Source organism: Lissotriton vulgaris, chromosome 10 (genome assembly GCF_964263255.1).
Source record: "Lissotriton vulgaris chromosome 10, aLisVul1.2, whole genome shotgun sequence".
In the NCBI taxonomy this organism is placed as follows: Eukaryota; Metazoa; Chordata; class Amphibia; order Caudata; family Salamandridae; genus Lissotriton; species Lissotriton vulgaris.
Window position 1 is genome coordinate 863351418 of NC_141698.1, and position 72089 is coordinate 863423506.

Consider the following 72089-nt stretch of genomic DNA (forward strand, 5'->3'; position numbering starts at 1 on the left):
ATATATTTTTTTCTGTAATGTGGTCTGCTCACAGGATCGCTCTGCAGCGGGTGCCGGAGTTGGGCCAGACCAGTGGCCAAGGTCAGTTTTTTAGCGCAAAAGACACCGCACTCAGCAACTCCAAGTTTCAAGACTTTAATCAGTGCCCAATCTAACACCTATCTATCTATATATATATGTATATATATATATATATTCACTGAAAAAACCATAGGTTTCACACCAGTTATAGTTAGGAATTAGCATTTAAAAAACCTATGAAATTCACTGAAAAAACCATAGGTTTCACACCAGTTATAGTTAGGAATTAGCATTTAAAAAACCTATTAAATTCACTGAAAAAACCATAGGTTTCACACCAGTTATAGTTAGCTGGAAATTTTACTGATATAAAACCATTGAAATTCCCACGTTATAGTTAGTCGGACTCACTATAACTTGCGCGTGCAATGCACTGCTGATGACATCACATATTACATCACTCATGACATGGTCAGTGACATCACTCATGACACCATCCTTGTGACATAGTGACAGACCTCCTTTCACTATAATGTAACCCTTGAGACACATATTCAAAAATAGAAACTGAAATTTTTTAAAAAATGGAGATACCTATATCAGTTACAACAAGCAATTCAGTAATTCCACTATCTATATACACATCCACTCATTCACCAATAGTTCTATATAGTCACTCATACATATACTCACTCATCATATGAAGTGATACACCTATACATCCTGTTACACACCGACATTCATCCAAAAGTTACTCACACACATATTCACACGTGCAAATAAACTATTGGACATCCATTTATTTGAATATAGAGTTATACACACACTTCCACCTTACTTCTATTTAAAATTACACATATTTATTCTCTTAAACAATCACTTATAGAAACACATACTTATTTAAACAGGAACTCTTACAATCTCTTACTCTCACATATACTCACTTATATACATCAATATTCATATATACTAGATTAAAACATATGTAGTTACTGATAAAGACACTAGTGAGACAGTCATTCACTCACTAACAAACACATATAGACACTCATCCACCCATACAGTCCTGTACATATGTTGTCTTCAAAACACATACAAACAAAGAGTCAGTCACTCATGCATCTATGTGCTAAGTAATACCCCCACCAAACCATATAGACACTCATACTGATACTAATAAAAATATCTAATAACCCATATACATACACATGAGTGGATGTGTATTAGATGGTGATATTACTGAATTGGTTGTTGTAACTGGTATGGGTATATCCACTTTTTTGAAAATATTAGTTTCTATTTTTGAATATGTGTTTCATGGGTTACATTACACTGAAAGGAGGTCTGTCACTGTGTCACAAGGATGGTGTCATCAGTGATGTCATGAGTGATGTCACTGACCATGTCATGAGTGATGTAATATGTGATGTCATCAGCAGTGCATTGCACGCGCAAGTTATAGTGAGTCCGACTAACTATAACGTGGGAATTTCAATGGTTTTATATCAGTAAAATTTCCAGCTAACTATAACTGGTGTGAAACCTATGGTTTTTTCAGTGAATTTAATAGGTTTTTTAAATGCTAATTCCTAACTATAACTGGTGTGAAACCTATGGTTTTTTCAGTGAATTTCATAGGTTTTTTAAATGCTAATTCCTAACTATAACTGGTGTGAAACCTATGGTTTTTTCAGTGAATTTCATAGGTTTTTTAAATGCTAATTCCTTTGTATATCGAGTTTCTAACCTTTTTTTTTTTTACAATTTGCTGTTTTTTTTTAAGTATTCATTTTTTCTTATAATTTTTTTCTTTTGCGCTCTGGGTGCGCGCTCCGGGAAGCTTTCAGCTAAGCTCTCCTGTAAGCTTCTCCGAGAGCTCATCTGAAAGCGCACCCAGAGCGCAACTGTCGTTCGTGAAAAAAAAATATGAATGAAAAGTTAATAATAATGCAAAACATTTCGTACCATACAAATAAAATTAGTTTTTTTTAATATGGAAAATGATTATGCATTTCTATAAAAGATTGATGACGTCACTTCGGCGCGCAACGTAAGTGCCCTCGGAAGCGCATACGTGCGCGGCGCATAAACGCACGGAAAAGCGCCTACGATCGCGCCACGTTTGCGCCCCGGAAGCGCCTACGATCGCGCTGCGTAAACGCACCCGGAAGTGCTCCGGAGCGCGCAGCGTAAACGCGTCGGGTCATGTGACCCTCAAATAACACTTTTCATTGGTTGCTAACAGTTTTTTTTTACAATGAATGAAATCCCCACCCATTTCCTTCACTTCTTCTTTCACTTTTGTGACTGAAAGACCTGCCTTTTTTGCTGCTCCATATTCCTGGATTCATCATGGCTGCCAGACCATCCAGCAGTGAAGATGACTTCATTGATGAAGAGCCTCCTACCCCAAAGGTGAAGGAACATTTCATTTGGAAATTTTTTAAGTTTCCAGAAGGCCAGAAGAAGGTGAATGCACCAAAAGTAGAGTGCAGGATCTGCAAACAGGTCCTGTCACGGGGTAACCCCCAAAAAAAATACTCTTTTGGGAACTTTACGATGATCCGACATGTGGAGAGGAGGCACCCCCAGAATTTTGCCCGGGAAAGTGTCAGGGCTCTGGCACAGGAGGTTCCCAGAGATGGGGCCTCTACATCAACAGGAGGAGCAACTTCTTCTGGAAGAGAACAATCTCAGGGGCAGGTAGCAAACATTCAACCTGCATTCAACCATGGGGTCGTCAAATGCAGATACTGCAATCAACTCCTCACCTATGGGGAGCAAAGTGTCCTGCTCATGGTTCGGGCATTGGAGAACCATCACTGCCCTTCCCACCCCTAATTTTTTTCTTTTCTTTTTGCTCCTGTTGAGCAGTTTCTATTCCCTGTTTTTGTTCCTCTTCAGTTAAAAGAAGAAAACCAAAAGTTCTTTTCAGAACTACCTCCAATTCTCATCAAAGAGCTATAATCTTAAAAAATGAAGAGTAAGTGAAATATAGTGCATTGATAATTGAAAGGAGAATGAGTAAGAAAGAACAGAAAGGTATGAGAGGTGAAAGGAAGTGAAGTAGGAGGAATGAAAGAAGGTGAGTGTTAGAAAAGAAAGTTATGACACAGTGAATAAACTGGAGTATTTCTGACATATCTGTAAACACAAAAGTAACGCATTGCAGGAGTGCGTCACAAAAGTGACGCAACTCCAGTAATGTGTCCTTTCACATGGAAAAAGCACCATGTGAAAGGTTTGCTGTGAAGCAGGCGCAAGATTTTGGCGCAACTGCATCCTAAAAGTGACGCACTGCGTCATTATTACCAAGCTTTTTGCAAGGAACACCCCCTCTGCATGCATTATACCTGACACTATTTTTTAAAAAGTGACGCATCTAGGTACATGGGTCACTTTTTAAAACTCTGCGCCATATTGTATCTGCATCAGGTATATTGTATGCAGAGGGGCAATCCCGCGCAAAAAGCTTGGTAATAACAACGTACTGAAATCTATGAGATTTCCCTGCGTCACTTTTAGGATGCTATTGCGTCAAAATTTTGCGCCGGCCTCGCATCACTTTTATGTTTACACATATGTCAGAAATACTGACGTATCTGTAGCTCCTTGCAACATGATTCGTCATACATTAAATATGACACATCTGGAATGTCATAAGGACTGTGGACAGAAAAGTGACGCATCACACCAGCAGTGTAATAAAATGTGCCTCGTTGCACTATATTTAAAGGATGCAACAGCATCCTAAAAGTGACGCAGTGAAATCTCAAACATTTCACTGCGTCGCTATTACAAAGCTTTTAGTGGGAGAACACCCCCTCTGCATGCATTATACCTCACGCAGATATAATGTGGCGCTTGATTTTAAAAAGTGACCCATCTACCTAGATACCTCACTTTTTAAATATAACGCAACGCGGCACATTTTTTTACACTACTGGTGCAATGCGTCACTTTTCTGTGCGCACTCCTTATGACATTCCAAGTAACGCATTGCTGGAGTGCGTCACAAAAGTGACGCAACTCCAGTAATGTGTCCTTTCAAATGGGGAAAGCAGCATATGAAAGGTCTTGCCTCAGTCTAACACCTGCTGTAAAGCAGGCACAAGATTTTGACGCAACAGCATCCTAAAACTGACGCAGTGAAATCTGAAAGATTTCACTGCGTCGCTATTACAAAGCTTTTTGCGGGAGAACACCCCCTCTGCATGCATTATACCTGACGCTATTTTTAAAAAGTGACGCATCTAGGTACATGGGTCACTTTTTAAAACTCTGCGCCATATTGTATCTGCAACATGATTCGTCATACATTAAATATGACACATCTGGAATGTCATAAGGAGTGCGCACAGAAAAGTGACGCATAACACCAGCAGTGTAATAAAATGTACCTCGTTGCACTATATTTAAAAAGTGACGCATCTAGATAGATGCGTCACTTTTTAAATATTGCATAACAATGCGCATTTTTTTACACCGCTGGTGCGTCACAAAAATTGACGCACAGGATGCGCAAAACTAACAGCGCAAGGCCTTCATAAATATAATCCTGGATTTTCCCCGTGCTTCGCCGGTGCGCGTACCATGCGCTTCCCCCGCGCAAAACGAAAAAAAAATTTTAATGCCCTGCAGGACCCTATTTTAGTCCCTACATCAAACCTAGGGGGTCAGAGGGGGTCTACTCTTCCCCCTTATGGTCATTTGCCCCTTTTTTTTTCAAACCCCTTGTGTCTCGATTTTACCGAGACACAAGATGGCGGCCGCTCCGGACTGTTTAGAATGTTTACAGACAACTGAGAGCCAATCAGCTTCCTGCGCGCAAGTCGCGTGCCGCGCCTGGAGCGCACTCGGGTGCGCGCACGGGAGAGCGCCTATAGATATATATATTTTTTTGAACCTAAATTACTCAAAATCCACTGGAGCACATATCTTGAGACATAGCAAAGGCACATCGGGCTACCAGTCCCTACAATTTTGCCAAGTTTGGTGGAAATCCATTCAGCCGTTCGGGCTAAAAGTGAAATCGACCGCCCTATGGAAATTAACATGGGGAAAACGCGTTTTGGGACCCCCCTTTTATCTCGGCCCCCGCTTGACGAATCCCCCCCAAACTTTCAGGGAAGGACCGGACCGCCATGAGACCATTTTCCTGAAAATTTCAGGCAGATTCGTCAACCGGCGCCAAAGTTATTCAAAATAGAATGTTGAGATTTAACATTGAAAATTATCCTAACTATAACTACCTACTGGCGACCGCCAGTAGGTAATATATATATATATATATATATATATATATATATATATATATATATATATATATATATATATATATGACTGGAACTTCGCTACTCAGTAGGCGCCAAATAACGAAGACGGACCCAATGAGGATATTTCAAAGCGTCTTTATTTACAACTGTGCACCCTCATGACTGCCATGACGCGTTTCGGGCCCTGGAGCCCTTGATCACATGACATGGTCAGATTCCACCCTGTGATTTGTAGTGCCTGCCCGGTCACATGGTCCCAAGCCTATAGAAATAGAAAAAATATTTCAGCCTGGACCAGACATAGTAACCAATGTTATTTACAATCATTTTACTGTTGTATTATTTGTAATGTTCTGTTGACCCCAATTGTCACACTTATTAAGCGAGACAAAATCCTTACAAATGTGCAAATTTGCGCAATAAATATGTAAAAACATACTATTTACAAATATACCAATTGACATTATTGCTATGTACAAACAATCACAGTGGACGTCATATGTACAAACTATTCCTGTGCAATATTTAGCAAATGAGTAAAGTGCTTTTGTGCAAAATTTACAAAGGAAGGGGTTGAGTTAATATTGCCCAAGTGGGCATTGGTTAAAATTTCATCTGGACCACTGCGTCTATACTGCTTAGGTATTCATGTTGACTCCAGCACTATTGAAAGAAATGTGTGATTACCCAAAAGAAAGTGTGTTTGATACATTTTACCATATTAAAAATCCGGCAGGAAATAATGAATAAATAATCTAAAACAGCCTTAACAGATGACCAACAACTTATTACCATTAACCAATTTCAAGACTCTGTGTGCAGACAAGTGTACAAGTCTTCTGTCGCGTTCAAACCACTCGGAGCCTTAGTGTCTAATTCCAGAATGTATCTAGTTTCCAGTACGCGCAGACGTGCCTCTCTATTGCCACCTCTCCGTAGCGGCTCCACCATATCAATTGCAAAATATTTCAGGCAATTGACATCGCCTTTATGGCAGAGATTTACATGCCTTGCTACTGGGTAAGCATCGTCCTTGTTCACAACTGCCCTCATGTGCTGCAGTATGCGTTTGTGGACTTGTAGTTTAGTACTACCAACGTAGCAAAGTCCACAAACACACTCCAAGACATAGATCACAAAGTCTGACTTGCAGGTTATTTTCTTCTTAATGGGGAGTTCTCTCTCACAAAAAGGGGAATAGTAGGTGGTTTTACTTTTCCCTATCGTGCACGCTTTACATACTGCGCATTTCAAGAAGCCCTTGCTTTTGCCTAGCCAGTTGCCTCTTGATGGTACCTCAGGGCTGCTACTGACTAGCATGTCACTCATGGATCTAGCACGGCTATAGGTGATAGCCGGGCATGTGGACACGGTTTTCCCAATCACAGGATCACCTGTGATTATGTGCCAGTTTTTCCTCACCATCCTCTGAAGCTGTCTGTGCTGGCAACTATAACCAAGAATGAATCTCGGTTGGTCCACAGTCACATTGGTCAGTGTTGCATCCGCCCCTATTGGTGTTTTAGGAGTTAATGCTGTCTTGTTTGCCCTTTCCATTGCTTTAGACACTATGTTTTCAGAATAGCCCCTCTGTAGGAACCTTGTCTTGCTTTCTTTCTGTGCTTCAAGACAGGCTTCATCGGTGCTGCAAATTCTTCTGATCCTCAGCATCTCCCCATAAGGGATGCTACGGATCAGATGGTTGGGGTGCTGACTAGAGGCATGGAGGATGGTGTTACCTGCAGTCTCCTTCCGATGTAATTTTGTCTGCAGTCCCCCTTTATCTACAAAAACCTCAACGTCTAGGAAATTTACTTTCCTATCACTGATGGTACTTGTGAAATGCAGATTCAACTCATTCTGATTGATTTCTTCAATGAATTGTTCCGCTTCACCTGCAGTCCCCTTCCAAATGATGAAGAGATCATCGATAAACCTGTACCACACTAGCACTTTACTGCTCATGACCTCTTTAAAGGCATTGCCTAGGACCTGCTCCTCCCACAGCCCCATGTGCAAACACGAGTAACTGGGGGAAAAGCAGGCCCCCATTGCCACACCTCGCAACTGCTGGAACATTTGGTTTTGAAACATGAAGTAATTATTATACAAACACATTTCCAACATTTCCACAAGCATGTTATTGTGTTCCAGCATACACATGGGCCTTCTGCTAAGATAATGTCTTACTGCTCTCACTCCGTCCACATGATTGATACTTGTGTACAGTGCAGTGACATCGAGTGTGATCAACAAATATTCCGTGCTCCACACTACTGTTTTTAATTTCTGCAGAAAGTCCATAGTGTCCCTGATGTATGAGGGCAAGGATTTCATATGTTCCTGGAGGAAGTGATCAATGTATCTGGACACTTTTTCATATGTCCCCCCACAAGCTGAAATTATGGGCCTTCCTGGTGGCTTTGCACTGTCTTTATGAATCTTGGGAATCAGATAAAATACTGGAGTTATGGGGTGGTTTGTTTTCAAGAATTTTAGTTCATCCCCACTCAGGAGTCCTTGTCCCCTCCACGTGTACAATTTTGTATTTAACTTTTCCCAAGATTGCTTAAATGCTGATCGGTCACATCTGCAGTAACAGAGTCTATCATTGAGTTGTTTTAGTGCTTCTTCTACATATGCAGATAAAGGCCAAAGAACAATGTTTCCTCCCTTATCTGATTGCCTGATCACAGTATTTTCATCTGTTTGTAATTTTTTCATCAGGCTGCCAAAGGGATTGTTGCACTGCGAAGCATTGGTCTTACTTGTCAAAATATGTTTATTCAGTTTTTTCATTTCTGATATTACCAAATCACTGAACACATCGATGTTATCATGTGTCAATATCGGGTTAAAAGTTGATTTAGGTTTAAAGGAGGTATTGCCTGGTGCATTAGTTACTGTCTCTTCCGCTGTCTCCTGAATGTAGTCTAAGTCTCCCTCTTTCAACAGGTCCTGTAGATCACATTGCAGTTCGTATTCCCTCACCGTTAAACCACCATCTGTCCCCATGTCTATCGCTCTCGGTTTGCGTGCTTTCTGCTTGTTAATTAGAAACAGTTTCCTGAGCTTCAGTTTCCGCACGAATTTAAAAAAATCCATTCTAGTTTTGGCATAATCAAACCTACATGGTGGACAGTAAGATAACCCTAATGACAAAATTTTTTGTTCCTTCTTGCTAAGGCGAGTGTTAGTAAGGTTTACAATCGTCATATTGTCACTTACTTGCTGGTTTAGCGCCGATTCCATCTCCTGTATGGTTTCTTTTTTGTTGTTATTGCAGGAGCTGTTCCTTGACCTGGCTGCGGTGTGCTTTCTCCGTTGGTTGCGTTTTCTGTTGTGCCTTTGTTTGCCGGTCTGGCGGCATGGGACCTCAGCGACTTCTTTCGGTCGTTCTGGAGGCACTCCACCTCCTGTCCCAACGACCGCTTCGCAAAAACCGCCTCCGCAGCACTTGGATCCTGATCGAATTCAGAGTCACTACTCGGAATCGTGCTCACATCCGTAGAGGACATTGACGGAGTTTTCTGATTTTTCCTCGCCTGGGTCTGTTTCGATGTCTTGTTTGCCATAGGAGGATCAAACTTTTTGGAGAAAGTATATATGCGTCCATTCAAGTAATCCTGTTTATCCCTTTGGAACTTGAAGGCTTTCCGTTTCATAATTATATCTTCCTCCTTAGAGAGCCTCGCTGTCATCGCCTCTCTTAGCTTCTTCTCCAATTCCTCCTCGTTCAGTGCTTTTATTTGGTTGTTTAGTTCTTTGACTTGCATTTGCAATTTGGCCCCATCACTCTCGGCGTATCCCACCAAGATCCGCATAAGACGGCTGGAGTTGTCAAGATTGCACTGAGCCCAGTCGTGCACCATTTTCGGGTCAGGATTCTCGAAGCTGGGAGCCAGCATTATCCTCAGGCCACGGGGGACCCGCCCCACTTCCAGGTACCTGCTGAGCGATTTTTGTTCCCACCACTTTGCCTGTTCCGTTCTCATTGCCTTTTCAAGTTGTTTGAATAGCTCCCTCAGCTGAGTGCTACCGGACCCTGAAGTTGCGCTGGCATTCACTTGTTGGGCTACTGCTGCAAGACTGTCATCAAATAGACTGACTGCCGCTTCCTCTCTATTCTTGCGTCTGACCACGTCGTCGGCGTCCATGTTGATGCACAGGACAGTACTTAATTGCTGAAGTTTTGCTTTTCACGCTGCGAGCTTATTGTGTCCTCACTCGGTCTTTCGCTCACTCGCGTGCCTCTTTCCCCAGCACCGCCGTTTCCGCTGTACACGTTGCGAAATCTCCCTGTGCCCAGTAAACCCTCACAGCCGTGAGGATAACGGCGTTTGCTGGTGTTTTCGCTCAGTCGGAGCGGCGGGGGTCACAAGCGGTTGCTCCTACCGGAACAGAAAAGTGCTTCCGGTTCTCCGTCAGCTGTGCTTCAATTGCCGCTTACCCTTGTCGCTGGGGGGATCCGTTCCACACCTAGAAGCCTGCCGGTGTGTAAAACATGACTGGAACTTCGCTACTCAGTAGGCGCCAAATAACGAAGACGGACCCAATGAGGATATTTCAAAGCGTCTTTATTTACAACTGTGCACCCTCATGACTGCCATGACGCGTTTCGGGCCCTGGAGCCCTTGATCACATGACATGGTCAGATTCCACCCTGTGATTTGTAGTGCCTGCCCGGTCACATGGTCCCAAGCCTATAGAAATAGAAAAAATATTTCAGCCTGGACCAGACATAGTAACCAATGTTATTTACAATCATTTTACTGTTGTATTATTTGTAATGTTCTGTTGACCCCAATTGTCACACTTATTAAGCGAGACAAAATCCTTACAAATGTGCAAATTTGCGCAATAAATATGTAAAAACATACTATTTACAAATATACCAATTGACATTATTGCTATGTACAAACAATCACAGTGGACGTCATATGTACAAACTATTCCTGTGCAATATTTAGCAAATGAGTAAAGTGCTTTTGTGCAAAATTTACAAAGGAAGGGGTTGAGTTAATATTGCCCAAGTGGGCATTGGTTAAAATTTCATCTGGACCACTGCGTCTATACTGCTTAGGTATTCATGTTGACTCCAGCACTATTGAAAGAAATGTGTGATTACCCAAAAGAAAGTGTGTTTGATACATTTTACCATATTAAAAATCCGGCAGGAAATAATGAATAAATAATCTAAAACAGCCTTAACAGATGACCAACAACTTATTACCATTAACCAATTTCAAGACTCTGTGTGCAGACAAGTGTACAAGTCTTCTGTCGCGTTCAAACCACTCGGAGCCTTAGTGTCTAATTCCAGAATGTATCTAGTTTCCAGTACGCGCAGACGTGCCTCTCTATTGCCACCTCTCCGTAGCGGCTCCACCATATCAATTGCAAAATATTTCAGGCAATTGACATCGCCTTTATGGCAGAGATTTACATGCCTTGCTACTGGGTAAGCATCGTCCTTGTTCACAACTGCCCTCATGTGCTGCAGTATGCGTTTGTGGACTTGTAGTTTAGTACTACCAACGTAGCAAAGTCCACAAACACACTCCAAGACATAGATCACAAAGTCTGACTTGCAGGTTATTTTCTTCTTAATGGGGAGTTCTCTCTCACAAAAAGGGGAATAGTAGGTGGTTTTACTTTTCCCTATCGTGCACGCTTTACATACTGCGCATTTCAAGAAGCCCTTGCTTTTGCCTAGCCAGTTGCCTCTTGATGGTACCTCAGGGCTGCTACTGACTAGCATGTCACTCATGGATCTAGCACGGCTATAGGTGATAGCCGGGCATGTGGACACGGTTTTCCCAATCACAGGATCACCTGTGATTATGTGCCAGTTTTTCCTCACCATCCTCTGAAGCTGTCTGTGCTGGCAACTATAACCAAGAATGAATCTCGGTTGGTCCACAGTCACATTGGTCAGTGTTGCATCCGCCCCTATTGGTGTTTTAGGAGTTAATGCTGTCTTGTTTGCCCTTTCCATTGCTTTAGACACTATGTTTTCAGAATAGCCCCTCTGTAGGAACCTTGTCTTGCTTTCTTTCTGTGCTTCAAGACAGGCTTCATCGGTGCTGCAAATTCTTCTGATCCTCAGCATCTCCCCATAAGGGATGCTACGGATCAGATGGTTGGGGTGCTGACTAGAGGCATGGAGGATGGTGTTACCTGCAGTCTCCTTCCGATGTAATTTTGTCTGCAGTCCCCCTTTATCTACAAAAACCTCAACGTCTAGGAAATTTACTTTCCTATCACTGATGGTACTTGTGAAATGCAGATTCAACTCATTCTGATTGATTTCTTCAATGAATTGTTCCGCTTCACCTGCAGTCCCCTTCCAAATGATGAAGAGATCATCGATAAACCTGTACCACACTAGCACTTTACTGCTCATGACCTCTTTAAAGGCATTGCCTAGGACCTGCTCCTCCCACAGCCCCATGTGCAAACACGAGTAACTGGGGGAAAAGCAGGCCCCCATTGCCACACCTCGCAACTGCTGGAACATTTGGTTTTGAAACATGAAGTAATTATTATACAAACACATTTCCAACATTTCCACAAGCATGTTATTGTGTTCCAGCATACACATGGGCCTTCTGCTAAGATAATGTCTTACTGCTCTCACTCCGTCCACATGATTGATACTTGTGTACAGTGCAGTGACATCGAGTGTGATCAACAAATATTCCGTGCTCCACACTACTGTTTTTAATTTCTGCAGAAAGTCCATAGTGTCCCTGATGTATGAGGGCAAGGATTTCATATGTTCCTGGAGGAAGTGATCAATGTATCTGGACACTTTTTCATATGTCCCCCCACAAGCTGAAATTATGGGCCTTCCTGGTGGCTTTGCACTGTCTTTATGAATCTTGGGAATCAGATAAAATACTGGAGTTATGGGGTGGTTTGTTTTCAAGAATTTTAGTTCATCCCCACTCAGGAGTCCTTGTCCCCTCCACGTGTACAATTTTGTATTTAACTTTTCCCAAGATTGCTTAAATGCTGATCGGTCACATCTGCAGTAACAGAGTCTATCATTGAGTTGTTTTAGTGCTTCTTCTACATATGCAGATAAAGGCCAAAGAACAATGTTTCCTCCCTTATCTGATTGCCTGATCACAGTATTTTCATCTGTTTGTAATTTTTTCATCAGGCTGCCAAAGGGATTGTTGCACTGCGAAGCATTGCTCTTACTTGTCAAAATATGTTTATTCAGTTTTTTCATTTCTGATATTACCAAATCACTGAACACATCGATGTTATCATGTATATTTACACAGGAAACAAACATAGGTTTCAGAAGTGTTATAGTTAGCTGGCCATTTCACTCGTACAAAACCATAGAAATTCCTCTGTTATAGTTATTTCTGCTAACTATAACTCGCTCGCCCACAATGCACTGCTGATGATGTTACATATTGCATCATTCAGGACATGGTGATTGATATCACTGATGACATCTCAAATGACATCACTGATGACATCACTGATGACATCATCGAGTGAATGTGGTTAAGTTTGAAATTTAAATATATAAACTAACCTGTATTGAAGATTGAGTGGATATTTAACTGTCTGGATGGAGGATTTAGTAGCTGTCTGACTGTCTGTTTAAGTGAGTAATTAAAAGTGTCTCACTTAATACATGGATTAGTAACTAAACTATGTGAATGTGTGCATCACTGTCTCTGTTGTTGTATAATATGCTGCATCAGTTGGTCACTAACTACATGAGTGTGTATAATAGTTTTGATTAGGTGGGTGAGGATTTGTATGGGACACTGAGTTTGTGTGTGGTTGGATGGGGTGTGTGTAACTCTATGCCTAGATGTGTGAATGGTTGATTGACTAGATGTATAGGTTTAAGAGTGCATGTGGAAACAGTTATTTGGGTGACTAAATGTATTTATTTGTGGGTTAATGAGCGAATATATGTTTTAGTTGTACATCTTCAACAAAGTAAAAAAACAAAAGGCAATGTATGTGAGAGTTGATGTATATAACAAAGTATATGTAAGTCAGTGATTGTGAGAGTAACTATATGAATGAGAATATAATTGTAATGGTGATTGTTTAACATATTAACTATGAGTTACTATGTGTTTGAATAGATGAGGTGTTGTTGGATAATTGTGTAAGTGCGTAAATGTAAGTGTGATTCAGTTTTTTTCATGAGTGAGTAGGATGACTGCATAACCAACTAAGATGACTGCTGATGTGTCAATGTCTATATAGGTGTATAAGTACATTTTTATTGGTTCTATTAATTAGTGACTACATGTATAAATGATTATGTTGTTGAATGGGTAGTTGTGTGTGTAAACTTAGGAATAAGTGAGTAGGAATGTAGTAACTGGCATTGGTGTGTCAATGGTTTCAAATATGGTACTCTGTATTTTACAGTGAGTGATGAAGGTTATACTAGTGTATAATGAGGTGTATCAGATTGTCACGTGGATGATGTCATCAGTGATGCCATTTGAGATGTCATCAGTGATGTCACTGACCATGTCTTTTTTTTGTTACTTTTTTTATTGCATCCTGTGGATCAGAAGATACACATTGTGAAAAAAAAGGAATTAACACAAAAAGAGGAATACAGAATGGAAATCAGATTGGATACAAAGTTCATACATATAAATCCAAACAGAAAGCCATATAACCATACCAGATGTTGCGAGCAATAACAGCAATTAGAACATTTACAAGGTTTCACTTACAGAAAGGAGTCCCAAATTTTCTCAAATTTCATTAACGATTTTGTGCCTCTTTGTTTAGCCAGAGCAAATTCCATCACACAAATTTCGTTAAGAAAAGACCACCATTCCATGATATGTGGAGGAATGGGAGAGATCCATGCACGGGCAATTGTTAACTTAACACATGACAACATAATCAAAATTAATGTTTGCTGGGGTACGTTAACAGAGCAAATATCCAGTAAAATTAAGGGTGCAGTAAGAGATGGAGGGTAAGTCCGTTTTTGTTTCATTACTTTGTCTAAAGCCGTCCAAAATTCAGATAGCAAAGGACACGAAAATAACATATGTTCCAAATCCGCTGCGACCAGAGCACACTTGGGGCATTTAGTTCGTTCAGTATATAGAGCATTTATTGACCATTTTGAGATCTTTTCGGGAGTGTGATACAGTATGCAGGTGGTTTTAAATTGCTGAAGACTCCAGCTGGAAGAAAAAGTAAAGATATTGCTGTTCCGAAGAGATTGACTAATCATACTTGCTGACCATGTCATGAATGATGCAATATGTGACATCATCAGCAGTGCATTGCGGGCACACGAGTTATAGTTAGCAGAACTAACTATAACGGAGGAATTTTTATAGTTTTGTATGAGTGAAATGGCCAGCTTACTATAACACCCCTGAAACCTATGTTTTTTTCTGTGAATTTCCAAGGTTTTTAAATTCTCATTTTTAAACCTATGGTTTTTTCAGTGAATTTCAAAGCTTTTTTAAATGCTAATTTCTAACTTTACCGTTTCTGAAACCTATGGTTTTTTCAGTGAATTTCAAAGGTTTCTTAAAAGCGAATTTTTAAGTGTGATAGTAGTTATACCTTTTTTTTGTACTGATTTTCAACAGTTTCTTAACTGTTTATTTATAAATCGTTTCTTCATTAAATAACAATATATATTTTTCTGAAAACTGCCCCAAATTTTTTTTAACAAAAATTCAAACTGAAATATTGATTACTTTTTTTGTTTTCATTTTTTATTTTAATATATTTATATTATTTTCTTTAAAAAAAATAATTTCCATTTTTTTTTCTGAGTTGCGCACTTAAAGCATACACACCACGGTGGATGTGCGGATTCTTGCTGCCATTTGAGAAAAGTCATAAAGGACCCGCATACAGTGTGCGATGGCTGCGTGTTTTTCAGTTCCATCATATACATTTAATATTACATGATGTGCGCGATTGGTATGCGACCAGTCTGTGACACCTGCTACAACGCATTCGCGACACATGCGCTTTACGGTACAAGACGCTTGCACGGGGGCGGGTCCCGTGTGACGTCATCTACGTGCTGGGGCGCGCTGGGTGCGGGACTCCCGCAAAAAAAAATGATATGTAAAAATTATATGTATGTGTCTTTAATATACATATTAGGGCAAGAGATTATCTAAGATATTCATAAAAATTATATATCTGTACTTATAATAAATTTATATCATTTTTAAATATATTTTCGCAGTCAGGTTTGTCCATCATGAGCACAGAGAAACAGGTTAGCAGAGCTGTTGTAGAGCCAGAGAAACAAGGTCACCAGAGCCGTTGTAGAGCCAGAGAACCAGGTCAGCAGAGCTGCTTTAGAGCCGAAGAAGAGGTCAGCAGAGCTGCTCTAGAACCAGAGATTCAGGTCAGCAGAGCTGCTCTAGAGCCAGAGACCAAGGTCAGCAGAGCTGCTCTAGAGGCCGAGAACGAGGTCAGCAAAGATGCTGTAGAGTCGGAAAAGCTAGGTCAGCAGATCTGCTCTAGAGCCAGAGACCAGGTCAGCAGAGTAGAGCCAGAGAACCAGAGCTCTTTAGAGGGAGAGTACCAGGTCAGCAGAGCTACTTTAGAGCCAGAGAACCAGGTCAGCAGAGTTGCTCTAGAGCCCGAGAACCAGATCAGCAGAGCTGCTTTAGAGCCATAGAACCAGATCTGCAGAGCTGCTTTAGAAACCAGAGAACCAGGTCAGCAGAGCTGTTTTAGAGGCAGAGAACCAGGTCAGCAGAGCTGCTCTAGAGGCAGAGAACCAGGTCAGCAAAGCTGATTTAGAGGTAGAGAACCAGGTCAGCAGAGCTGCATTAGAGCCAGGGAACCAGGTCAGCAGAGCTGCTTTAGAGCCATAGAACCAGGTCAGCAGAGCTGTTTTAGAGCCATAGAACCAGGCCAGCAGAGCTGCTTTAGAGCCTAAGAACCAGGTCAGCAGAGTTCCTCTAGACCCAGAGAACCAGGTCAGCAGAGCTGCTGTAGAGCCAGAGAAACCAGGCCAGTAGAGCTGCTTTTGAGTGAGAGAACCAGGTCAGCAGAGCTGCTGTAGAGGGAGTGAACTTTAGAGCCAAAGGACCAGGTCAGTAGAGCTGCTCTAGAGCTAGATAACCAGGTCAGCAGAACTGTTTTAGAGCCATAGAACCGGGTCAGAAGAGCTGCTTTTGACCCAGAGAACCGGGTCAGCAGAGCTGCTGTAGAGCCAGAGAACCAGATCAGCAGAGGTGCTCTAGAGCCTAAGAACTAGTTCAGCAGAGCTTCTCTAGAGCCAGAGAATCAGGTCAGCAGAGCTGCTGCAGAGCCAGAGAAACCAGGTTAGCAGAGCTGCTTTAGAGGGACAGAACGAGGTCAGCAGAGCTGCTTTAGACCCAGAGAACCAGACCAGCAGAGCTGCTTTAGAGCCAGAGAACCGGGTCAGCAGAGCTGCTTTGAAGCCAGAGAACCAGGACAGCAGAGCTGTTGTAGAGCCAGAGAACCAGATCAGCAGAGCTGATCTGTAGCCTACGAACTAGGTCAGCAGAGCTGCTCTAGAGCCAGAGAAAAAGGTCAGCAGACCTTCTGTAGAGCCAGAAAACCAGGTCAGCAGAACTAGGTCAGCTGAGCTGCTTTAGAGCAATAGAACCAGATCAGCAGAGCTGCTTTAGAAACCAGAGAACAAGGTCATCAGAACTGCTCTAGAGGCAGAGAACCAGGTCAGCAGAGCTGCTTTAGAGGAAGAGAACCAGGTCAGCAGAGCTGCTTTAGAGGGAGAGAACCAGGTCAGCAGAGCTGCTTTAGAGCCATAGAACCAGGTCAGCAGAGCTGATTTAGAGGGAGAGAATGTCAAGAATCCCCCCGCACCCCTATCGCTCACAGAAAGCAGAGCGAGAGAGTCACGAAAACGTCAGGAGCTACCAACACACAAAGACTACAGGCACCAGCATGCCTAGTGCGTGTAGCGCGTAGTCAAGAAACGCCCATAAAAAGAGGTAAAGAATGAGGGAAGGCGTCGGATATTCTGATCCTTGCCGGCCTTCTTGTTCCTGATTCCTATGGACCCAAGCCCGTTGTACATTGTCACTGATTTGTTTCCAGTAGCATCATCATTTGGAGGGTGAGAGAAGCGGCTGCTCTCTTCACCACCCTTTGAGAGTCACTCGGCAGAGACTCACACCACAGAGGTGTTTGCCGCATGTCCGCCTGAATCCGTTACGTACTCTTGCCCAGTGCATAGCGGCGCGAGGGGCGCAAGTGACCTTGCCTTTCTGCAGTGGAGTGGGGTACACTTAGGTCCAGCGGCTGCTCCCTTGGTCAACGGCCCTATCACACGGTCGAGTGCCCGGCTGGGCATTCCCGAACTGATATCCACTGTAGAGCACATCCTCATACGAGATACTTTGATCAAATGGCCAAAGCCACATTAGCAACAGCCATCGAACTGCATTTTTGGCCATTACTTAGCACAGTGCCCTCCGTTGGGGAATACCGGGACCGGTTTTCATGCGGAGGACAGTTGGACCGTAACATTACAGGTGGAGTTGGCTGCTAATGGGTATCGTTGATATAGCATTTTTGATTATACTTTATCGTACTGAAGGCTGTAGACCTACCGCGAAGTAGCGGAATTACATTGTTTTTCTTCCTCATTTCTTATATACATTTATCCATTAAAACTATATTCGAAAGCACCGTAGTGAAGCCTTCCTTTGTGTTCTGTTCTGTCCTTCCCCTATCCAGAGACTCTTGGTTGATTACAGAGAACCACGTCAGCAGAGCTGCTTTAGAGCCAGAGAACCATGTCTGAAGAGCGGCTTTAGAGCCATAGAACCAGTTCAACAGAGCTGCTTTAGAGACAGAGAACCAGGTCAGAAGAGCGGCTTTAGGGCCTAAGAACCATGCCAGCATAGTTCCTCTAGACGCAGAGAACCAGGTCAGCAGAGCTGCTGTAGAGCTAGAGAACCAGGCCAGCAGAGCTGCTCTAGAGCCTAAGAACCATGTCAGCAGAGTTCCTCTAGACGCAGAGAACCAGGTCAGCAGAGCTGCTGTAGAGTCAGAGAAACCAGGCCAGTAGAGCTGCTTTAGAGCAAGAGAACCAGGTCAGCAGAGCTGCTTTAGAGGGAGAGAACGTTAGTGCCAAGGGACCAGGTCAGCAGAGCTGCTCTAGAGCCAGATAACCAGGTCAGCAGAACTGTTTTAGAGCCATAGAACCGGGTCAGAAGAGCTGCTTTTGAGCCAGATAACTGGGTCAGCAGAGCTGTTGTGGAGCCAGAGAACTAGGTCAGCAGAGGTGCTCTAGAGCCAGAGAACCAGGTCAGAAGAGCTGCTCTGGAGCCAGAGAAACCAGGTAAGCAGAGCTGCTTTAGAGGGACAGAACCAGGTCAGCAGAGCTACTTTAGAGCCAGCGAACCAGACCAGCAGAGCTGATTTAGAGCCAGAGAACCCGGTCAGCAGAGATGCTTTAGAGCCAGAGGCCCAGGTTAGCAGAGATGCTCTAGAGCCAGAGAACCAAGTCAGCAGAGCTGCTTTAGAGCCATAAAAGCAGGTCAGCAGAGCTGCTTTAGAGCCAGAGAAAAAGGTCAGCAGAGCTGCTCCAGAGCCAGAGAACCAAGTCAGCAGAGCTGCTCTAGAGCCATAGAAGCAGGTCAGCAAAGCTGCAGTAGAGCCAGAAAAACCAGGTCAGTAGAGCTGCTTTAGAGGGAGAGAACCAGGTAAGCAGAGCTGCTCTAGAGGGAGAAAACCAGGTCAGTAGTGCGGCTCTAGAGCCAGAGAACCATGTCAGCAGAAGTGCTTTAGAGCCATAGAACGGGGTCAGCAGAGCTGTTGTAGAGCCAGAGAACCAGATCAGCAGAAGTGTTGTAGAGCGAGAGAACCAGAGCCTACGAACTAGGTCAGCAGAGCTGCTCTAGAGCCAGAGAAAAAGGTCAGCAGGCCTTCTGTAGAGCCAGAAAACCAGGTCAGCTGAGCTGCTTTAGAGCCAGAAAAACAGCCCAGCAGAGCTGCTTTATAGCCAGAGAACCAGGTCAGCATAGATGCTTTAGAGCCAGAGAACCCGGTCATCAGAGCTGCTTTAGAGCCATAGAACCAGGTCAGCAGAGCTGCTGTAGAGCCAGAGAACTAGGTCAGCAGAGCTGCTCTAGAGCCTAAGAACCAGGTCAGCAGAGCTGCTCTGGAGCCAGAGAACCAGGTCAGCAGAGCTGCTGTAGAGCCAGAAAACCAGGTCAGCAGAGCTGCTTTAGAGCCAGAAAACCAACCCAGCAGAGCTGCTTTAGAGCCAGAGAACCAGGTCAGCAGAGATGCTTGCTCCAGAGCCAGAGAACAAAGTCAGCCTAGCTGCTTTAGAGAAATAGAAGCAGGTCAGCAGAGCTGCTTTAGAGCCAGAGCACCAGGTAAGCAGAGCTGCTCTAGAGCCAAAGAACCAGGTCAGCAGAGCTGCTCTAGCTGACACTGACTGACTGACACTGACTGACTGACACTGACTTACTGACACTAACTGATTGACATTGACTGACACTGATTGACTGATACTGACTGACTGACACTGCTTGACTGACACTGACTGACACTGATTGACTGACACTGACTGACTGACACTGACTGATTGACTGACACTGACTGACTGACACTGACTGACTGACTGACACTGTCTGACTGACACTGACTGACACTGACACTGACTGACACTGACTGACACTGACTGACTACTCTCTACTACTCTGCTACTCACTCTCTACTACACTCTACTACTTTCTCTCTACTGCTCACTCTCTGCTACTCACTCTCTACTGCTCATTTTCTACTACTCTACTACTCTATACCACTCACTCTCTACTACTCACTCTCTACTACTCATTCTCTACTACTCTCTCTCTACTACTCACTCTTTACTACTCTCTACTACTCTCTAGTACTACTCTCTACTACTTACTCTACTACTCACTCTCTACTACTCACTCTCCTACTCTCTACGACTCTCTACCACTCCTTCTCTACTACTCGACTACTCACTCTCTAATACTCAATATCTACTACTCTCTACTACTCCCTACTACTCACCCTCTACTCCTCTGTCTCTACTTCTCACTTTCTAATACTCACTCTATACTACTTTCTACTACTCACTCTCTACTTTTCAGTCTATACTACTCTCTCTCTACTACTCACTCTCTACTACTCTACTATTCTCTACTACTCTCTCTACTACTCACTATTTACTACTCTCTACTACTCACAACTACTCTCTGCCACTCACTCTCTACTACTTTACTACTCACTCTCTACTACTCACTCCACTATTCTCTACTACTCACTCTCTACTACTCGCTCTCTACTACCCTCTACTACTCACTCTCCACTACTCACTTTCTACTATTCTCTTTACTACTCACTCTCTACTACTCACTCTCTACTACTCACTCTTTACTGCTCTACTACTCTCTACTACTCTCTCTACTACTCACTCGCTACTACTCTCTATTACTCACTCCACTACTCTCTATAACTCTCTATCACTCATTCTACTACTCTACTACTCACTCTCTACTACTCTCTCTCTACTACTCACCCTCTACTACTCACCCTCTACTACTCTCTCTCTACTACTTGGTCTATCCTACTCACTCTCTACTACGCTCTACTACTCTCTCTCTACTGCTCACTCTCTGCTACTCACTCTCTACTACTCATTTTCTACTACTCTACTACTCTATACCACTCACTCTCTACTACTCTCTACTACTCATTCTCTACTACTCATTCTCTACTACTCTCTCTCTACTACTCACTCTTTACTACTCTCTACTACTCTCTACAACTCACTCTACTACTCACTCTCCTACTCTCTACGACTCTCTACCACTCCTTCTCTACTACTTGACTACTCACTCTCTAATACTCACTATCTACTACTCTCTACTACTCCCTACTACTCACCCTCTACTCCTCTGTCTCTACTTCTCACTTTCTAATACTCACTCTATACTACTTTCTACTACTCACTCTCTACTTTTCAGTCTATACTACTCTCTCTCTACTACTCACTCTCTACTACTCTACTATTCTCTACTACTCTCTCTACTACTCACTATTTACTACTCTCTACTACTCACAACTACTCTCTGCCACTCACTCTCTACTACTTTACTACTCACTCTCTACTACTCACTCTACTATTCTCTACTACTCACTCTCTACTACTCGCTCTCTACTACCCTCTACTACCCACTCTCTACTACTCACTTTCTACTATTCTCTTTACTACTCACTCTCTGCTACTCGCTCTCTACTACTCTCTAGTACTCACTCTCCACCACACACTCTCTACTACCCGCTCTCAACTACTCTCTACTACTCTCCTAGTCTCGACTACTCTCTCTACTTCTCACTCTCTACTACACATTCTCTACTACTCTCTCTCTACTACTCACTCTTTACTACTCTCTACTACTACTCTCTACTACTCACTCTACTACTCACTCTCTACTACTCACTCTCCTACTCTCTACGACTCTCTACCACTCCTTCTCTACTACTAGACTACTCACTCTCTAATACTCACTATATACTACTCTCTACTACTCTCTACTACTCTCTACTACTCACCCTCTACTCCTCTGTCTCTACTTCTCACTTTCTAATACTCACTCTCTACTACTTTCTACTACTCACTCTCTACTTTTCAGTCTTTACTACTCTCTCTCTACTACTCACTCTCTACTACTCCACTATTCTCTACTACTCTCTCTACTACTCATTATCTACTACTCTCTACTACTCACAACTACTCTCTACCACTCACTCTCTACTACTTTACTACTCACTCTCTACTTCTCACTCTACTGTTCTCTACTACTCACTCTCTACTACTCGCTCTCTACTACCCTCTACTACTCACTCTCTACTACTCACTTTCTACTATTCTCTTTACTACTCACTCTCTACTACTCACTCTCTACTACTCACTCTTTACTGCTCTACTACTCTCTACTACTCTCTCTACTACTCACTCTCTACTACTCTCTATTACTCACTTCACTACTCTCTATTACTCTCTATCACTCACTCTACTACTCTACTACTCACTCTCTACTACTCTCTTTCTGCTAATCACTCTCTACTACTCACCCTCTACTACTCTCTCTCTACTACTTGGTCTATCCTACTCACTCTCTACTACTCACTCTCTACTACTCACTCTCTGCTACTCGCTCTCTACTACTTTCTAGTACTCACTCTCCACCCTGTATTCCCTGTGATCGAGCGGCTGCTCTCTGCCCCACTCTGCGGCATCATTGTTTTGTTCATCAGTGTCAAGATACGTTGAGACGCACACCAAGGAGGTGTTTGCTGCGTCCCCGTATATCGAGGCCTACTGAGGGGCCAGATTCTAGAAGAACAATTAGAGCGGCTGCTCCCTGTTTTTCCTGTTAGAACAAGTGGTCGAGAGCCCGGCTGGGTGACTACCACGTCCCTCAAAGACCTCTACATTGACACCTAGACTAGAAACCCATCACAGCTGTCGAGCGGCATTGTCGGCCGTTGTTTAGCACAGTGCCCTCCGTTGGAGTACATCGGGACCGGTGTACATGCGGAGGTCGGTGAGAGCCTCCGGTGCTGTGATTGGGTATCGTACATTGACTGGAGGTTCTAGCTACGTTATTTGAGTTACTTTATTTTGTATCACTTATTCTTAACAATAAATACCACATCTATAACTGGCTGTAGTGTGTTTTGTGAGTGTCTGTCCCCGATCCCGGGAGTGCCAGGTCGTTACACCCTCAAACCCTGTAAACAGACACCCCCCAGAGATTTCTGTATTGTGTGAGGGGGGCTGCGTGGCCCTCTGTCTAGTGCCCTCGAGAGCCCAGAACACTGCCAAGCCCAGAGCTGGTTCCTGCAGTATCCCGGAGTGCCTACCCCTGGGACACTGCAGTTTGCTATGAGAGCGCAGAAGTCTCCCGGATCCCGCCCTCGCATAACATACTTAGTTTGAATTTTGAAAGACAGAGCAGTGAAATCTGGTCTCAGTTTCAAAATCCAAACAACTAACATGCTGCTCTCCCTGAGAAAAAGCAATCTGAGTTCCTATTTGGAAGAGAGAGCTCTCTCTTCTTTATAGGAAAGCAGTTTCCACCCTGACATTGCAAACAGCAGTGTCCCGGGGCTGTGCACCCCAGGACACTGCAGGATCAGGCCCTGGTGGGTGGCAGTCCCCAGGTCCATCTTGGGCTCCAGGAGGGGGGGCACGTGGCCCCCTCCAACACTTTCAAGAAGCCCTGGGGTGGCAATCCCCGGAGCTGAGGGGGCCTCAGAACCCCCCTCAATGAATATTTTAAAGCTCCAGGGTGTCGCTCCCCGGGACTGGGGGTGCCTCAGATCCCCCCTCAATTCATATTTTAAAGCCCCGGGGTGGCAGTTCCCGGGGCTGGGGGTGCCTCGGAGCCCCCCTCAATTAATATTTTAAAGCCCCAGATAGTGGTGTCCCCAAGGATGAAGGGACCTCAGAGCCCCCCTCAATGAATGTTTTAAAGACCCAGGGAGTGGGGGAATCTAAGAGCCCCCCACACATATACATTTACTGCGGGGGCCATGTGCCCCCGCCGCACATATATGTAAAACAAAGTCCTGGGAGTAGCGGTCCCTGTGGCTGGGGGCCCGTCTGGGCCCCCCATTATAATAAACTACATCGCCCCCGGGACTTGGCCCCAAGGGGGCTAATTAGCACTAAAGCGGGCTTCAGGTTTGCTTTATTTTTTCCACGCCATACGCGTATTCTACGCACATGCCGCGATTTAAAAGAAACATATTTTTTTTAGGCCTTGGGGGTCCTTGTGGGACCCCGTGAGCAGGCCTAGGGAGTCAGGGTGTGTCTACCCTGCCCCCTTTGCGTCTTTTGTGCACTTCTTTTTCTGTTTTCTTGTGCCTCGGTTCTAATTTGAATTTGAATTTGAATTTAAAATACTTGTATAGCGCAGCGTTCACCAAACGGTTTCTTGGCGCTTAGGAGGCATAGTAAGCAGGAGCAAAGCAATGGATGGATTACTGCGGGAAAGCTTGATTAAACAAAAAGGTTTTCAGGCCCTTGCGGAAGAGGGAGTAGTGTTTGGTCGACCGCAGATGGTCGGGGAGGGAGTTCCAAAAGGTGGGTGCCAAAAATGAGAAATTGGCCCCTCCCCACTTTTTTCTCTTGTAGCGGGGTACCTGTAGAAGGGATTGGGAAGATGATCGAAGCTCTCTAGTGGGGACATATTCCTTTATCAGGGAGATGATAAAGGCCGGGGCTGATCCCTGGTGTGCCTGGAAAACCATGCAGCCAGTTTTAAAGAGTGAACGTTGCCTAACAGGCAACCAATGTAGCGCCTTCAGTAGCGGCGTTGAATGATGGGAGCGGAGGAGGCCGTACACTAGCCGAGCCGCCTGATTTTGCACCAGCTGGAGCTTTCGTAAACTGTAGGCTGGAATGCCGTTGTACAGGGCGTTGGCGTAATCCAGCCGGGAGATCACTAGGGCAGACATGATTAACTTTAGTGCAAAGGGAGAAAAGAAACGAGAGACAGTGCGAATAGTACGAAGGGTAAAAAAGCAGGAAGAGACGACAGAGCTAATTTGTGAGTGAAGGGTGAGGTGATTATTCATTTTAATGCCTAAGGCCTTATCTGTAGGAGAGGGAGTGGGAGGGGGACCTAGGGAAGAGGGCCAAAATAAAGAGTTCCAGGGACTGAAAGAGCCACCAGTGAGAACCAGCTCGGTTTTATCCGGGTTCAACTTCAGGTGGTTGTGGCTCATCCAGTCCCTGATGAAAATCATAGTAGTCTGAAAGTTAGAGATAGAATTGGAAGAGGAAGAAAGATTGAAGACGAGCTGGAGGTCATCCGCATAGGTATATACGGTGACTTCCAGCTGCTGGAGGGCGAAAATTAGAGGATAGATATAAAGATTGAACAAAAGAGGAGAAAGAGAGGAACCCTGGGGAACACCACAAGTGATCTTGAGTGGAGTTGCCGTGAAATCCCCCAGCCGGACTGCCTGGGTGCGATCCCCCAGGAAGGACGATAGCCAGACCAGGGCTGAGCCCCCGATTCCCGCCGCTCTGAAAGTGAAAGCAAGATGGAGTGGTCCACCGTATCAAAAGTGGCGGAGAGATCGAGGAGCGCTAGGGCCTGATGTTTATTTTGGTCCATGCCCTCCCTAAAGGTTGTCCAGGACCGACACCACGACGGACTCAGTAGAGTGCCTAGGCCGAAAGCCCGCTTGACAAGGCGCCAGGCCCCCGCCAGGCCCCCGGTTGCTTCCACGTGGGCGCTGAGCACCGAGGTGACATGGCGCTTAAGCACCTTGCCCAAGTAGGGCAGCAAGGAGATGGGGCGGTAGTTATCTGGGGCGGACGGGTCTGCACCAGGTTTCTTTAAAATAGGCACAATTGAGGCAGATTTGAGAGCTGGAATCACAACCCCTTGCGCAAGGGAACTGTTAAGGAAGGTGATTGGGGGCTGAGTGCAGATGGAATAAATCTGTTGGAGGATGCGGGCCGGACAGATATCGGCCGGAGAACCTGACTTTACTTTAAGAAGAGTTTCCAAGAATACTTCTTCAGTGAGAGGGGGGATCGAAGACAGACAAGACTGGACAGTGGGAGGGAGGGGATCAACATAAGTAGAGCAGGGAGGTGGGATGTTAGTCTTGATATTTGGAATTTTATCCAGAAAATAATAATTCAGTGAGTCACACAGGGACTGGGTAGGAGGGGGTTTGGAAATAGTCCTCTCAGAAAAGGCAAAATCGTGTACGATGGTAAAAATTTCCCTAGATTGGTTCTCTGCCGCCAGAATTTTTGATGAAAAATAGGCAGTTTTGGCTCCTAGAATGGCTTTTTGTAGTCATGCAATAGTGTAAGGTAGTGAGTTTTCTGTAGGGGACAATATTCCCTTCTCCACAGCCTCTCAGCTCGCCGGAGGGTCAGCTTTTTTTCCTTTAAGCCTTCGCTGAACCACCGGTTGGACTCCTTAGGTCTTTTGGTTGAAATCCGACGTAAGGGAGCTACTGAATCGCAGCCTCCAGCGAGCCAAGTATCAATCGCAGTGGCTTGTAGTGAGGAGGATAGGCCCACCGGGTTGGGTGAGGAGTTCAAGAGAGAAGATGAGAGTGAGGGAAGATCAACATGATTACAGTTCCGTGCCCAGGTGTTTTTAGCAAGCGGAACCTTAGTTACAGGGTTGTGGTGATGGGAGAACGAGATAAGAGCATGGTCAGACCATGGGCATGGGGACACGGATATAGAAGGAATGGAATAGTTGAGAGACCAGACTTGGTCTAACACGTGTCCATGTGTATGTGTCGAAACTTGAATGTGGGAGATAAAATTCAAAGATTGGAGTAGTTCTGTGAATTGCTTGGAGGATGTACATTCAAGGGGATCTGTGGGCCAGTAGTTAAAATCGCCTAGCACTAGGACTGAGGCATAATTGACCGCCAGCGTGGCCAGTAGGTCCTGAAAGGCTGGCATAAACAGAGGAGTGGACTGGGGTGGTCGATACATTAGTAAACAAATAAGCGGGGGTGAAAAAGTGGAGGAGCGAACCACAAGGTGCTCGGTGGGGTCAATAGGGGGGGAGGGTAGAAGTTGGAAGTTATACTCAGACTGGGCGATAAGCGCCACGCCACCCCCTATCTTGCCCGCCGGGCGGTCAGCACGGAGGGCCACATAGACAGGGGGAAGGGCAGCTAGAAGGGACGGCAGAGGACTCACAAAACCAGGTCTCGGTTAGGAATAGTATGTCCGGCTTGTGGGAATCAAGTAGGACAAACAATTCTTGATGGTGTTTCACCGCTGACCTGGTGTTGAGAAAAATAATAGACAAAGGAGGGGGCGGGAGGAAGAAAGGCCGTCGCCAGAGGGAGGTTGCATCGGGGGAGCTAATAGAGAAGGAGGGGACGGGGGTGATGAGGGTGTGAGACCAAGGGAGGAAATAATACTAATAGTGGAATTCGGAAGCGACCAATTGCCCTGTATAGATTTAAGGCCCTCAGAGGAGTAGGAGATGAGAGGGGCATTAGGACGTGCCCCTGGCCCCGTCTGGCCATGGACGGGCGCAGACGGGCTTGACTTAGGCGCGACTTCGGCACGCATTCGACGCGCCCACTGCGTTCGTCCGCTGCGCGCACGGGGACACATTGCGATTTATGGTGTTCACCCCCGAGCAGCTGGACCGCTAACTGCGGTCTAGGCAGCCTTCAGGCTACACCCAAGATGGCGCCCGTCCTCCACACAATCGGCACGAGCAGCCGTGGTGGACCGGGGCTGGGGAGGCCACACAAGAGGAAGTAAGTGCGCAGTGCACAAGACACAAGATTGCTGCCAACACTTCCTGGTTTGGAGTGTTGACAAACAGTTGACAGCCAATTAGCATGCAGCTCGTGCTCGTAATGGTACGCATATAATCCTTAGACGCTACTTCGTCTATAAATATTTCGATGATTTCACTTTTGATTTTCTCAGGAACTACTGCACGGATTTACACCTTTTAACAAAAAGCGTCATCTGCAAACCAAACTCTACCTCTCTGCCAAATTTGGTGTACTTCCGTTCAGCAGTTCGGGCTGTAGCCAGTCTTACAGGTCCCTACGGAAAATTGCATGGGGAAAACACATTTTGGGACCCACGTTTTTTCCCGGCCCCCACTTGACGAATCACCCCCAAACTTTCAGGAAAGGAGCGGGGCAGACCATCTTCTTGGAGAATTTTGCAAAGATTAATTGCCGGCGCCAAAGTTATTCCAAATAGAATGTTGTGGATTTCCTATGGAAACTAGGTCCCGGCTATACCTACCTACTGGTGACCGCCAGTAGGTAATATATATATATCTTGTTTTGAGATGATTCCAGCACGGATTAGGAATATTTATATAATTTTAATACATTTTTAACTATTTATGTGTTTTAATGTATTTTATTCCGAATGACCGTTTCACTCCTCCTATCTAAACTTGTGCTTTTATTTCAGATGCAAAAAGGTTTCAGCCACAATAAGTGACATATTTGCATTTATACAGCCAATATCAACTTATCATGTATTTTAAATCTATTATTGTAAGCTAAGTTTGCTTCAAGGCACTAATGCATTTATGCATGTAGTATTTTTTCTATGTTTACTACACGGCAGGCACCTTGCACTTTAAAACGGGTGGCCAGCCCCCATGACTGCGTCATGTGATCAAGGCTTTTGGTAGCCGAAACACGTCATGGCAGACTGGTGTTGGGCGAACACCTAAGAAACGGGTCTCGTCTCTTCCTTACCGTTTGGCTGGGCATGCTGAATTAAAGGACGACACATACCCCATATATATATATATATATTTTTTTTTTTACTGAAAAAACATAGGTGTTACAGACATTATAGTTAGGAATTAGCATTTAAAAAACCTCAGAATTTCACTGAAAAAGCTGTAGGTTTCTGGGACACTATAGTTAGATGGACATTTAACTCACATAAAATCATAGAAATTCGCCAGTTATAGTTAGTTGAGCTAACTATAACTCCCGCGCCCGCAATGCACTGCTGATGACGTCACATATTACATCACTCATGAAATGGTCAGTGACATGACATATGATATCACTGATGACATCTGAAATGATATCACTGATGACATCATCCGGTGAATGTGTGTTTCTGTAAAGTTTAAATTATTTTCATATATATCTATGCCAAGGTGTATTAAAGAATGAGTGGGCTTGCAAGTGCTTAAATGGATTATTTAGTAGGTGCGTGACTGACTGTGTAACTGAGTAATTGAACGTGTCTTACTGAATACATGGCTTAGTGACTAAATTGTGTGAAGCTCTGTATAAGTCTCCCAGTTGGTATGTAAGCGGCTGCATGGGTTGGTGAGTAGCTACATGACTGTCTATATATATCATTGATTTGTTGTCTGAGTATCTGTATGGGTGCCTGAGCGTCTGTGTGGGTCGGTGGATGAGGGTGTAACTCTGTGCACAGATGTCTGAGTGGGTGATTCACTGGTTGTATGGATTCAAAAGTGCATCTGGGAAGGGCTGTATGGGTGAGTTAGTGTGTGTATGGGTGTGTTTGTGAGTGAATGAATGTCTCATCGGTGTAAGTGTGAGTAACCACATATGTTTTAAAGCAGTATATGTGAGTGTTGGAGTATATAAATGACTATACGTGAGAGTAAGTGATTTAAGGAGTGGGTGTATAAATGAGTGCCTGCTTGTATCACTGATTGTATAAGACACTAAGTATGTGTTAGTATCTGCATAGATAAGTGATGTGGTGTGTGTATATTTAACTCAGTTGGTCTGTATAACTGTATACATAAGTAAATGAGTATGTAATTCATTCTTTGCATGACTGACTAGGTGTGTGAGTAACTCTATGGATGAGTAGTAGAGTGTGACTGTATGTATAGGTGTATGAGTACTTATTATAGTACTGTATTGATGAGCAACTGTATGTATAAGTCACTGCATGTGTGTATAGACCTAGGAAATAGCCGGCGGTATGTAGTATCCGCGATTGTTGTGTGTATGGTTTCAAAAATAGTAGTCTGTATTTTAGAGTGAGTGTATCAAAGTTTATATTAGAGCATCAGTATGTGCATCAGATTATCTTATGGATGATGTCATCAGTGATGTCATCATTGATGTCATTTGAGATGTCATCAGTGATGTCCCTGCCCATGTCATGAGTGATGTAATATGTGACGTCACCAGCAGTGCATTGCGGGTGCGTGAGTTATAGTTAGCTCAACTAACTATAACTGGTGAATTTCTATGGTTTTATATGAGTCAAATGTTCAACTTACTATAACGTCCCTGAAACCTATGGGTGTTTCAGTGAATGTCTAAGGTTTTTTAAATGCTAATTCCTAACTATAACGTCTGTAAAACCTATGGTTTTTTAAATGTTCATTTCATATTTTAATATTTATAAAACCTATAAATGTTCCCATTGTTTTTAAATATTTTGCAACTCTATCATCCTTTTTTTTACTTTAAAAATGATATAATATTTTATATCTTCCCCCAAAAAATTATATATATTTTTTTAAAGAAAACTACAGTCCCGTACTGGTAGTCTACCAAGCTCTATCAGCACGCGAATCCTATCCACCACATTTAAATGATGCTCATTTCGTATTCAACGGGTTTGTGGCACTGCGTCCCATGTAACAACATTTACATATGAGGTCACGCCACCTACCACTTTGGTATGCGATCGGTGCACACTACCAAGCCACGCTTTACATCATATACGTATGGGGTCGCGCTCACTGTGCGTTGCGTATGCCGCGAGTGCACGCTGCCATACCCTGTGTTACATCATAGACGTGCGGTGTTTTGCCGCTTATGCCATTCCCTCTTTTTTTGTCTCAAAACTATATCTAAATAACTTTAAAGTGTATATGAGAGCAAGCGATAATGAAAAAAATATTTTAAACATTTATATATTTTTAAATGTAATAAACTTACATTATAGTAAATATATTTTCTCAAAATCATGTCGGGTGTGGTCTCTTTGCACTCTGGGTTCGCCATTGTCATTTGACCATAAAAAAAAAGCATTTCATTAGTTTATAACATTTCCCATTGTAACAGTTGGAAAACGCCACCCATTTTAGTCAATATCTGCACTGCATTTGATAAGACACACCTCTTCTGCTTAGAGAACTTTTTTCAAAACTTTTTGAAATGTGCACATATCCTACACTACACACAACATGCAATAATCATCTTCATCAATGTTCATACTTTGTAAAGTAGCCTTCCACCTGTGATAGCCATACACCAAAAAGTTACATAACTGAAGTTTTCTCCACTACCAGATGTAATATGGTTGCCCAGAGGCAGTATCATGTATAGATAATAAACTCACATACACAAATAGATAGTGGAAGGAGGTACAGGCACGTGGGCTCGACACCTTTTTATTACCAGGGTCACATATCCAGTGACGTCTGTGCTGGATGCATGTGGGGTGAGTTTAAAGCAGCCCTGAGGGAATGGTTGCTGCTAGCATCACCTACAACAGTAATCATTAGATCACACACAGAGATTCAATATTAAAAGAATAAATAATTTGTGCTGTAGTAAGGTAGGGACAGTAGATGTGAAATAATACAGAAAAAATTCTATCATAAAACCAACCACAACTTGTGGTTTACTAAGACACAATCAATAGATCTGAAATAATACACAAAAAGATTATATTGAAAATGCTCCATCAGTTCTAGTGCACTCACATAGCCACATCAAAAGCATTCAGCATGTGCGCAGCCAGCGATGATGCATGCTGCGGGCGGGCCTTACTAGGAGCAACATCTGTTGGCATCAACACTGCATCATCTGCAATAGCGACTTGATCAGAATTGTGAACACTGCTGCCTGCAGTGTAGGCCACATAGATTGGTCAGCAAAGGCCCACAGCCACATGGCATTGACTTGAGCTCCACAGTTAGCAGTAGGGGAAGCAACAAAAAAGTATGTGCCGATCCAGCCATGATGCGTATGAGTGGTGCAGACAGAGCGCACTGCAGCAATGTCTTTTCTTACAGGACTGCATCATCTACAAGACCGACTCATTATGAAATGTGAACACTGCTGTCTGTAGTGTACGCCAAAGAGAGCGGTCAGCAAGGGCCCACAGCCACGTGGCATTGACTTGAGTTGCCCAGTTTCTCATACGCAAACCAAAAAAAAACGTGTGCAGAGCCTGTAAATATACGTATGCATGGTGCAGATAGAGCGCACTGGAGCAATGTCTTTTCCTACAGGACTGCCTCACCTACAATACCGACTTGACCTGAATTGTGAACACTGCTGTCTGCAGTGTTAATTAAAGGCAGGACTCACACAGACATCTATGAATACTTTTTCTCACTTCCTCTTCACAGAATACAACAACATAAATTACAGAAAACTCTGCAATAAATAAATCAAAACAATTCGAATTCCAATTTCTGCTGTCCACAATGTAGACTATTCAGTGTTCCTTGCCACTTGTAAGATAAATTTGGTCATTGTACTAAACCTATAAGTCATCTAAAAAAAATTCTTAAAGCAAGTATACTAAAAGGATAATGTGTATATTTCAAGAGACGCTGTAGTTACTTGACTACTGGATTCTGTAATTAAACAATCACCACTCGATCTGAATTGTGAACACTTCTGTCTGCAGTGTAGGCCAGAAAGAGTGGTCAGCAAGGATCCACAGCTACTTAACGTGGACTTGAGCTCCCCAGTTTGTTATAAGCAAAGCAACAAAAAGTGTGTGAGGAGCCTGTAATGATACATATGCATGGTGCAGACAGAGCGCACTGGAGCAATGTCTTTTCCTACAGCACTGCGTCATCTACAATAACAACTTGATCTGAATTCTGAACACTGCTGTTTGCAGTGTTAATTGAAGGCAGTACTCACACAGACAACCATGAACACTTTTTCTCACTTCCTCTTCACAAAATACAACAACACAAATTACAGAAAACTCTACAATAAATAAATGAAACCAATTCGATTATCGATTTCTGCTGTCCACAGTGTAGACTAGTCAGTGTTCCTTTGGACTTGCAAGATGAATTTGGTCACTGTAGTAAACCTAAAAGTCATCTAAAAAAAATTCTTCAAGCAAGTATACTAAAAGGATATTGTGTATATTTCAATAGACGTTCTAGTTACTTGACTATTGGATTCTTTAATTAAACAATCACCACTGGATCTAAATTGTGAGCCCTGCTGACCGCAGTGTAGGCCAGAGGCACTGTTCATTAACGCCTCACAGCCACGTACCATTGAATTCGAAAGAAAGGAGTTGGTTGCACCAGATTGGATGGGGTACACAGAAATAATCACAGACTTGAACTTCTGACATCCTCAATCATAGAATGAACACCCTGTTTCACTGTTCGGATCTGCTGTACCACTGTGTACTCCACCAACTGGTGTCAACCAAGCACAATAATCATATGCAACGGGTAGCTACGCAAGCACAGAGTCTGATAAACCTCAACGGACGGAGTTCTATGAAAACCAAGCAGCAGGTAATATTGGGCAATGTTCATTGTGGGATCAAGACACTGTTCCACTGTTATGACCGAGAGTAGGTTGCACCTTGTCGAAGGAAGTACCTTCATCTCCACTCTCAGATGAAGTTCCAACATCGTTCATTGTGGGATCAAGACACCGTTCCACTGTTGGGACTACAGTTGGTTGCACCTCGTCAGAGGGGGAACACAGAAATTATCACAGACTTTAACTTCTGACATCCTCAATCACAGAATCAAGACCCTGTTTCACTGTTCGGACCTGCTCTACCGCAGTGTAGTCCAGCGACTACAGTCAACCAAGCCCAAAAATCATGTGCAACAGGTAGCTACGTAAGCACAGAATCTGATGCACCTCAACGGAGGAAGTTCTATGAAAACAAAGCAACAAGTAATATCGGACATCTTCCATTGTGGGATCAAGACACCATTCCACTGTTGTGACCTAGAGTAGGCTGCACCTTGTCGAAGGGAGTACCTTCATCTCCACTCTCAGATGAAGTTCTAACATCATCCATTGTGGGATCAAGACACTGTTCCACTGTTGGGACCTACAGTTGGTTGCACCTGGTCAGAGGGGATACACAAATATTATCAGAGACTTTAACTTCTGACATCCTCAATAATAGAATAAAGATCACGTTTCATTGTTCGGACCTGCTGCACTGCGATGTAGTCCAGCGACTGCCATCAGCCACGCCCAATAAATATGTGCAGCAGTTAACTACCAAAGCACAGAGTGTAATGCACCTCAATGGAGGGAGTTCTGTGAAAAGCAAGCAGGAGGTAATATCGGACATCGTCCATTGTGGGATCAAGACACCAGTCCACTGTTGGGACCTAGAGTTGGTTGCACTAGGTCGAAGGGAGTAGCTTCATCTCCACTCTCAGATGCAGTTCTAACATCATCCATTGTGAAATCAAGACACCATTCCATTGTTAGGACCTAGAGTTGGTTGCACCTGGTGGAAGGGAGTACCTTCATCTCCACTCTCAGATGCAGTTCTAACACCACCCATTGTGGGATCAAGACACAGTTCCACTGTTGGGACCTAGAGTTGGTTGCACCTGGTCGAAGGGAGTACCTTCATCTCCACTCTCAGATACAGTTTTAACATCGTCCACTATGGTATCAAAGCACAGTCTCACTGTTGGTACCTGTTGGACTACTCTGTTAGTAGTATACAGAGCACCTCACGGTGCTGGGCCTTTTCTGAATCGGGCCTCAGGCTGGGCGCTGTGAGCCGGTGTCGTGTTAGCCAGTGTTGATTTCAGGAACCTCCCGACCTCGCAGACCTCGGCCCAGGAGCCTCCGCCGGCACGTGGTGGGCCCTCTTTCACATAATGCGGTAGCGAAAAGTGAACTGTGGCGCATATGTGCTTTGCAGCGGCCATGACGATTTCTGGATACCAGCAGGCTGAGAGCATCATTCACGCAGCCACCTTCGCTCACGGGTTCAACCTCATGGCGGTGTAAGCTGCGCAGACCTGGCAGACACGTTCGCCATTCCTGAGCAAAACCACACCCACACAAAAGTGCCTTTTATTCATACCCCTACGTTAGCCTTGCATACGCCAAGTCAGCCCACTATGCTAAAAATTTGGAGTGGGGAGAGGGCACAGAGGCACTATGTTTTCGTAATCTTCCCTACTGACTGTACTATCATGGTTGCGTCCACTGTCTACTTCACTCAATAGAACATAAGTGTATGTTCACAGCTACATGTATGTGCTCTGCATACTCAAGTCTGTGCGGCACATCCCCTCAACACTTTGCATTGTATACTTTCATAATAGAGAATGACTTCCCACCTTTGCATTTACTTTGCTCCCATCTCTCCCCACATTCTGCATTGTGTGGCAGAGGCGCCATGCCATGTTTGGTTTGTATACATGGCTAGCCCCGGTTCCCACAGTATGTACTGTTGTTGTGTCTACTAGGTGAACATGTTATCGTCAAGTTGCATGTCATTATATAAGGTACCACATTTATTCACGATCAGTGGTTTCTCCCATTTACATATCTCTGTCTTAAAGAGGATACAGAACTTTTTCTCACAGGTGAAAAGTGCAACCACAATGGCAATCATTCATTACTATCCAAGAATGTCCAACTGCACGACACTTCGAAGTTTACAGTCCCCAATCTTACGTGCTTTATTCAAACCACGTCAAATTTCCAATGTGGGTAGAACTATTACCAATTCTGACAGGCACCAGATAGAATCTACTGTACAACAGATTCCTGACTGTTCCACTGTTTATAATTTTGTGTTACAAAAAAGCAGTACCAGGGTACCTAAAAAGTGTGATGATTACATTTTGTAATTTTTTTTCCTTAGTTTTCTTAAAGGATATATGTGGTAGTCGTATCTTACCTTTATTTTACTTATAGAATTTAGAGTCATTCATTTCTAATAGGTATTGTTGATGTCACATGAAACTATAATGTGGAATTCACTGATACAGGAGCTTACTTTGAAACCAGCAAAACAGCTTACAGTTTGCCTGAGCTGGATGCATTAGCTATTGCACCAGTGGGTCCATTTATGGCACTTAAATAAAGATACTTTTATATAACTTTCAAACTCCATCGCTTTATTACACACAGGCACTTTCTAACCCACACCTGATTTCCCCATTTGTCTTCTGTGGCATTGCAACATTCTATAATAAATTCTTCACTTTTTTTTCTTTATTCCTGCTTGCTAAAACACTGCATTCGAGTCTTCAGACCGGTAGGGGAGAGTAGTTCGCTTCCCACTCCCTGTATAGTATAAATGCATACTAACACTACTTACACAGGTATGGTACTGCGGCCAGTATCCTTCAGCGCCCACAGCACATCAGTTTACACCACTCAGCTTACGGTTTAGTCGTACGCTTTCATCCCTGAGTGCACCGGCACCTCACCTCAGCACCATCTCACTCTGAGCAAAACAGCACTTTCACACTGGTTGGGGTAAATACTTCAGCGCATCACTTTACAGCACTCAGCTCACGCTATAGGCGTACGCTTTCATCCCAGAGTTTACCGGCACCTCACCTCACCACCATCTCACTCTGGGAAAAACACCACTTTCACACTGGTAAGGGTAAATACTTCACTTCACACTCCCTCTGTAGCACACCCTTAACCACCCTACAGAGCTCACAGCGCTCCTACCCTTCTCTTTCCTACTCTTTTTTGCCCTTTTTTCCCCTTACTCTCTTCAACAAAATCACAAAATGACGGCCAACACTTCCTAATTGCAACCACTCGCACCGCTCACAGCAAATAAGCAGCAAGCACCTGCTGGTAACGCCTCAACCAATCAGATGACAGAATTCCCAAACATCGATATCTGTAAATTTCGATATTTCTCCAAAGCTACTGAATGAATTTATACCAAATAAACAAAAGCGTGCTTTCTATACCAGACCTTTCTCCCTGCCAAATTTGGGGTAATTCGACCTGTAGCCCTGTCTAAAGTTTCCTATGGACATTAACATGAAGAAAACATGTTTTGGGACCCGCCTTTCTTCTCGGGCCCCCCTTGACGAATCACCCTCAAACTTTCAACATAGGAGCTGATATGAACAAAGAATCAGTTTTGAAAAATTCATGAAGATTCATCAAACGACACCAAAGTTATAAGCAAAAGAAAAAATGCTCTTCCTATGGAAACTAGGTCCTAACTATAACTACCTATTGGCAACTGCCAGTAGGTAATATATAAATTATAATTAAGAGATTTAAAAAATATGAACACATACTGGGTTAAAGTTCTCTAAAGTTTTGAGTTTATTTTCCAGTTGCAATTTGATTAACTGTTTGTTGATGGCCATGTTCATCTTTTTTGTTGGCATTATCCACGATTTTCGGGTGGTTAGAACTAATCCTACAAAAAACAAGAGAGGTACTGAGAGTCTGTGAAATGAAGAAATGACAGGACCAGGTTGTGTCCAGTATAAGTGTTCAGATCAAACCATTGATCTTGAGCACATGACACTATTATGTCATAGAGGTGAGGATAGGAAGATACAGGGTTTAGAAAGTAAGAACATAGTACCCATCCGCCCACTCATCAGTGGAATTTCGTCATCTGGGTTGGCGAAAAGAAAGGTGTCCTATGGGCTTCTCCTCAGGGAGAGTCTGAGGTAGCCAGATGTTGGACCCTTAAGAACCACATCCAACCAGCAGAGGATAGTGTGTGAGTGGAAGGGGCAAATAAATTTGCAGTGCTCAGAAAAGAAAAAGGAAACTAATCCTAGTGATTAAAAATACCTACTTTGATGACATGAGAAGACTTTTATTCGGTGTGACCATCAAAGTGGTATCGTTAAAAACAGTAAGCTGATAGCATGTAAGGAATTGCTATCTATCACGTGTATTAATCGGTCGACATGTTTCAGCCTATACCGGCTTTCTTCAGGACCTATGATAAGCTACTGCAACATATACTTATCGTGAGTTGGAGCTTGAACATGAACAATCTCCAACAATTGAAGGTGTATCTCCTCCTGTGCATAGAAATGTGGGAAACAAAAAGACACAGTGTTAAATATATACAAACTATGTAGTGTTTACCTCAACCTCTTGAAATGCAAAGAAAACATAGTCTTCACTCACCCCAATTGTAGGGAGAAAAAACCTCACCTCGCCTGGCAACAGCTCAGGTTGGAAGGAGGCCACGCACTAAAAAGATAAGTGCGAGAAAAGGAATTAGTAATGCAGTAACTAGATAAGTCCTGCATTTTGTTGTAGACTTTTACAAACAGTGACACCAAAAGGCATAAGGAGGCGGCTGGATTGAGAAGCTGATGTGAAATTCATCTCTAAAAATTATATCAAACCCCTTAATGTTTCAAGGTTGTACTATCAGTAGAGTTATTCAAGGGTGGCAAAAACCGCCATATTATATTGTTAGCGTTAAGTTAAATCAAAGGGAGATGGAGTCTTCCTATTCAGAGCCCTCTCAGAAAGAAGCGCAGCATAGAGCGCTAAAGAACTCACCTCTCCGTCGTTACCTCGGGTAGAATCCTGAGCCGAGGGGGAGGTGACTGGCTCACTGAGAATGGCTGTTAATAACAGCCGGTGGCGGACCTGAGAGAGAACTCTCAGTATATGCGTTGTGATAGGTTGTGAGAAATCGACCAATGGTGGCGATGCAAGTTAAGCCTGCAAAGGCACAGACCTCTTGGCGCGTTCTCATTGGTTGAGACTTAAACCAATGACAGCGGATGTAGGCTATTTTGCGGAGCTGTTTAAAATGCGTACCGCTAGTCTTTTTATCAGTGATTTATGGTGATCATAAGTCTGTTTAGGCGAACGACCTCATCTTAGGACTGCATGTAGAGCATTCAGCATGGAAAACGTATATCACCCAATGACTCTGAGAATATCAGGGAAATGTCTAAATGGGCTTTGGCACAAAGTGCGTGATTGGTGAGCTTGCAACCAATCACGCAATAACAGCCGGTTATGCGTTGTGATAGGTTGTGAGAAATCACAACGCATATACTGAGAGTTCTCTCTCTCAGGTCCGCCACCGGCTGTTATTGCATGATTGGTTGCAAGCTCACCAATCACGCACCTTGTGCCAAAACCCATTTAGACATTTCCCTGATATTCTCAGAGTCATTGGGTGATATACGTTTTCCATGCTGAATGCTCTACATGCAGTCCTAAGATGAGGTCGTTCGCCTAAACAGACTTATGATCACCATAAATGACTGATAAAAAGACTAGCGGTACGCATTTTACACAGCTCCGCAAAATAGCCTACATCCGCTGTCATTGGTTTAAGTCTCAACCAATGAGAACGCGCCTAGAGGTCTGTGCCTTTGCAGGCTTAACTTGCATCGCCACCATTGGTCGATTTCTCACAACCTATCACAACGCATATACTGAGAGTTCTCTCTCAGGTCCGCCACCGGCTGTTATTAACAGCCATTCTCAGTGAGCCAGTCACCTCCCCCTCGGCTCAGGATTCTACCCGAGGTAACGACGGAGAGGTGAGTTCTTTAGCGCTCTATGCTGCGCTTCTTTCTGAGAGGGCTCTGAATAGGAAGACTCCATCTCCCTTTGATTTAACTTAACGCTAACAATATAATATGGCGGTTTTTGCCACCCTTGAATAACTCTACTGATAGTACAACCTTGAAACATTAAGGGGTTTGATATAATTTTTAGAGATGAATTTCACATCAGCTTCTCAATCCAGCCGCCTCCTTATGCCTTTTGGTGTCACTGTTTGTAAAAGTCTACAACAAAATGCAGGACTTATCTAGTTACTGCATTACTAATTCCTTTTATCGCACTTATCTTTTTAGTGCGTGGCCTCCTTCCAACCTGAGCTGTTGCCAGGCGAGGTGAGGTTTTTTCTCCCTACAATTGGGGTGAGTGAAGACTATGTTTTCTTTGCATTTCAAGAGGTTGAGGTAAACACTACATAGTTTGTATATATTTAACACTGTGTCTTTTTGTTTCCCACATTTCTATGCACAGGAGGAGATACACCTTCAATTGTTGGAGATTGTTCATGTTCAAGCTCCAACTCACGATAAGTATATGTTGCAGTAGCTTATCATAGGTCCTGAAGAAAGCCGGTATAGGCTGAAACATGTCGACCGATTAATACACGTGATAGATAGCAATTCCTTACATGCTATCAGCTTACTGTTTTTAACAATACCACTTTGATGGTCACACCGAATAAAAGTCTTCTTATGTCATCAAAGTAGGTATTTTTAATCACTAGGATTAGTTTCCTTTTTCTTTTCTGAGCACTGCAAATTTATTTGCCCCTTCCACTCACACACTATCCTCTGCTGGTTGGATGTGGTTCTTAAGGGTCCAACATCTGGCTACCTCAGACTCTCCCTGAGGAGAAGCCCATAGGACACCTTTCTTTTCGCCAACCCAGATGACGAAATTCCACTGATGAGTGGGCGGATGGGTACTATGTTCTTACTTTCTAAACCCTGTATCTTCCTATCCTCACCTCTATGACATAATAGTGTCATGTGCTCAAGATCAATGGTTTGATCTGAACACTTATACTGGACACAACCTGGTCCTGTCATTTCTTCATTTCACAGACTCTCAGTACCTCTCTTGTTTTTTGTAGTAGTAGTTGGGGGACAAGGTACTCACATTGTCTATAAACTAACTCCCCTAGGACCCCCCAATACTCTGTTGTATTTTTGTAGAACTAATCCTAGCCTCTTGTCTTCTTTCTCTTAGCAGATGGCCCATTTTGTCTTTTGTTTGAGAGTGAAATGCTCTGCCCAAGCTTTGTCTGCTAAGTTTTCTTCTGCCACTTTAATATTTTTGATATTTGAGTTTAATTGGAGCAATTTGAAATCCACCCTGTATAGGATTGCAGCTTATGCCTGATTCCAGAGCAGTCGTAAAACGTCTTGGTAGCATCAGCAATGACCTCCAGAATTTTTATTCATGGCACCCTATTTTTGTAATATAACCACGAAAACAAGATAAAATCTGGGTTGAGGGAACCAGAGGCACGGGTTACTGGTAGACGGCAGCCTCCAACATAAACTATGTATCACAATGAGCCACTCCCTGTTTAAGTGTCGCTAGTGTTAGTGCAGTTTTAAATTTGTGAGTGCAGGCATCTCACAAAAAGTGAAGGACTGGTCTCACACACTACCTGGTGTCATGCTTCATCATAGACCAGTCCTCGCCCTCTAAAAACTTGGTTTGATAGAGGGCGGCATACACCTGACTACAGGGATGCACTTCTAAACTACGTGGGGGCCCATGAAAAAGGAAGTGGATTAAAAGGCCATTATGGGTGTCAGCTTAAATTTTAATAGTGCTGGCATCCATATGGTAGTTTAAAATAAGGTGATCGGTGTAATGGAGATATTAATGTCCCCCCACCGCCATGAATGCGGTCAACATGTTTCTGCCTAAAGGCCCAACTGCGTCCGTGGCATTCATCAGGACCATGAGAGAACGGGCTCCACTCCTACCACAGTATGGCAGGAGGGTTCCACTCAGTGGGATGATAGCGATCACACTCCACTATAATATGGCTAGATCCTTTATGCCTGAAAGAAAAAAACGTATATATAAAACCAATAACACTGTCACATCACTTAAAGACACACAAACGAAAAAGCAAAAAAGCCACAATCACCATGGTTCTATTGTGAGTGGCTAGTAGTGCAGCAGTCAAGTGAAAAGAACCTGTGCACCAGTGCTGGAGAAAATATCTCCAACGCGCTTACCCTGAGATGGGGTCAAAATGGCCCCATTGAAGGGAGAGGGCAGAAGAACACTTAGGTCCCAGAACTAGAAAAATGTGGGGGAGAAAGCACTGAAAATCACTATGTTAGAGGCCCCAGGGGGCATGTCAAAAAGGACAACACTAATGTCTCTATGCTGTTAAAGGATCGTATGACCTGTAGGGAAAAAACCATCAAGCACTACATTCATACTCTTACGGTTCAATGACTTGGTCACAGCCTCTGTGCCTAGGTCTGCATGCCTCCGCTCCTCGCTGATAAAGTGAGCTGGCCAGTGACCGGTATTTATAGTCTGGACTGTGGAAAGTCACTGATCAATGCGAGCATGTGCAATGTTCTCTACTATCAATGCGCATGTACATGTGCGAGCCACCTTCCAGACGGGCCGCTTGCCCCTGCGGTAAACTTCACTTCCTGCACGTACTCGGTCAATTAAGGATACGTTTCCGGGAATATTATTTGGGCAGTCAGGCACTTCCCTAGACCTCTCCCGCAGCATTCAACAGGGACACCGGATCACGCACTGCTGCCCTGTATTGGCACTTATTAATCACTATACAATAATCCCTAATACACAAATTCATAAAAATTATACACATAACATTTTTTTTGTAAAAAGACACAACATATAGGAGAAATTTTATCATAAATAAACAGGAGACATTCAGACAATTGTTGATGATGTTAATTCAGATACACTTGGTACAACAGAGGGCATGAGTTTTAATTCCCTATCACGATAACACTGTTGACCCTTCCGATTTTAACATAAAATAACTTACTACCACAGCCCAGACTATAAATACCGGTCACTGGCTACTGAACACTCCTCAGTGATATTCATGCCAATGTGATCTACTCTTTCTTATCATAGTCATCAATAACCTCTTTCCATCCTTTGTTCTCTACTATAGTGAGACTGTTTAGGTGGTATGAAATATCCTTTGTCCACATCCCTAAATGAGCAAAAAGTTATGTTATAAATCAAAATTAGATATTGACCTCGAAAAATACACTTGTTTCTCTTCACTGTATTTTCTGGGAGCAGCTAATTTTCTATATCTTTGCCCTTTCAGGAAGCTGGAAATGCTCTCTTATGACAATTTCACAATATCATCAGCAGCATCTTATTTCTCAGTTAGCTTTAATTAGGTTTGCAGGAGAACACTTTTTAATACCACATCAAAATTCTTTCAACAGTTACTTTTAGAAATGTTTTCCTTTTTAATCTTTCTGCTGGCAGGTGGTGAAGTGCATCACAATTCAGATGTGGAGAGGCTCCTGCTGGTGGAATTTCACCTCATCAAAGATCTTGCCAGTTGCTTGAGGTTTCTCACTAGACCAAATAAGACAATCATTTTAAGTGAATGTCCCGGGCCTTATCATGATGCTGTTTTCTGTGTCGCAGCAGTGCATACGGGGTCCGTGACCTTCCTTATGGTGTCTTGAGGGCATACATTAACTTGCAATATCTACGAAGCAGTGCATGTCACGGTGACAGGAGAGCTCGGAAAAAAACAAGACCGTAATTGCTAGTCTAAGGGATTTGCCATTGCTTCTTGTCCTTTAGCTTACACAGCCAGTGGAGCGTAAGAAGAACTTATTATTTGCTATTGAATCAAAATTCCAATTCTTATCATTTTTTGTTCTTTTACTTGTGTGTTGGTCAAAGCTGTTTTGAAGAATGCTATTTACTTTGCATTACAGTGTTACTGCATTTTATTTTACATTGAATCTGTGATGGTGCCGGTCTAATACACCACTGCTTCTCTGCTCCAGGTGTTGTGAGTGGGAGGGGTGGCATTCTTTTTTTCCACGAACCTTTGACCCCCTGTTTGTTTATGCTGAGGGGACAGACACAAAGGCAAGTTCGTCTGCTCCCATCAGAGTCCCAGAAGTGACCATTGTCAACCACTAAGCCCATTTTATGAGGAATACTAGGTAAGAAAGGCCTACTCTAAACCAGATGTACTAGCCCTTAACCCTTCTGTTACTTACTCCAAGAAAATGAACCCTCACGAGGTGTGTAATGCCTCTAAACAAACCCTCCGTGACTTTGAGACTAAGACATTTATCACAAGGAGGTATTCCCTTCCGACCCCTCTGTAGAGTGTGTGGGCGCTAGGCCCACATACTCATAGAACGATCACACAGACACAGTTGGTATAGGTATATAACTGGTCCAGAGCACGTGCGCTCAGCCCCTTTTATTGTCAGGGTCACCTGACTGGTGACGCCTGTGGTGGGTGGGTGTTTAGTGTGTCTTACAGAAGGGCAAACACTAGAATGTATCCAGACGGATACTACATCCCTCCCAAACTTTAATGAAGGTCCAAACAAATGAAGTCCGAACCTGTGGGAGAGATTACAATTTGCAAACAAAAACATAACACAATAATGACGACTCCCACGTAGTCTGTTTCGCTGCTGGTCAACAACTGACTATGGTGTTCTTGCCTCCAGGACCACTAGATCTCCTTGGCATGATGTCAGGGTGCTCTGTGGATGTAGTCTTTTCTTGGACATGCAACCTGGAAGGGGGATCTACAGTCTCTCTCTTTCTGTTCCACATCCAGTGAAAGTGCAAATGGAATAATGGTGGATCATTGTTTGTTAATTTCCACTGTATAGTCCTGGTTGAGGTATTTTCTCTAACTGGTGATAATCTCCAACAGGATTTGCAATTGCAGGATATCCCTCTCATGGATACCCCTCTCTCGTGGGTGTCCCCTCTAATTGGACGACCCGGAGGCCCTTTGCTGCAAGGCTTCCACTGGACCGGTGGGCTGCCGCCTTGTCGCTCCAACCACGTTGGAGGAATTGCTACGGGTCCCCTCTCCGTGTCCGAAGCTCCACCTGAAAAGGGTGTTGTTGGCACTCGTTCCTTTGCATGCTACCTTTGCTCTCCCAGGACTTCCAGAGCAAGCTTCAACAGTCCATCTCTCAAGTTGGGAACCGCTGCCACCGTTGTCCCAGAGGCCTCTGCCCCTTGGATTTCCATGGCCCTGTGTCCGTTCCATCCCAGAGGTGATTGTTACCAGTAGACCGGCTTGCTCCCCTCTGTCGTCACCGAGTGATCTTGGGATTCGCAAGTAGATGTGTACTTCCAGTGATACTGATATTTCCAGGCACCATATTCTGATGTTCTCGCACCTTTGCACTTTCTTCTTCAGATGTTTCCACTTCTGGTGTGTGTGTTGATCTATCATGCACACCTCTTTACTCTTCTCCTCTCCTTTTCATCTTTCGCCATGGTGTCTTGCCACTCCAGTTCTGTCTTCGCTTTCTTTCGTGACACAGTCTGCCCGTCTCTCATGCCTGTTCGCTTTAACCAGGCTTCTCCGTGTAGCGTGCACGCCACACTTTTCCCCCTGGTCTTGTCCAAGCACTAGGACACTGTCTTCACTTCGTTCTGTGACTGGATCTGTTGTCGCGACCTTCTCTTGCTTGATTAATTCTGACTTTTAGTTGATGTCGTTAGACTTCTGTTCAGTCTCTTCCTGGTCCTCTTTGCAGACCTCTTGTCAAATCACTTCGCTCGCTGACTTCTTGCAGGTTAGCATCATCCTTGCGACCATCTGGTAGGTCGACTTCTTTTTCCTTGCGACCAAACTGGCAGGCTGGCTTCTTCATCCTTGCGACCAAACTGGCAGGTCGTCTTCTTTCTCCTTGCGCCCAAACTGGCAGGTCAGCTTCTTCTTCCTTGTGACCAACTGGCTGGTCAGCTTCTTCTTCCTTGCGACCAATTGGCTGGTTGGCTTCTTCCTACTTGCGAGTCTCCATGCTTCTGGTGGTCTGTGCAACCACTCCTCCTTCTATTCACAGTCGCATTGCTTTGGTGCGCTTATGACTGCGCTCTTCTGTCCCTTCAATGACTTGCTGCTTTGTAGTCTTTCCTCTGCGGTGATCACCTGTGGCCACTAGGCATCACTGCACTCTCTGTCTCCGGCCCTGGAAGTCTCTGTTCAGCTGTGAGTAACCTTTCACACTTCCATTTGATATCCCCAGGCGTCTCTGGTATTCCCTTGCCTAAGCGGGGCTTGCTTACTTCCTTTCCAGCGGAATGACAATGTGTTAGGGGTCTGCGTGTTCTTGTACTTCTGGCTCCTTCGTGCGCCTTGTCACATCATCCTCGCTGGCTGTGTAGTGACTTGGCATCACTCCAGCATGGCAGCTGTACTGCGCACTCACTTTATGCCCTTGGCAGTCCTTACTGTGTTCCTGTCCAGTGTTGCCTTTCTTTTCTTTCTGTTAGTGCTCTTTGTTCCTCAATTGTGTTGTACTGCAACAGCTGGACCTGTGCTGTTGCTGGCATTTCCTTGGCACTGGTTATGTTCACTAATTTTCTAGAGCCTAGACATGGCTTCTTCTGTCTTTGGCACTGATTGTGGGCTACAACAACCAGGTGCTCTTTGCTGCAGGCTTGACTTTCCACCATGGGCTTTTCCCGTTTCGAACTGCAGTGGCACAAAACGGCCACTAGATGGCAGTGTTGCCTTGATCCGACTTCCTTTTGCTGTCGTCGGCAGTTCTGCCATGCTGCAGGCTTTGCTCAGCTCTTCCATTAAAGACCAGATACCTGTCTTGTCTGCACTCTGCTGTGCAGCGCTGGTGTGTGTATAGTGGGAGGAGTGAGGGGCTAGGGCTTTCTTGCCTCTCTTCCTCCCCAGCTCTATTCCAATCTACTCTCAGAATCCCAGTCCCTTTTCTGCCTGCTGCCCCACATCCCGGCTGGTGAGTGACCCCGTTTATTCCCTCTTTAAATTGGGCCAGTGCAGGTGGTCACAATGCATAGGGGTGGGGCACCGCTTCCCCCTCCGGACTTTTGACTTCAATGGTTCAGCGGCGCTGGCTGCACACAGTCTCATTGAGTTCTCCCCCGCGCAGCAGCCTCAATTACTTCCTTCGCTGCATGGGTGAGGGCTGGAGCGGCCTCTGGAGAACTCTCCTTCTTCCCTCGGGCAATGCGGGACACTCTCACCTTTGTCGCCTCAGATGGCTGCCGACCAGACGGTATTTCCTCTCTCCTTACCCTGCCGCCGCAGCCTCTCACGGCTTATAAGCTGCGCGGGGAGGGATAGGAGCTGCTATGGGGCACTGTTCACTTTCATAGCAGGTGAGCTCCGCTTCCGTTGTGTCTTTAGCACGATGGTGGCAGATGCTTGCCAGGGTTCCCTTTCCAAGCGCGCAATTGCTCACCTTCAGCCCACGGCGGATAGCCATTTACTTTCAACGATTCCCGCCCCTCACAGCAAACCTCTTCTCTCTCCGGCTGCGTGGGGGCAGGGGTGTGCTGAGGTCAATTCCACTAAAAGTTAATTCTAGGGGGGTAGGGTTTAAAGGGAAGAAAACAGATTTAGAGACATTTTTTAAAATGTAAAAACTTTCTCAGAAACGGTTGCCTGCCATAGAAGCATGGAACCCTCAGCTTAGTGGTGAAAGGTGAAAACAATTGGCCTCTTACTTTCATAATAATATACATAAAATCCAAATAGATTAAACATAACAGGGATTTTGGGAGCTGATTCTCTCATTTCAGCTACAAGCCCAAATATTCTATCTGCCTTTAACTTGATCTCTTTGGAGGATACCAGAGTAGCCAATTTAAAGTAAAGTAAGACTCCCCCTCTGATCCCTGCCTCCCTTTTAGTCTATCTCTGTGAGTTAACGTTATTAACTGAGTGATGAATAACCTGATAATTAAGTCATTGACAACTGCCACAGTTCCTACCTGCTGGAAAAAGGCCACAAGTTAACCTCTCAATAAACAACCCAATGCAAAACACAATGTCCCAGGTAATTACAGAACCATTTCCCTGCTGCTAGTGCCATCAAAAAGTGTGGATAAGTATGTTAATCAGCAGTTGTCTGACTACATTGACTCAAATGAGCTATTACACTCCAGTCAATCCGGCTTCAGACCACAGTTCTGCACAGAGACTGCTCTTTTCTTTTGAAATGGTTCTCCATTCCATGCTGCTTGCTTGCTTTGATGATTTAGGAATCAGATGCACTGCTTAGAAATGGATGAAATCTATCCTTGGGTGTAGTGGTCAGGAAGTCTGGTTGCCCTCCTATTCGTCTGGCAGTGGAGAAGTCTCAGTAGGAGTGCCACAGGGCTCGGCCCTTAGCCCCACGATGTTCAACATCTAAATTACTCAGCTTTGGGTACTGGTTGAGCCTTTTGGGGCTAGGACAATCTCTGATGACACACAGCTTGCCTTTTCTTTCAAGAAATGTGAATTAATTGCCCCTGATACCATTAAACCCTGCCTATCTGCAGTTTATCAATAGATGAATATCAACCAACTTAAGTGTAACATTGAAAGACAGGAGTTCTCAGTTTTGGACATAATTTCAACCTAAACCTGCAAGTCCATTGGCCAGAGGGGGCCTCTCCAAACAACCTGCAAGTTGAAGCTGTAAAAAACTTGGGAGTTAAAGTCGGCCAACACAAACGCCTGACCTTTCACAATCAAATAAACACGGTAGTGGGTATGTGTTGTGCTCTTCTGTGCACTTCAAAACAATTTGCGGATTTGCCCCCTGTCCCTTTTAGAAAAACAGTGTTCTTGGCCTTGGTTATGTAAAGGTTGGACTATGGCAATACCCTGTGTGCATGTCTCCCAAAGTAGCTGGTGAGGACAATGGGAATTGTTTGAAATGTAGCTGCTCATTTCATGATCAATCTCCTGAGAAGAGTTCATGTCTCTCTGCATCAGAGGGGCTTGCACTGGCTCCCTGTACATAAACGGATCTTGTTCAAAATCTTACTTTTAATACACAGAGCTCTGGATCACTTGGGTCTGACGTATCTGTCCTCTGCTACAATCCCAAGAGAAGCTTGCATTCTTCGAGTAGCCATATGGCCATGGTTCCTAGGGTCTGCCTCTCTAAAGCTGGTGGCAGATGTTTCACCTGTTTGGGCCCACAAGCTGGATTAAACTTCCTTTAGAACTGCATCAAATTGAAGACAAGGGGCCTTTCAGTAAGAAACTTAATTCCTGGCTTTTTGCATATCAATCTTTCAGCCCTCCCATCTTCTCATTGCTCTCCTTATACCACCGGTAAACTCTTTTTGATTAGCTGCGGCACATAACAAATCCCCTTTTCATATAATTTAATTCTCATTTCTAAATGCTAAATTTCTGGACCTGTTTGTGTAATTTAAAAGCATGTGTGTAAACATTGTTTTGGCCACATTATGGTGTTTTGACATTTTCTCTAAAGAAAGGACTACCAGCCATATCAAGGCAATGTTTACTTCTGAATCAATGCTTTTGATCAGCACTGCATTGACTCAATAATATACTTGACCCAAAATGACCTCTCCTAATTCCTAGCAGGAGGAAAATGGGATTGTTGGACTTGGCCCTCTCTGCAGGGTCACCCCAGAACATTTATAACATGCCTCAGGCCTTCCATTGAAGTCTGTGTGTGGTTTAAAACTGCAAATTTGACTTGGCAAAATAAATATTTTGCCAGGCCTAAACTCACTACTTAATACATATAAGTCACCCCTACAGTAGGCTCTAAGCAGCCCATAGTGCGGGTGCATTATATTTAAAAAGGTGGACATGCGCTTTTAAGTTTTAAATTTCCTGGTAGTGAAAACTCACAAATGTGTTTGTCACTTCTGTGAGGCATACCTCTCCAAAAGGATAACACTGGGTTAACATGTTACATTTATTAGTGCTAACCTTTGGTTGGGTATAGGTAGCAATGTCCTGTTTGGTGTCTAAAGACTAAAGAATTGTTGTTTAAAATCCTTGTTAACGGTAAAGTCATATTTTAAGTCACAATTCTGAAAATGCCCCTTTTAGAAATTTGGATTTTTCTTTCCCTAACTATTTGGTGCCTGCAGCCTGTTTCCTGGGTCACATGCCAAGGTGTAGTTGGTAGCTAGCCTTTCTGTATTCCTCCAAAACAGAAACACAAAGGGGGACGAAGTGTTGACAGGATGGGCCATCTTATCAGGATGGTCAGGGCAGAACTGTACACAGCCCCACTAACATTTCATTGAGTTGCCTCAGCACACACAGAAAGGACTTCACACTAGCCTTTTGTGACCCCAGACCATGTGTAGCATAGGCAGGGAGTTGTGAATACTACAGAACAAGGATTGCCCTGTTGCCAGAGGGCTGCTGTGCTACTTGAGGCCTGGCCTGCTCTCTGAAATGGAAGACTGGACCTCCTCCCTTCATTTCAGGTTAAGTGACTCAGAGGGTCAGCTGACTGACCTCCTATTCTGAGCTCCAGGGGCACGACAAGCTCAAGAGGACTCCCTGCAATTGCCCAGCTGACTTGCTTCAACAGGACCTTCCTGGGACTGCAAATGGACCTGTTTGAGCCCTGCTGGCCTCTTATCCCCAATAGGTGCCTCACCAGGTTCTAGGCCCTGTTAGATGCACTAAACTGAGATGTATTGAACCCAGCGGTTCATGCTTGTCCGACCACGATTGCATGCTTGTCTGCTGCAATGCGGACCTCAGACCCGCCGGCCAGTGTCACAATGAAGGAAATGGGACAAAATAATAAAGATCTGTTGGCTCACTGGGCACCGTCATCTGTGGTTGCCGGGTAGGTGTTGTCCTTGACTTAATAACAGGTGGGCACTGAGGATGTGGGGCACACTGTGATATAAACATAGACAGAATTACTCACAGATCATCACACCTAATTTAAGCACTTCCCTGCACATCTCACCACATTCACGTCAGTATCTGTATTACGTTTTCACACAACCAGATCAGTAGGTAGCCTAGGATCTTGGCTCAGGAGGACGGCAGGGTGTTGCCTTCAGTTAAGTCACTGAATAATCGCCTGAAGGAATGGAGCCCTTCTCCAATCCGAAAGTGCTGTAAGGCACCTTACATATGTGCCCCACAAAAAGGAACTGTTCAGACCTGAACCATGTAAACCTTCGGTTTACTTCACCCTCCAACTATCCCTAGCAGCTATCCCTAAACATTGCAGCAAGCTGGTCATTAGATGCTGAAGGCAGTGTCATTTGCGTAAGCAATTGTAGTCCTGTATGCACTGACTTGTTACCTTTGTCCAGAGCTGCTCTGCTGAGAATCTATAGTACAGTGTTTAAGATGCTCTCTTGGGGGTGCGTGACTGATAGCGCAACTTACTGTACAGTTTGTGACATGCCGATGTCCGCTGCAGGTCCATGACACAGGATGACCTGTTGACGTCCACTGCAGACTTGTGACACAGAATGACAACGTCCACTGCAGACTCCTGACACAGAATGATGCACCAATGTCCTCTGAAGGCTCTTGACTCAGTATTCACTAGATGCCATTATTATGAAGTCCAACAGCAACTGGAACTGCTCTGAAGATGTGACTGAGGCTGCACCGATTCCTGATTACCTAGCAACCGGGTGCAGATGGGGAGTGCCTTTATATTCACTGTCCAATTAAGTGGGTGACTCATTTTCTGATCGTATAATCACCAGGATCATGCCATGACTGGTGACTCATTTCCTGTTTGTATAATCACCAGGTTCATACCATGACATGCTCTGGGTGACTCATTTCCTGATTGAATAATCATCAGGCCCAATCTGGGTGACTCATTTCCTGATTGTATAATCAACAGGCCCTGACCATGAGGTAATGGTGTCAACACAACAACTACACACAAACTATATGGGGTGAGAGCACCAACACAATCAGATGCACATGTGAAAGCACACACAATATGAAATCGTCAGTGGCAATCCACTTCATAGAAGAAAAACATAACATTTCCCAAATGAAGTTTACTATACTGGAAACCATCCCCAAAGTTGAAGGCAGAGATAATACTACATTTTTACTCCAGAGAGAAAATGCCTGGATACAAAAACTTTCAACACATAAGCCGTTTGGCTTAAACGACAGAATCGAACTACCTTGTTACCTTTGAAATTGCTCCGAGGTCGAATAAGTAACCTCTGTGAGATTTCACGTTTATACGTTTATATGTTTGTTTTTTTAATGTTCTTTTATAAATATGTATCTCCTATGTACTGTGAACAACTGCCACATCTCCAAACCCATACCCTTTCAATCACCCCACATCATTATTCATGGTCTACTAGCGTACCTGGCTAAGATCTAGTTGACCAAAGCTAACCTCGCCGGGTTCGAACCCCCCTTACACCATTTACATATTTTCCATTCCGTTAATTTTTTAATTGTTATTTCACACTATTTTATCTTTCATCTACAATTATGTAGTTGTACATATTCATGCTAGAACTCGTTAGACACGGGCATAGACTTTAACACACACATTTACACATGCTCGCCCTTTCGGACAATCGGAGTCTATCTTCGGTTCCAGTTGCCACGTGATCGGAACCAAGCAACTTCATTAAACGCGGTCAATGGCGGATACGTTCTGACCAGCGTTCACAAGAAGAGAAAGATCGTACCGACACCATGATGAACCTTCATGTTAGTTTCTCGGCAACATTGGCACTGATATGGCAATAATGCGGCTTGTAATCGTATCCAGCACGCTCTCTTACTAGTTTGTTTTTCCGATTTCTGACCCACAGAGACAACCGCGCTAATTCAGCAAAAGTGACATGTAAGAGATCCCATATAACTTTTTGTTTTATACACATGGGCATTGAGGGTACTTAAGGTGGCACCTTAACTATTCACATATTACTATCACGACCCATCATGATGAGATCACCACACACCCCCATTATTCATAGATTATACAGGATATTCACTGACAGGTTGTTTACTTATGTTTTACTTTCATAGTGTCTTTTCCCTGATGAAGGGCACAACTATTGGCCCGAAATGCATTGGATCTGTCTGAAGGACTTTGTCACATGTTGAAAATGATGAAAAAAAGACTGATTATCAAATGCTAAATGTGGAATATGTTTGCAAATTACTTACGGAATAAAATAACAAACATTTGAACATGTATAACAGACTACGAATCCTCTATTTTGTGGGAGGAATGATAGTGTGCACATAAGGATGGAACCAGTGACCCACTAGTTTCACAGTTGAATTAGATAGATCACAGATGCTCATGGCTTATAAATGTGGGTTTGTGCATAGTGTATTCTCCAAGATCGCAAAGCGCATGTCCAGGGATGCACATCACAACAAGTGCCATTTATGGTGGTGTATGTTCCCATCACAGACCCTCGGTTAGTATCAGAGTGCACTCCTCTGAAGAAAAAGGAGGAATTCAGAAGTTGTGGCCTCTACTAGACAGTGAATGGGCATGTTGTGCTGAGATATTGCCTCCCATGACGACCTCTGACATAAAGCACGGTTAAACCAGACTCTTCTCACTACAGGAAATGGCACCAGCTACCAGCAGAGAAAGATCTGCACATTACTCTACAATGACAACAGCCCGCAATAACTTTCAATGCGAATCTCTAGCAATAACCACCCCCACCCCCATGGCACCCAACAGGATCTTCGCACTACAGCGATGATCGTCTGTGAATCCAGTCCTGCTCTTTGCGCTGCAGCTTCGACCATCCAGGACATTCTCCTCACCCCTCACAGCCTTCAACCACCGCAAACTGGACTGTTCACACCCGAATTTGAACAGATCCGTTTTCCAGCAGGACTAACCTGGTTCCTGTATAGGACCCATGCTCCATTACTGTCAGCCTGAACCTGTGAAGTTCCCCTTGTCTAACACGAACAGACAGTCATGAGTTGTTCTTTGTATTTTTGGGCACTATCCTTACCTAAATCTTTGAATACACTGTATTATAGCTTTATAGACCGCAGTAGCAAACTATACTGGCCATTAAAGGCCATGCAGAAGTCATGGGCCATTAACAAGGCGAGATACTTTTATGGCTGTTGTAGCCCTGCTATGGCAGGCTATAAAGCTAGTAGAACATTCCACTCCATGCAACTGCACTCTACACCAGTTTGCTCTACACAACTCTATGCCACTGCACTTTATGCTATTCCACTGTATGCCACTCAACTCTATGCCACTATCTTTGCCTCTCCACTCTATGGGATTCCACTCTATGCCACTCTAGTCCACTGCCTAATATGCCAATTCCACTATGCACCACTCAACTCTATGCCACTTGATTCTATGCAATTCTACTCTATGCTATTCCAATCTAAGCCACTCCACTCTATGCTAATCCACTCTATGCTATTTTAGTCTATGCCACTCTATTATACGGCACTATACAGCACACCACTCCATAGTACGTCACTCCACTCCAAACTTCTCCACTATATGCTATTCCACTCTATGCCATTCCAGTTTACACCACTCCACTCATTGCCACTCAAGTAGACACTATTCCACTCTACTAAACCTCACTCTATGCCACTCCACTCTACACTATTTGACTCAATGTCACACCATTCCATGCCTCTCCACTTTGAGACACTCCACCCCATGTCTCGCCATTATACGTCACTTTATGCCACTTCACACTATGGGACTCCACTCTACGCCACTCCTGTCTATGCTAATTGACTCTACACCACACCACTCTATACCACTTTGCTGTATGCCCCTCCACTTTGCAAGACTGCACTCTATACCAAGCCACTGTGCACTATTCTATTCTAAGCCACTCCAACCTGTGCCATCTACTGTGTGGCCTCCCACTCTCCACCACTCCTCTCTACCCTTGTACACCACTCCACTCACCTCTATTGTATGGCACATGGCTGTTTGAAACTACTGTCGACGATTTTTTATTTTTTATTTTCATTAAAAATACAAAACATTAACATTCTGTGAAACAAATCAAAGGTCAAAGATTAGTTATAGTTAGGGAAAAGTTATTTATACTTTACTAGCTTACCCGTCGCGCGTTGCTGCAATCTCAGAAGAAAGGAAATTCAAGGAAACTCGTTATGATAACATTACATTTACATTGTGTCATTATTATTGAAACGTATTCATTTAAAAAAAAAAATTTCTAAGTGTGGCTTGAGCAGTGCGTCCACGATTGGCTTCTAATCTTGATTCTGGTTGCTCTCCTGTTTCATTCGAGCGGGCTTGAGCAGTGCGTAATCGATCTGTTTCCAATCTTGATTCTCGTTGCTTGTTCGTTTGAGAAGAACAGGCTTAAGCAGTGCGTACTCGATCGGCTTCCAACCTTGATTCTCTTTGCTCGTTCGTTTGAGAATTACGGGCTTGAGCAGTTTGTATTCGAACAGCATTACGGACTTGAGCAGTTTGTATTCCAACAGCTTCTAATCTTGCTTCCCGTTGCTCATCTGTTTCTGAAGCTCGTAATGCCTTTTTCTTTCGTGCTTCTGATGTAGATTGACCAATCAATTTCCGTTTGGGGGTCATAACCGTCGACGATGCTTGCAAATTTGCTGTCTATTATAGGATTCGAAAGATTATGAGAGCCCTGGGGGGCCAATTTAAAAAAATGTTTTTTTGACACAAACCTTCGCAGGAGTGTACTCAACAACTTCCCAAAGTTTCATGGCAATCGTATGAATGGTGTAGTAATGCATAAAGGACAAACAGACAGACAGACGTACTTTCATTTTTATATATAGAGAATAGCTTACCCGTCGCGCGTTGCTGCAATCTCAGAAGAAAGGAAATTTAAGGAAACTTTTTATGATAACATTCAATTTACATTGTGTCATTTTTATTGAAACTCATTCATTTTAATATGGAAATCATTTTAAAGTGTTGTTTTAATTCTGTTTATTTATTCGAGTGCTTGTGGATACATGGTATTTTTTGTTCTTCCGTCTGGTGCGTACACAAATAAATCAGAAGGTTTTCCGACGCATGAGCTGGCCACATACAGTTGTCCATGTGAGAAGCACGGATTCTCCAAATCTAGTCCACACATTTGCAGCGATTGTCCTTGTGCTTTGTTGATGGTCATTGCAAAAGCGAGTCGCACTGTAAACATTCTATATTGGAAAGTTTATGATGGCCCAGGGGGGCCAATATTTAACAATTGTTTTTTTGCCAGAAGCCTTTGCGGGAGTGTACTCAACAACTTTTAACAATTTTGTTTTTATTTTTATTAATTTTTTATTTATTTATTTGTATTTTTTGCCAGAAACCCTTACGGGAGTGTACTCAACAACTTCCCAAAGTTTCATGCCGATCGGATGAATGGTGTAGTAATGCATAAAGGACAAACAGACAGACATACATTAGTTTTTATATATATAGATAGAAGATATACAAACCAAACATAAACTACACAAATATTACAAATTCTAAAGTTATAGTTAGATCTTCAGTTTCTAATGTAAACACCACCTTCCAATTACTATAACTTTACTTGTTCTTTCTATTAAAACCAAACATAAAATTCACAGACATTAGAAATTCTAAAGTTATAGATATACCTTAAATTTACAATTTTTGAACCACTTTCAAAATACTATAACTTGCAAACTGTTGGAAACTTGCTAGCCACATTAGATCAACTATAACTCCCCACTCTACCAAGCACAGTGTGCATGCTAGAAATGGAGTTTTTGGTTGGGTAGAGTAAGCACCTTAGCCAGGTTGAGTCAACAACTCTAGTGAGGGCAACGGAGTTACACACCTAAGATAACCCCTGCTCACCCCCTACGCAGCTTGGCAGAGCAGTCAGGCTTATCCCAGAGGCAATGTGTAATGCATATGCTCAACACACACACACTCCAATGACACACTAGGCACACCACAAAAAGAGACCCACACAAGGCTATATAAACTTATCCTTTGTATTGTTCATAAAACACATTAGACCACAATCACATAAATTACTATGTACTAGGCACATGTCCTGACGTTACATAGATCATAAATCACTTTGCCAATCTCTTTGCCAATCGCTTTGCCAATCGGGGAAGAATCATAACAACCTAGATAGTGCAATAGGGAAAAATACTCCTATATTACACACGTTTCAAAGACAACCATCACATCACTGTACATATGGTGCAAACCCTGACAATGTAACACAACATGCATAATAACATCAGGGCACGAACATGAGGCAATTAGAGTGAGGCATGACATGTAAGAATTACCAGCATACCCATTACCATGGGTTACCACTACGGCACCTGCGCTCCTACTAGATATGGTAGTGTTTTTCCATTAGTAAGCTCCTGGGCCACCTGCCCTCCCACCACAGGGAATGCAGTAATGTTGAGGAGGTGACTTCCTAAACCAGGAATCAGAGGCCTCCATAGAGGCCTGCCACCGTCATTCCAAAAAAGAATGGCCCTAGCGCACCATGTAAAAGGGGGGGGGTGTAACACGCACCCAGTCTACGCCTGACACAAGCAGGCAACTGTCGGGTGGTGTCAAGTACCCCGCCACTCCCTCACAAGCCCTACTAGCAATGCAGCCTGTCCAGAGCCTTCCCAGGGCCTGCAACGGCAGAGGCCTGAGATAGGTTTGGAAGGCTACTTCGATGGGTGGCGCAAGCAGCGCTGCAAGCCCACTAGTAGCATTTAATTTACAGGCCCTGGGTAAATGGGATACCACCAGACAAAGGACTTACAGGTAAATTAAATATGCCAAACATGTGTAGACCAATCTTACCAAGTTTACAATAGAGAGCACATTCACTTTAGCACTGAACAGCAGAAAAAAAAATACTGGAGGAAGGCAAAAAGTTCTGGGATGCATCTGCAAAAAGGGTCACATCCAACAGTGTATAAATGAGTTCATTGGACATGTCATGAGTCTTGTTAGGACTTTTATAATTTAAGATGCTATAAGGGATGTAATATGTACGGGTATTTGCAGTGCATGATGAAGGTGCGAGTTATAGTTAATGAAGTCTTTTTTTTTTTTGAAGTTCAACATCAATCTTTATTATCATAAAGTTGCACACATGAACACAGCCAATGGCCTACAACCCTGGGGCCGGTGGCATTCGGGAGATAGACAGTATTGTTCACTACACAGCCTTTCAGCCGGCAACCGAGGGGTCCGGCGGCAAATCTTGCTCTAGTGATATGGTTTCATGACTTGCGAGACATTCACAATTGTGCACGACGTGTGTGGTAACTTCTTTTTTTTGGGGGGTTTGGATGAAAATCTACAGAACAGTAACCCTAAGAAAACCAGGACAATACTGCACTCGTTCGCCACCTGTGTTCTACATAACATTAATTACGTTGTAGGTAGGTCTGATTTATCCTGTTGTTCTCAGAGTTGGCCATTCCTGCGTTGACACCCTCTACCATGTCCATCAACACCCTGTTATACAGCAGCCTCATCCACCTCAGTGCTAAGTAAATAGTCTGTTAGATAGCACCAAAAGTCTTTGGGACATGATCTGCTGGGTAATTCTTCTTCATACGTGAGCAACTTGTCCCTGCAGTATGTCATATCATTGAGCCAGGCCTTGATGTTCGGCACGGTGGTTCCCTCCCAACACTTGGAGACCTGTCTCTTAGCTAATAACAGAGCTATGGCACAGAATTTCCGTTTCTCTGCTTTCACATTTGACAATAGACCTAGCAGGCATATTTTTGTGGTACATCCTATATCAACGCCCACCATCGTACCAAGCAAAGTTGTGACTGCCTCCCAATATGTGTGTATCCTTGGGCAATGCCAAGCCAGATGCACAAAATCCGCCTCACCATATTCACATCGTTTACACCTGGCATCCTCACGCAACCCATATTTATGCAGTTTTAGTGGTGTGTGGTATGTTTGATGTAGATAATTGAGATGTGTGATCCGGAGGTTTCCATTCGGGGTGAGCAGTTTAAGGAGTGTGCAGGCCGTGGACCATTCCTGTCTGTTAGTGGCTCTGACAAGGAAGCATTCCATCTCTGCATCGCTTTATCTGAATTATATGGTATTTCGCTTTGGGCTACCGTATATAGTCTAGATACCAGATGTGAAATGTTGGATGACTCGATAACCAGTTGTAGTGTTTGCCGGGTCGGTGGTTCCGCTGGGTAGGTCGTGTATAATTCCCGGATTGCCCTCTGCAGTCTGTAATACATAAATCTGAAAAGTAGTGTGGGATTGCTGATATAAGTTAGGTCCTCTACCCTGCAGAAGTTGCCATCGTGATACAGATCACCGAACGTGTCTATGCCTACTTGTTTCAGTATATTCATGCCCACCTGTTCGTTCGTCACTTATAGAGCAGGGTGGTGTTGTAGCGGTAGCGCCGGGGCATATATTGGCAACTTTTGAGCCATTCTTCCTAGTGTCTTCCATGCTCGGGCAGTAGTATCTATCGTGTTAATGTCCCTCGCGTGTAATGGCGATCTCTCATGTGTTACTATCGCAGTGAGCGGTATTGGTTGTGCATCCCCCTCTTCAACAGCTATGTGTGTAAGGTAAGGGGTGAGGTGATATCAATGCGCTGCATATTGGGCTTGTGCACACAAGTAATAGAGTCTAAAATCTGGCACACAAAAACCGCCCTTCTCGTAAGGTAGCGTGAGTGTGCGTAGGTCAATACGTGCTTGTTTGCCCACCCATATCAGTTTCAGTACCAATGATGTTATATTTTTAAAGACAGCCCTGGGTGGTGTAATTGGTATGTTATTAAATAAATAGAGGAATTTGGGCAGGACATTCATTTTGACTATGGCTATCCTATCCGCAAGGGATAGCGGTAGTTGTATCCACCAAGCCACTTTTACTTCAAGTTCTGTAAGCACCCTGCCATAATTGGTCCTTATCACTTCCTCCGGATTTCAACTGTACCAGATTCCCAAGAATCTCGTAGGGTCAGATTGCCAGTCTAAGGGAAATTCAGGGTCAAAGGGGACGGTGGAGTCAGTAAGTGGTATGATTATGGATTTCTCCCAATTGATTTGCAACCCAGAGTGGCGACCAAATCTCACATATTCCCGCAACAACGGGCTAAGATTTTGTTCAGGATCTCGCACATACAGGAGCATATCGTCAGCATATAACGAAATATGTAAAGGTCTCCCGGGGAAGTGCAGGACCGAGTGGTTATGTGTCTGTCTGATAATACATGCAAGGGGTTCCAAGACCAGAGCAAAGATCAGCGGCGACAGTGGGCACCCCTGTCTTGTTCCCCTGGCTATAGGGAAGGGCTCAGAAACGAACCCATTCACCCTCACTCTTGCCTGTGGGTTCGTGTATGGCAGTGTCACCCAGTTGATGAACCTCGACGGGAATCCCATTCTCTTCAAGATCGCTAGAATATAGGACCATTCAATGGAGTCGAATGCTTTGGCTGCGTCAAGCATCACCACCACCGCTTTGGTCTGGGGAGTTAGGTAGTGGGACAATGCAAATAATGTTCTAGTATCATGGGAAGTGTCTCACGTTGGGATGAATCCAGCTGGGTCCGGAAGGACCAGATTCGTCATCAGGGGTTGCAGGCGGTCCGCCAACAACTTAGCCAGGATCTTTGAGTCTATATTTAAAAGGGATAGTGGACGATAGGAATCACAGTTGTCAGGTGTTTTACCTGGTTTTAGAAGGGTGATAATCACTGCCTCCCGCAGGGACGGGGGCAATGTCGCCTGATTAAAGGCAGCACCGTACATTGCGACCATATGGGGGACAAGCAGGTCCACAAATTTCTTGTAAAATTCGCAGGTGTATCCGTCAGGCCCAGGTGCCTTGCCATTGGGGAGCGCAAGAATTATTGCGGTCACCTCCTCAACAGTTATGGGTTGTGCTAAATATTCTCTTTGACTATCTGACAGCCATGCAATTGTTATATCCTGCAGATAACGCAGTGTTTCCTGAGTTGGTGCTGGTTGCTGTGAGGTGTAGAGGTCTGTGTATGTATGAACAAAGCTACGAGGTATGTCTGCAGGTTGTGTGTGCAATTGACCGTTTTTGTCACGAATCTGAGTAATTGTTTGCGCCCCTCTTTCCCCACAAATTTTCCTCGCCAGAACTCTGCCAGGCCGCCCCCCCCTCTCCGAATTGTCTAGCCTGAGGGCGTTTGGTGATGTATTTCAGTTCATCATCTGCAAACAGTTGGTGTTCAGTAAGTGTCTGTTTAATCTCGCCTAGCAATTCGGCTCTACCTGTGCGTGCATGTTCCTGCTCCAGTGCCTTCAATTTGCGTTCAAGTCTGGTGATCTGCGCTCTAATATCTTTTAGTATCCCAGCAGAGGTGCTGATACACACCCCTCGAAGTGTCGCCTTGAATGCTTCCCATAGGACACAAGGGTCCTCAACTGTACCTTTGTTTAAGTGGAAGTACTCTTTAATGGCAGCCGTCACAGCAGTGACATATGTTCGGTCTAATAATGTACGTGCGTTAAAGCGCCAACTGAAGGGTGGAGGTGTATGGTGAGGAATCTGTAGCGAGAGCACCACAGGGTTGTGGTCAGACAGTGTGCGAGGAAGTGTTGCTATCTGCGTTGCCCATAGTACCGCTGTGTCTGTTCCCAGCCAAAAATCGATCCTGGACTAACTCCTGTGTGCCATGTTGACGTGTGTTTCACCCGGTTTATTTGGATTGTACACCCTCCAGAGGTCCCTGAGTGCCCTGTCTCCCATAATGTCCCACAATTTCTCCCTGGCCTTCTTATGAGGTTCTGTGGACGTCACCCAGCGATCTTCAGCGTTTCGCAAGGTCACATTGAAGTCACCCCCCAGACCAGGGTAGTATCACTGAAATCTAGTAATTGATCCCAGAGTTCCTGGAAGAACTCTGGGAAGTCAGTGTTCGGGCCGTACACATTCACTATTGTGATCATTTTCCCCCTCAACTTCCCTGATACAATCACATATCTACCATTTCTATCTACAATTGTGCGTTCAATCCTGTAATCAGTGCCTTTCTTGACCAATATCATGACCCCCCTAGAGTACGAGGAGTATGCTGCCGAAGTGCACGTCTCCGCCCAACGTGTTCCAATAGTTCTGCGCAATGTGGGATCTAAACTAGTTTCCTGTAGTAGCGCTATGTCAATATGATGTCTGTGTAGACAGGCAAAAATCTGTCGCACCTTCTTAGGATTTGTGAGGCCATGTACATTCCATGTTAAGAGATTCAAATTGTCACTATTCACGATGTCTGTTCGATTATCTTCCCATAAAAACCAGCATATATTGATCTACCCACACTTAGCACAGTATAGCATAACAATAGAGCATTTGATTCCGACCTAAGAATACACATCCATAAGCGGCTTCCAGCAGTGCTTCTCAATCGTCCTGGTTGTTTAGAAATCAACAAACCCCAACTGTCCCATGTCCCTCCCACACCAGCAACCCAAATCTGCCGAAGCCATTGTACCCTTAAAACAACGAATATCAACATAACTGGTCGGGGACCGTCCTAGTAGAGGTCCGCCGAGGACGCATTTGCACCATCCTAACTAAAGGATGTGGGCAGATCTAGAATTCGTCAACAGACGACAGCTGGCCATCTAGTAAAACTGACATATTGGAATGTATCAGCCAGTTATGGTGACCAGTAGAGTCATACACATCATTAAATGAGACATTGAGAACGCCAAGGGCGGTTGCAAAAATGACAGTCATGAGTCTGTGATGAGCCCACACATCTTTGCATTACGGTTCCTTCTGTCGTGGAGGAGCGAATGGGTATCTACTCAAATATACAAATAACCCCAATCTGCAGCTAGTTAGCCGGATATCACTACGCCATAACGTTCCCTGTTCACTGTAGCAGAAAATGTCACCAGGCCATGAGAGCAAAGTCTGGGCGTAGGATATCAGTCTTCGACAAAAAGAGTTGTTTGTGGCAGCAGACGGTAAGTGTTTGAAAACAGTATACCCCATAAGCTTACCGTTATTCTGAGTCTGTATGCCTGTCCTTGCGATTCGATCGTTTACCTTTGGTGACCGTTGTCTTGATGAAGTCCATCGCAGCCTTGGGCGTCGACAGGAAGACTGGTTTGCCATCCCATGTAACTTTCAGTCTTGCGGGATACAGCATAGCATAGGGAATCTGCAGGTCACGAAGTTTAGCTTTAACCTCATTGAATTTCTTACGTGCTTGTTTTACTGCAAACCTGAAGTCTGGGTAAAATTCCAATTTGTTGCCTTGGTGTTGAATTTCGCCATTTTTCCCGCGCCATCCTCAATATAGCATCTCTATCCCGGTAGTTTAGAACTCGTGCTATTATTGGTCTGGGTGTCGCTCCCGGTTTGGGCTGCGGAGCCAGGGATCTGTGCGCACGTTCGATAATGAAGATGGACGACAGGTTATCGGCGCCAAACAAGTCCTTGCAAAGTTGCTCCACATACGGCTCCATACGGCCTGTGTTGGTTGATTCCGGCAGTCCCGCTATTCGTATGTTGTTGCGCCTCAACCTGGCTTCCAACTCCTCCGACTTGGCCTTTATTACTTCGAGGACCTTCTCCATGCCCGCGCATTTAGTTGTCGTGGTGCGCGATTCGTCCTCTACCGTTGAAATTCTGGTCTCCGCTGTATACAGTCTCTCGCCTTGTTTGTCGAGTTTCGCCGCCATGCTGTCGACTCTACCCGTTAAATGGTCCAGCTTGCCATTAATGTCCTGCAGGTTCGTTTGTATGGCTTTCAGGATAGTTTCCATAGCGCTTCCTTCTTAAGGGTCTGTGTCTTGTTCCTCTTCCGTTGCTCCATTTTGGCCTTGCGGCGTCTTCCGCGCCTCAAAGGTGAGTTTCGGCTGCTTAATATCTGGTTTACCCATGATGTATGGCACAGTGCACTCCGCAGTCACGTCGGGTTGGTGCCTGCCGTGGTCGTGGTCCTGCTGTAGCAATGAGCCTCGTGTGGTTGCAGTCAGTAGAATGGTGCAAGCACGGTACTACAAGGTGTCAATGTCCGCACAACAGGAGTGTGCGGCGTTCGAATGGTGTCCTCCTCCGTTAGGAAACCTGTGTAGGTTCCGGCGGTACTGAACAGGTCGGATGTGTGCACTGCCTCCTTTTTAACTAGCGATGCATTCCAGTGGCTGCCTCATTGTACCAATGGTGGAGTCACGCTGTGTGCCGTAACGCTCAGCGGGATGGCGCCCGTATGTCCCCCAGTGAAAGAATCTGGTTCACGCTGGCAGCGCCCTCATCAGACACACAGCGCCATCGTCAATGATGCGTTGATAGATGTGCCCAATCGCCCAATATGCCAGCAAAGCAGTCCGGGGACACCTAAGGCGCGGTCGCTGCAGCGGGGACCAATGGTACTGAGCCGGTTTCGCGCCTTCACTGCTGCAGACGGCTATGTGGCGGCATGCACTGTTTAGCTGTATAATTTACCGTGGGTCACTCATATGTTACCATGTCCTGTAGCGGAGATATTGCATGACCCATGAGGAAGCGCTAATCAATGACGCCTGCTAAACCATAGCTGCTTGCTTAATGTTGCAACCCCCAGCGTGGTGTGAATGTTCATACATGGGCGCCGCCATCTTGCGCCTTTTATGGTTGTAGCATGTGAAATGAGAGTTATGCAGTACCAGAGGGTAGATGACCCTGTAGCCTATGAACAACGTGATCGGAAATCTCCAGAGGCTTACCGGACACGCGGCGGTCTGAAGCGCTGCTCAGCGGGGGTGATTCGCTATTGTGCCTGTTCAGCCGCCATGTTGTCAGGGGGAGTCCGCCTCGGAGATGTTCATTCCTCCGGCACAGAGTCCGCTCAGTTGCCGTGAGTACAGCAGCCCACAGTTCCAAACCCCGCGTCCACAGAGCCGCGGCAGCGTCGGCAGTCCTTGTTTACAACTCGCTCGGGGCTCGCCGCATCTGTCCCAGGCTCAACTTAGTGCCGTCCGCCATGTTTAAGCGCGCGGCTGGTGGGATCATCGGGCTGCATCGGGGGAATCCGCGTCTCAGGCGTTCTCTGCCATCACTCTGATTGTTCACTGTATTCTCCCATCTACGGTGGTATGTACCACGTCACGCTGTGATCCGTTTCAGCATGGTTATTTGGCGATACTTCGATGCGCCCGGCGGAGCTGCAAAGCTAGGCAGCCATTCCGCAGTGCGCCCCCTAGCGCCTCCCATAGTAAATGAAGTCTTGCTAGTGAGATTTAAAAAAGGCCCTCATGGATTCTATGAGATGGAACAATACTTTCAAACTGCTTATTTCAAAATAGTGAGGCTCGAATTCTATTTTGGGTTGACACACGACTTGATAGACATTGTTTCAAGTCAATCGCTGTAGCTTCTAGAACCAAACAAGCTAATTGTTGAAGGAAGCTGACCGAAAGCACCTGTCTATTTGTAGAGCGTATTTATTTAATATTCTATATTAGTTGCGAGTAGCCCAAGCACGTTAGCACTAAATACATCTTGGCCACTTAGCAACGTAGGTAACTAAACACGTCGATCCACTTATTTCATGAGTTAAAGCTTCGTCTTTTCAACATTAAAATATTTAACTAATAACTCATATTAGATGAAGCACAAAACAGATCGTAAGAATATGACGTGCTATGTGGCCGTCTGTGTGGCACGTGTACAGATTAGGGGCATAGCTGCCATTGGTGCAGTAGGTGCAGTGGACAGGTGCCCAGAGCCCCAAGGGCCCCGTTGAACTCTGACAGTTACTATCCTACACTAAATCAACAGCACGAAATCAAGGGTCTTTTTCCTTGTTTGCACGAGGGTCAGTGTCATCCTTGATACGAAACTGGTTTAGTCAGAAACTGTGCTTGCAATACAACATCGATGGCGCACAGATTTAAAAGAGCAGTTCAGTTCTTTCAGAATCAAATTTTCAGACGATTAAAGTATGACAAAAATAACAAATTTCATAGAAGCACTTCATAGCAGTTAGATGTTAGCATTTTTATTTTGAATGCGTGATTGGAAATGTTTACACATATTACCCATATGCACTTTTCTTAAGTATAGAAATAAATGCCATGCTCGGTCCATGCTTCCATCTTGTGTATTTTCCTTCCACAAAAGCGCTGCATGGTGTGTTGTTCGTTTACCCTTTCAACGTGCTCCTTTTAACGTTAATGCCGATTTAATGATACGACTTGGTACCGATCAGCGAACACTTACATATCAGACAATGGCATGGCCCCTGCCCACATTCACATACATTTTAATTTGGAAGGTAGCATGGTGCATTTCGAGCCATAGAAACGGGATCGTGAAATGTATGCCATTAAGCCTTTCATCCCTCCACAAAATGGCTCCCTTAGTGGTAATTGCCCTCGAATGGAATTAAAGGCTTGAGTCATGGCAGAGTGGTGTTGATGTGGCCAAGTGGAACCACCCAAAGCCCCGGATGAGAGTGTTAATGGCGCCATCAGAGATAGCTTTAAGTAGGACAGTAAGCTGTATACAGCAGGATTTACATGCTGTATAAATCTCTAACGTCAGTGTGTAAGCAAAAACAAACAGTGTTTCATCAGTAAATACGCACCTGTCGGCTTATATCTACCTGTAGGTGCTAATATATGACTATGTTCCTTTTCACACGTTCTCAGAAGTACACCTGGAAAGCTGTGCGAGGCGCAGGCTTCCAGCCGCGCCAGTGGGATTGCCAGAGGCCTTTTATAAAAGCCTCACTTTCCCTCCCTAGAAGACTGAGGAACACTTTTATCCTTTGTTGGCCCAGCACAATGCAGCCAGACAACTTGCTGTGGTGAGTCGATTGGGGAGAGTGCGAATGTGCCATATTTACCAAGATATGACTTATTCCTGCTCTATCGCTACGCTGCCTAGCACCAACCCTTGCTTTGCCGTGGAAGGGTATCTGAGTTGTAGGCAGGACTGTTGTTGTGCATAAGGGACACCTTCCTACAGAAATACAATCCATAAAGGTGTTTTCTTCTTCCTAAGGGTGCTGCAGAATGACACATACTTATAAAGAGGAAACTACCAGGACAAACAGAGATAGTCCCCTTCATTGCTTCTCTATTGGGAAGGCGTACAATTTTAAAGCTTCCCCAGGTTTATCGGTCTTGGGAAATCTGGGAATGCCCCAAAAAGCATGGGTGGATGCTTGGGAAAACCCACGCTCCACCCATGCATTGCCATTCCGATGCAGAGTAACGTAAGGCAGCAACTTGCGCTGCCTTGCTTTACTCCAGATTTTCCCAGCAATGCAAGGCCACGCACAGTGGCCTTTTGTAGTTTGGTAAATCGAATTTAGGCGTTGCGTTGCCCTTGCAACACCCTGCGTGACTCATGGGCAACAAAATCCTTAGGCAAATCTGGACCTGTATTTGTACAATTTACGCTCATAAGAGTTACTTAAAAGTACAAATACTTTTGTAAATCTGGCACAACATGTTATTATGATGGACCATCCATCTATTAAAGCCCAGCAAATCCCACTTTTGAGAGATCCCACAAGAACATCATTACCACATGATATACACCTGACAGTCTCATGAAGATATTAGATATTCTCTTCAGAAAAACCTCAGGCTTATAAACCCTTGCAGACTATTAAATAGACCACACAAGTCACAAGAATAACGAACACGAGACTTTCATTATGGGAGAGAGGGAGGCATTGATTATTCTATTGCTGAAAAAGCCAACAGCCTTTCTGGCACTGCTCGCAAATTATCCTCTTGTTTCATTACTCACTTACAATGTTAAACTCCTGAAAAAAGAAGTACATTTAAATTCACTGCTTTCTGAGTTCGTAGAATCCAGTCACATCCATGACACTTCGCAGACTGTCTTCCATGTGATTCAGTGCTTTCAAAACAGCTTTACTTACCATCACTGATGATATATGAATGATACTCCACAAGGGAAGGAGCACAATGTTAATTCTCCTTGATTGAGTACTTTTCTCGGCCAAAGGATTCACAAATTAGGCCTGGGGTGGGGGTAAGAAGGTGCAAAGCATTGGGCCAGCTACTTTCCTTTTTGAAAGATCACAACGTCTGTTTTTAAGGATGCCTTATCGTTCCCAGTTCACATCTTTATGATGTGAGGTCATACAAGATCCTCACCAAGCCCTACACTCTTTATATCTACCTCACCCATTTATCAGGGCCTATTCAAAGCTTTGGGTTTTCTGTTATGGCCTATGCTAATGACAAAAAAATCATGGTCCTTTTTCTGACAGTGTGTCCTGGCTTACTTCCATTACTTCTACTTGTGCCCACTACCTACAAACACTCAGGAAAAAACCTCTGCTACTTTCCTCTGAGCTCAGTTGTTCAGTTGTCCAATCAGTTGTTATGTCACCTGTTGATTATGGCAATTCCCTTCATTTGGAGTTACCTCAAATCTCTTTGAAGCAACATAAGCCCCTTCCTCCTGTAACATCCCATCTTAGAAATTTGAGGAAAAATGACTGCACTTCAAACCTCTTGACATTGCTGTTCAAAAAACTTGATCCAGCCTTCATTCTATCTGGTGTCACAATTTATTCAACAAGAAATGTGTTATTCTTCCTCAGGCCTCGATCCTATTTCTCAAGTTCTTGAGGCAGCTCTTCCTCTTATGTGGTGCACATACTTTGAAACTCTCTGCATAGCTCTCTCCATTAAAAATCAAATTACTTAAAGATCCCAAAAAGTAAAAAATCTTGGCTCTTCCACCCTTTCAGGTCTTGACTATGCCATATATATGTGCATGTATCCTTAATTTAAATAATGTGACTTAATATCATTAACGTAAAGTGGTGCAGTTGACTAACACTGAAGGTGAATTTACTTTATAATGCAGACATTTATATGATTTTGCACACTGATGTTTTCGTTATAATTATACATAATTGCTGTTTTAATATATATCTGTATTTGTGTAGTTTGAGTAATTTCGTTAGCTCTCCATATAATCACGTATTCATTTGAGTAGTATCATGCATCTATTTTATAACTGTATATGTAACCATAACCATGCATTTAAATGTGTATTTAAGTTTTTGCTATGTCCACTTGTTCAAAGGCCTTAAGCATTGGTACTCTAATGTTTAATCTTCAATGTGAAAGTTTGCTTGGTTGCAATGTTTTCTTCGTCTTTGCAGGAGTGTTCATTAGATTTCATAGAAAGGCACATTGTGAATGAATGAGGCTCGGGAGAAGAACTTTTGGCAAGGATGAGAGGTTCTAGCGAACAAGGAGAGGACCTCGATTCATGTTATATATGGAGACAGGAGGAATTCAAGGACGTTCTGATGTTCACACCAAGACATGGGAGTATTGCATACAGTTGACAAATTCTACTGTGAAAAGGTGGAAAAGTACTGAGACACGTGATGTGGGAATCTCGAATGTTCAGTGAAGTTTTAATGGGTGGTCACACTTTAGCTTTAGGCAGATTCCTTTTAGATATAGAGGGGTACAGACCTTTTTTGTTATATTTTTGTTGTGTGGCTTAATGCTATGCAATATTTCTGAAGTTTCTACAAAGTTGACACCTTCCTACTCTACTAGATCTCATTACGGTTTCCCCAACAAATGCTACTTAATTGAGGCTTAGTTAGGTAATTTAGATTTACTCGTGTTTATGCAACAGGCCCAGAAATAATATACTGATCATCATATTGTGTTCCTTATTTTAAACATTGCTATTGCTGAATTCCTTGTAAGCTTCATGTTAATAGGACTAAACTTTGTCTGATGTTTTGGACTGGCAGTTATGATTCTGTATTTTTACAATATATGTTTGAGCTTTGTACACATCAGTCTGGCTTTGAATTTGCAATACACCTACATTCAATCCCATTATCAACTTAACAACTGTGTAACCAAATGGACTATAATGTGAATTTAACTTTTGTATGATGCTAACTATTTATTTCCCAGGCTCCCAAAAATCTCTATTGCAGGAAATTGTGGATATTCAGCTGAGTGCCCCGGCATGCTGATATTAGGTATCACTTTCCCAGCTCTCTAGCGCCAGGTCTCCCTTATGGGTAATAGTTTCTGCTTTAAATAATCCCATTCTTTCATCATTTATTCTTTTATTCATGTGTTCTTACATTCATGTTGTTTACTAATTACAGTTGGTGAGATTTATAGTAATGTTCCAAGAGAGGAATGCACAACTATTAGAGTCATGGGAATGAATAGATGGTATTGGTTGCTGATGAACACTGGCATGGCCTACTAAAAGAGAGAAAGCTAGAAAGGAAGTCAGAGATGGAGAAAGAGAGAGTGAGAGAAGGTTTGTGTGTGCGAGAGAAGAAGCAAGGGAGAGGAAGAGTGTTGAAAATAGGAAGTTGCCCCAGAGTCCTAAGGACTGATTGCTGCCACTGGGGGGAGGAGTGGTATCATAACGGAGAGTGATCTAGTTCGGAGCATTGGGGGCTGGGATCAATTCATAATTTATCATGACAAAAATACACTGAAGACACCAATCTAATCTTTCTTTAGTTGAAGAAACAAGTATACTTTTTCTCCACTCGTCAATAAAATGACTTATTGTTTCTTCAGATATTCTTCTACAGAGTACACTAAGATAGATCACACCAAAATGATAAGCCCTAAACTTAAGGAAATAAACAAGGAGTCCTGTTTCTCAATTCGTTGCTTTTTTGACTCTTGTAAAGAAAACAAACACTGTACATATAACGATTTTAACACATTTCGAAATGTATACATTTGTGAGCACATTAATTAAGAACAAAACATATATAGACCAGGAAAAAATGTATCTCATTAGTCATTGAACATATGCAAAGAATTATTCATTAAACATATAAAAAAACATACAGAATGACACGTGTAGTGTCCTACGGTATCGGGTTACTGGGTAATGCTCAATTTGAACCCTCTTGTGTGCAGTCCAAAAGGTATTGCTTGCCCCTATTCTAATGAAGGTCAGAGCATAGATCTTTGCACACATGAGATCATAAATGTCATCACCGGCAATACACAACTTAATACTCAGGTTATACAATTAATGATAGCTTCTGCCAAATTCATAAGTGTGCCGACGTGTTACGACCTTCATGTTGGGCCTGGAGTGTATTTCAAGGAAGGTCTCCCTGAGGGCTATAAACTTTGTGGACACATTAAGGCAGCTAGTTCCTGCAGTTTTTCTCAAGGAGTGTGATGAATTTCTTCATAGGGGTGGTCACTCTGTGTCTGGTTTCAGCATGTGGCCCTTGATGCAGTTTTTACTGGAAGCGTCCAATAGGTTATTGTGGGTCCTTAATTACGGGTACCTGGCTTCTACCTCGAGAGTCCATTTCATCCTTGGCATTTATTTTGTCTACAAAAACAACTTTTGCCAGTATGGGTAAAACCACTTCCAGGAAGTGGCTCATCGTGATGATTGTTGTTTCTTCACACGACCTTATATTATGACTTTTTTTAGGTGTACAGTTGAATATGTATTGTGGAAACAGCATCAGAGGTAGCTCCAAATAAGCAGCTTTTTTTTCAGTGCATTCTTGTTTTGTATTAAAATCATATGAATTTGGAATGTGAAATAAAGTAAACATATGTATGCAGTCATTGCTGTATGAACACTTACAATGGAGTTTAACTTCACCATGTGATTATGAGTGCTGATCAATGAATACCTACATGTGTACCATTACATAGGCATGTTGACGACTTCTTTGGTTCTAAATTTAGAGTCTCTGGTTTGTACTGGATGATATAGCCACCTCCTTGAATGGTTCTAAGCATATACCTAAGGTATATTTGAGAAAATTGCCTTGTTATGATAATAATATTTTTTGGGTCTAATATACTGCTAACCTAGTGGGCTTCTGTCCAAATAAATGGACGCATCAAGTTAAATTGCACCTATACATAGCCAGAGGTACTTGAATCCATCCTGGAGTAATGCTGTTTTCATCCCTCCCTATTCATCTATTCAATATTGACATGGCAACATCCGCAGATGGCCTAGAATCTCACAGAACCTGAAATTAAATGTGTTAAGTTGAAGTCCAAATCTTCCTTAAGTTCCAAGTGGAATGCATTGCACACAACCAAACAGCAAATCATTGAATGAAGGTCCAGGATTCGATGCAAAGAAATTGACTGTGCCTCAAAGTCAGGAAACACAAAATCTGCTAATGGGTCACTCATCACTCTCAGATAATCCATAGTCTCAAAATGAATCCCCTTCTTTGCTGATTTGAAAAACACACAATCTAATTGTTCTCTCTGACAGTGACAGTGGCTCTAATGCCTCATAAATGTATTGATTTATTTACTTCATTGGAAAGACAGCACAAAATCAATTGTCTCTAGAAACCACACGCTCTAAAACATATATTAAACACCCAAAATGTCTGTGTCTATTACTGATTGCTATCTGCCAAAAGAAATCTCAGAGAGTGAAATGTTGTCCATTGGAGTAGTCATGAGGTTGATCTCGTCAGAACAAGAGTTCTGTATCTGTGAGCCCTACATGGAGTACCTATGGTCCCCCTTCTAATAGAGAATTTTATTGGCTGACCTCAGTTGGTATGCTGGAGTATACTACCTTTACTGTAGATAGAATGGATGCATTCACTCTGAGGAACAACAGACAAGCCAGTTTGAAAATCATATTTGCTCAGTGGCAGAAAACAAAGTTTTGAGTGACCTTCCCTTAAGCTATTTGATAAAAGATATGTCAACCAATAGCCTAACAGAGTTATTGGTAGAGGCAGTGATGATGGGAAGCCTTGCAATACCCT